Consider the following 72,089-nt stretch of genomic DNA (forward strand, 5'->3'; position numbering starts at 1 on the left):
ACTCCACATATGGAAATGCAGTGTCTTCTCCTGGTAGTGTGTACAGTGCACTAAGAACTTTTAAATTGAGTTCTCGCCTGGAGAACTCCCACCCACCCCTCCTAATTCATTATTATATTTTATATGACTATATTGTATTTGTACTGTGAAGCTCACACACAAAATCCAAACTCAATGACCGAAAAAAGGAATAGGCTGAAGCACATGCTTATTTTTGCCTATATCCTTTACAATTCTTAAAAACTAAATATACTTTAATATAAGAAAGAAACATTTAAAATATGCTGCAAGATATAATAAATTTTTTTCTTTAAGAGAAAATAAATGTTTGATGTTTTACTCAAAACTGTACTCCTGAATTATTTTATCCTTCAGGGCCTTTTTAAATCTCCCCTGAGAGGTGCACAACTTCAACCCGTCACTAAGACTATTCCACAATTTAACTCCCAAAATTGAAACACATCTAGCTTTTACATTAGTCTTACCTTTGTATATGTTTTAAGAATACACAACCCTCTTAAATGATACTTTCTTTCTCTTGGTTGAAAGAGACATTGAATACAAGCTGGTAGGTTCTTACTCTTAGCACAAAAAATGATCTCCAAGGTTTTTATGTAAACCATATCTACAAATTGTAATGTGCAGGACTTTATGAATAATGGATTTGTCGATTCAAGATAACTAGCTTTATTTATTATTATAATAGCTCTTTTCTGTATTAATAGGATCTATATTTGTTTTATAAATGTATAGTGCACTATATATTTGGAAACCAAATCTCAGAGTGCTACAGAGTAAAAACAGACTTTAAAAACATAGGCAATTAAAAAACAAGACATAAAAGCATAAAAAAAAAGATAAAACACGGCGGCTGGTCAATAGAGGGCGCTAGAGCGCCACCCCCCCTGGTTAAAAGAAGAAGAAGAAAGAATTATTTGGCCGCGTGAATAGTTTCCCGAAGGCAGTTGTCCTTCCGCGTTCGGTTTACGCAGCCTGATGCAACTGCCTTGGGGAAAGTATTCACGCCCCCCAGCCCCTAGCGGCCTAGCCCCCTCCACTCCCTTTTCATGGGCGCTCGATCTCAGCTCCACCGAAGGTGCGCAACTCACAGGGCAAAATGCAAATACATACGTACGTAAATAAATACGTACGTACAACATAACACAATCAAATACGATATCTCGAGGGCGCTTGCTCTTGTGCCCGAAGTAGTCACTCTATTGGCTGAGAGTGGCACGTGACATCACGTCCCTACTCACCTCGAGTCTAGTAGGGAAATACGTTCGGCTAGGAGTTGTCGGAAATTGATAATAATCACAAGATACTGTACATTCAGACAGTGTCGGATCTAACTAAATAGATTTATATGGACACTTTTATGGAAAGTTCAAGCCTGGACCACAAAGCTTGAAGGGTTAGGCTATACTCTGTCTTAGCTGGTTTGATAATAACAACAAGCTATATATTTTTTTGTGGACAGCTGAATGTCAACTCTTCTGATGGTAAGTCATTATGTTTAATTTACACAAGCCAGCCTTGGCTCTTTTAACAATATGCAAACTATGCTGTACTCATAGTCTCATACTGACGTTATTCATATACAGTAGTATACTAGGTCTGCTGTGTGAGAGAGAGAGAGAGAGAGAGAGAGAGAGAGAGAGAGAGAGAGAGAGATCGGGATTTGGAAACCTGGCTGCTGCATGGACTGTGATCATATTGATTGACGGCAATGGTGATAGTTGTACTGTAACTGTACCTACTTAAATATTCGTACGCTTGTGGTTTCACAGACGCTCTGACGCACACAGTAGGCTACTCAGTGTGTGGTTTTGCGATGCGTGCGCACGCGCGTGTTTGTGTGCTGTGTGACATTGTGATACCTTGTTACATGTACATTTTTGGTATCGACCCCCCTGGAGAAAAATTCACCAGCCGCCACAAGACATGTCAAGAGTTTTAAGTCAAGTCAAGAGTTTTAATTGTCACGGCATAGAAGTATACAATGAAATGCGGGTGGTCTTGCCCGCAACGATGTGCACAAGACCACCCGCATTTCATTGTATACTTGTATGCCGTGACAATTAAAACTCTTGACTTGACTTGACTTAAAACTCTTGACATGTCTTGTGGCGGCTGGTGAATTTTTTTAAGATGACATGTATAAAACAAAAGACAAAAAACAAAAGACATGTATAAAAAGGTTAAAACTAAGGGAAGGCTTTCGTGAAGAGGTATGTTTTAAGTCCTCTTTTAAAGGAAGCAGTGGTCTGTGGTGCTCTGAGGAGTCATATATTTACTGTTAGGATCTCTGTTTAACAGTACTGTATAGTTGCATATATTGTATGTCACAAATGTAACAGTATAGCCTACTACATATCTGTATGTCATGTATGTCATAAATGTCATGATTAGTTTAGATTAGATGATTAGATTAGATTCTTTATATGTGTATATTGTGTATTTAACTGTCTTGATGAATTGAAAATGAGGGACCCTGATGTAAACAAGACAAACGTCTTTCTCTGGTCTGCATCCCCTTTTGTGTGTATTGAGCTGTACTGTATTGTACCCATTCTGCAATCTGTTAATAAAATGTTCAATCAATTAATCTCCATAAACACTCGGGCCGAATACGGAGTATAATCAGAAGCGCGTGCGCAGCGTGTCAGTGTGCGCGTCACTTTCCGAGTATGGGAGCGCCTTCACACAGACCGCGCGCTGATTGGCGGAGAGGGGACGTCACTCCACATTGGGTCTAGCCCCTCCCCCTTGACCAGGCTCGGTTGAGACGTGCGGTTGGAGAGAGTGCGAGAGAAATTGATTGATTGATTGAAAAGTTTATTAACAGATTGCAGAATGGGTACAGTACAGTACAGTACAGCTCAATACATACAATTGTTAAGGGGATGCAGGCCAGAGAAATACTTTCGTCTTGTTTACATCAGGGTCCCCCATTTTCAATTCATCATAACATATATGACACAGACACACGACATACAGATAGACAGTACTGCTACATCTATACATTTATGACATACCAGATTTGCAAATACAGTACTGTTTGTGATACAAAAAGTGTCCAGAAAAGAGTGTATACATTTGACGTAGAAACTGTACATTGGAGGAGGTTGGGTAGGTGGGGTGGGGTTGGGTGGGTGGGACTGTACATTGGAGGTGGGAGGGGGGGTTGGGTAGGGGACACTATACATTGGAATACTGACAAAGCCATACTTGGTCATTTACTGTACAACTGGTTTAGGACATTTGTAGGGGCCAGTTTCGAATTGCAGTCTCCCGTAGGTGTTCTTTCAGAGTGTTTTTGAAAGTGGGTAGTGATTCACATTCCTTTACAGCTTTGGGTAGGGCGTTCCACATTGATGTGGCATAATTGCGAAACGTGTTTAGTCCCTTGTTTGAGCCGAATCTGGGTTTAACATGATTTGTGGAGCTCCCTCTGGTGTTGTGATCGTGGCGACGTGGTATTCACTGACCTTTGGGAAGTATTTTGACATGTATATGGGTACCTTGGTCGTGTAGTGTATCTTGTAGACCAGGCCCATTGCAAGTTGCTGTACTCTGTCGTCTACTCTAAGCCATCCTAGGTTGTCAAAGTGGTCAGGGGTGAGGTGGGTTCTAGGAGTCAGGTCAAGCAGTAGTCTGACTAGTTTGTTTTGAGATGTTTGTAATTTGGTTGGTAATTTGGAATGTGAATCACTACCCACTTTCAAAAACACTCTCAAAGAACACCTACGGGAGACTGCAATTCGAAACTGGCCCCCACAAATGTCCTAACCCAGTTGTACAGTAAATTACCAAGTATGGCTTTGTCAGTATTCCAATGTAGTGTCCCCCACCTCCAATGTACAGTCCCCCCCCCACCTACCCAACCTCCTCCAATGTACAGTTTCTACGTCAAATGTACACTCTTTTCTGGACACTTTTTGTATCACAAACAGTACTGTATTTGCAAATCTGGTATGTCATAAATGTATAGATGTAGCAGTACTGTCTATTTGTATGTCATGTGTGTCATATATGTTATGATGAATTGAAAATGGGGGACCCTGATGTAAACAAGACGAAAGTCTTTCTCTGGTCTGCATCCTCTTAACAATTGTATGTATTGAGCTGTACTGTACTGTACCCATTCTGCAATCTGTTAATAAAGTTTTCAATCAATCAATCAAGCAGTTGTTTTGTATTGAGCCGTACTGTATTGTAGCCATTCTGCAATCTGTATTAATACGTTTTCAATCAATCAATCAATTTGCTTTGACATTTTTTTTAACGTTATTGCCATAAAACAGAATGCAGTTAGTTTCTATGCACCCATCACCCCTGCTCCCCAATTCCACCACATCCTGAATATCCCCCAGGCTTACATGAATAACCTTAACATCCTCCTTGTTGCCAACGTTCTGTAGAGTATTTTCAGCTGGAAGGCTCGCATATAGGTGTCTATAGTTATTTCTTGTATATTATTGTATATCAAATGCCAAGGAAGTGGTACATCAACAAGTTCTTCCCATTTTTGTTGCATCTTATACGGCAGATTAAATATACCCTTTGGTCTTTAGATAAAAACGGTAGATCTCTTTATTTATTTTTGTCTTTTTGGACCATTTATTATTTTTAATATAGGGTCTGCAAACCATTATACCTTGACGCTTTTTTTCCTTTTTCTTGGCAGGGATGCGAGAAGTTGATTGTAGCTCATTGAAACAACCTGTCCAAACCTGAACATACTGTACAGAGTGTTGGCAACAAGGAGGATGATAAGGATCTGGGGCATTGAACGGACAGATGAGTGTATGTTGTGTGGAAGAGACAGAACATTTGCCACACCTTTTTTGGTCCTTATGTAGTCTGTTTTTGGAATGGTGTGCAAAACTGGTTATCGAATTGCAATGTCAGTTGTTATATTGATATACAGACTGTACTGTTGGGTGATTTAAAGGAATATAACTGTACTTTTGTAAATATGATTATTCTTTTGGGAAAAAGGTCAATTTTTAAAGCACAATTTATTCATGAATTGCAGTTGAAGATATTCAAAAGGCAGGTAAGGCATCACAGCATAATAGAGGGGCGGTTGGTGCAGGGTAATGCCAGTCTAGAGGTGTTTAGGGATAGATGGAGTACACTTAGGGAGGCTGAAGGGTGAATATATATACAAGATACATCTTAGTGGAGGATTAGGGGAGGCTGCCATGGGGTTGCGGGGGCTGCTGCTTGATGTGCCTTCGGGTTTTTTGCTGCGTTGTAGCTTGTTCTGCTGCCGCTGTGCGCACACCGGGAATACGTGCACGGCTGTCTGCTGCTCATGTGGGCGGTGGTTGGTGTTTGGGTGGTCTGCTGTTGAATGTCGGCTATTGCGTATTGGCTAGACATCATAACACAGACTACACATATAGAAAGAAGGAATAAAAAAACGCTGACAAACAGGATTCGTGTATCAAGGAAGCAACAAAAAAAGCCAGTAATTAATTTCTATACATCCCTAGATTTTCTTTTGATGCGATAGACATTTTGGGAAATGTTTGTTGACAGTTTAATAGTAGTTAGCCCCTCTGGCAATAAAGACCTTTCTGATTCTGATCTAATCTATCTAATCTACAGACACAGAAACAGGGCTTGGGAACAGGACTGAAACAGAGGGGTATAGAATATACAGCTAGAATGCATAATCTAAAGACATGTTTAGTGGACCTCAAATACTCAAATACTGAGAGAGGCGCGGAATCTGCAGGGGACAGGTGTGTACCTTAACGAGCATCTCACCAGGAGGAACGCGGACATTGCAAGGCCGGCTCGCATCCTCCGAAAATAGAAAAAGATCCAATCGACATGGACGAGGAATTGTAAAATCATGATCCGGCTAAACGGGAAGACACATGAAGAAGCCAGGGTTGTCACAATTCGAGAGGTGAAGGATCTGGAGCCATTCAGATGACTAACCCATCATGACAGAAGAACAAGGACATGACCGAGTGGGACTGCACACCGATAGAGGTGAGTACCAATCGCTCTCAAAAGCTGAATACACAGAACACAAATTACATGATTTTGAATATGATGTTGACCCAGAAAATCATCTATGTAATGCAATCAATCCAAACTGTGAATACTACACCGAGGAACAATTTAACAACAATGCAGCTGTGTTTGTCGACGGTGACTTGAAATGCAAAGCAGTTGAATATATATATATTCCATGAAATATGACAGAATCAACAGACGAATATTTATGTGACAATAAAATACAAGACGTTGAATGCGATATCGACCCAGAAAGACATGTGTTTAATTTAGAGGTGGGCATAGATTAATTTAATCTAGATTAATCTATCTGCAATCCTGGATTTAATCTAGATTAATCTAGATTAAAATGGCTAAAAAAAAAAAAAAAATCTGCCGAAGGCATTCAAAATATGTGTGTTCTACCCAAATAATGACCAGAAGTAAGTCCTTACTTTTTCTTTCCTCCTTATGTTTATCAGGCCAGGTGGCCCATTACACTATGAGCCCATCTCCCGTTTCCAAAATGCATTACAGACTGTTTGAAAAAGCTGTTTTGCTATGATAATTGGTAATGAAATATCAAAATAATGTTCAATAAGATGTACTTGTGTTTAATAAGTTGTTTTATTCAGAAGTTAACACAAATAAATAATATTACCAGTACAGTACAGTATCTAGCACACTCTCAGGAGCAAAACAGAAAGAAGCATTTCAAACTTGAATTATGTGACATGACTTGACTCAATCAGTCCAATCTCTATTTCTCCTTCTTCCACCAGTCACTCAGGCAGACCAGCTTGTTTTATGTAGCGGTGTCTACTTATAGTGCCTATAATATTTTTCCCGTTGGGTGCCAGACAGGGCCAAACCCTGCCAATGCAAATCAACTGCTCCAGTGGAGTTGCTCAGTGGCCAATGGTGTCAACTGTGGTTGTACTGGGCAGCTCCCAGGTGTGAATGGAACTGTGTGAATGTGAAGCAGGGCATTCCTGAAAAAGAGCATCTGTGCTCAGCGAAAAATTAAAGGGGTGTTGATTTCCACATTGACGGGTATGAACTATATCATATAAACAGAACAAGTAAGAAAGCAGGAGGTGTGGCACTTTTTGTGGATGGAGATTTTAAATGTAAACCAGTTGGATATAGGACAATGGCTATTGATGACATAATGGAATGTTTAACGGTGGAAATCGAAATGGAAAAAATAAGCAATATAATTGTTACTTGTATATACAGGAGACATGGGTCAAAGATTGAAACATTTACAGATACATTGGATGATTTGTTGAGTAGGGTAAACGGAAATAAGACATTTATTATTTGTGGAGAATACAATATTGACCTACTAAAGGTTTCTAAGCATAAGGCTTCAGCAGATTTTCTTGAATTATTGTATGGAAGAGGGTTATATCCACTGATCATCAAGCCAAGTAGAATAACAGAAACCTCTGCTACATTAATAGATAATATTTTGCCCAATGGTTCAACATAAACAAAAAAGTAATGACAATAGAAAACCATGAATAACAAAGGGGTTAGAGAATGCATGTAAAAAGAAAAACAAACTTTAGAGATTTTATCAAATGTAGAAAAAAGGCTGCTGAAACTAAATACAAAGTGTATAAGAATAAGTTAGTATTAATTATGAGACGGGCTAAGAAAGATTATTACAATAGATTGTTAGGCGAAAATAAAAATAATATAAAGGGCACATGGGACATTCTAAATAAGGTAATGGGAAATAAATCAGCGTCCATAAAAATGCTTAGCCATTTCATTGGTAATAGTAAGACTATAAAAAACATGAATGAGGTGGTTAATGAATTAAACTCTTTTTTTTGTAAATGTGGGGCCAAATCTGGCAGATGCCATTCAAAAACACTATGAACCATTACAGGAAGGATGGAGAGGAGATAGTAAAGTACTGCAGTCTATGTTTTTGGGAAATGTCAGTGAAGCAGAAATCATATCCATTGTATCAAAGTCAAAGAATAAGACATCCATTGAATGGGATAGATATGATTATAGTGAAGAAGACAATTGTATTGTATAATCAAACCTCTGTTATATTTGTAATCTTTCTTTTCAGACAGGTATTTTTCCAGACAGGATGAAGGTAGCAAAAGTGATCCCACTTTACAAAGTAGGAGATAAGCACAGCTTCACTAACTATATACCAGTGTCATTGCTCTCACAGTTCTCGAAAGTGCTTGAAAAACTGTTTTCGCATAAGTTAGATGGTTTTGTGGAAAAGAACAAACTGCACAGATCAACAGCGACTGCCTTAATGAATATTATTGAAGAAATAACAGCAACAGATAAAAGGAAATTAACAATAGGGGTGTTTATTGATTTAAAAAAGGCATTTGATACCTTCATAATATTCTAATTTGTAAATTACGTTCATATGGTGTGAGAGGAATGGTTCTAGAATGGTTGAGTAGTTATCTCCACAATAGGCAACAATATGTGCAGTTGGCAAATCTGAGCTCATGAAAATTGAATATGGGGTACCGCAAGGTTCGGTTTTGGGCCCCAAACTTTCTTTTATATATTAATGATATTTGTGATGTTTCAAAACTATTACAGTTTGTCTTGTTTGCTGATAAAAATTTTTTTGCTCTCGAAATAATTTAAAGGAACTAGCTGAATATATTGTGTATGAAATGATAAAGCTAAAGAAATGGTTTGATGTAAATAAGCTATCACTGAATCTGAAAAAAACAAAATTTATGATTTTTGGCAATCGAAAACTAGATGAAAATATAGTACTGACCATAGATGGAGTTGATATAGAGAGAGTTAATGAATTTCGATTTTCTTGGTGTGATTATGGATGATAAATTAACATGGTAATCGCACATAGCACACGTTAAAAAAAGATGTCCAAGAGTATTTTTGTTATGAATAAAGTAAAGGATGTGTTCGAGTATGAGGCAATGAGAACACTCTACTGTTCACTCATCTCACCTTATATCAGTTATTGTGTTGAAGTATGGGGGAATACTTATGGGACCAATATAAAACCATTATATATACTACAGAAGAGGGCTGTAAGAATCACACATAGTGAGTTATCGAGAACACACAAATAAATACATTATTTATTAAATCTAGAATAATTAAACTTGAAGACATGGTTAAGTTTCAAACAATGTTAATTATGTTTAGGGCAAGAAATAATACACTGCCAGAAAAAACTACAAAATCTTTTTCATTTAGAAAGTGAGTTTAGTAGGAGAAAATACAATTTTAAACATCAGTTTGCACGTACCACACTTAAACAGATGTGTCCTTCAGTTATTGGTGTAAAGTTGTGGAATTCTCTCCATAGCAAGCTTAAGGGATGTAATAGTGTTTATCAAATTTTATCAAAAAAAATAAAAAAAAATTGTTTTAACCAACATAAATGGCATAGTCATTCTCCCCTATTTAATAACAATTCACTCCTTATTGCACAACAACCTCAGATTTACCAAATGGGAAAAGAAGGGCATACATACATTGGGGGATGTCTTCAACAACCGGGGTTTTTGCAGCTATAAATATATATCTAACAAATTGAACCTCACCAACTCCACTTATTATTTCTATCTATTATTTCTATCTATTATTTCTATCTACAATTAAGAGCATTAAAGGTGCCACTTGAGCACCACAGATATCACAAATTATTTTATGAAAAGGAGACATCGAGAGGCTTCGTCTCTGACTTTTATCGTCACTTACTTACGTCCTCATATGATGTCCTTCCTCTAGACTTAGTCTGGAGGAAGGATATACCAAACTTGGAAGTAGATTTTGATTGGGATGAAGTTTGGGCAAACGTATGGCTGTCATCACGCAACCCGGATCATCAACAGATTAATCTTAATTTTATTCATAGGACTTACTTAACTCCTAGACGTTTGCACCCAATGGGGCTCAAACAAGACCCTCGATGCTCCTTATGTTTAAACGGTGATATTGGTACATTTATGCATATGTATTGGGAATGCCCTCCTGTTAAGATATTCTGGGAAGAAGTAACCACGCAATTATCAGAATTTTAATTTCTGACCATACCTGTACTGCCTTCTATATTGTTGTTGAATGATGTTTCTCAGTTAGCAGCCTCTATACAGGTAAAGAGACTAATTTTGTCCGGTCTTACGGGTGCTAAAAAGCTGATAGCATCACGCTGGATTCAACCGGATAAAATGTGCCAGAAGGTATGGGTTCTTACCTATCTCGATGTGATTTATCTAGAGATATCTACCGCACGAATTTTAGGTGGTAATGAAGCCAGCATAGCAACCTGGTTAGATGTGGTGGAGAGGATAAAGGATAGCATATGAATTTGTAATTCCTGGTGTTAAACGGAATAATGGATGGATTGTCCAAGAGGGGATCCTGAGGGGGGGAGAGCAAGCAAGAGCATAATGTATTGTATTGTATTTATTATGTGTATATCTTTTAATCTACATTTATTTTGATTTAAGTACTGGACTGTCATTATTGTTATTATTATGTCGGTCATAGTCCTGTGATTTATTGTGGATTTCTACTGTTAATGTATTGTCTAGTTTTATGTTAAAAAAGGGTAAATAAAAAACATTTGTTCAAAAAATAATAATAATAATAATTTAGTCAGTATGAAAATCAAATGTGATCTGAATAGTGAGATATTTTCTTTTTTTTCTCTTTCTTTTATTCTTTATTATTATTAAAAATTTTCTTGTTTAACTGTGGATTGTGTTTCTTGTATAATGGTATAAATTATTATTTGTGTAAATTAGGTTGTACGCCGACCATTAAGTAAATACTTGTTTAGTTTAGGAATAAGGGGCAGGTAACTATAAGATTTATTCTTCTTCCTGCTCCTTTTGTCCATGGAATGATATTTATGATTGTGTAATGAAGAAACTATGATTGTATGATTCCATGTGGCAAATAAAAACTCTGAACTGAACTGAACCTATTTAACTTGTTGAAAAGGACTACAATATGGGACCTTTAAAACTATACCTGTTTCAAACCGTATCATTCAAATGTAACAACCTCAGAATGCTTGGTCTCTTTTAAACAAGGAGAGATGATTGCGGTGCTTCTGCGTGATAATTCTAAGTATTCTATACAGAAAGAAATTCTGTGCATGGCTTATAACATACAACTTTCTCTTGGGCATTTCCTGGTTGTAGCACCTGGCTGGTGCTATAGATAACATTCAGCCACAAGGTGTCACACTAGAGCACCAGCAACCAACAAACACAGAACCGGGCGGACACTAAAGCAGATAAATAGGCTAACTTCCGGTCTGGGGGGTTCCAAAATAAAAGAGCAACGTCTATAGCAGCGGAAATACGTTTATTTTGTACATTATCTAATGTTAACACGAACCTAAACGTTACAACTAACCTAAAGTTAGTTTAGGTTCGTGTTAACGTTAGATAATGTACAAAATAAACGTATTCCGCTGCTATAGACGTTGCTCTTTTATTTTGGAACCCCCCGACCGGAAGTTAGCCTAGTTATCTGCTTTAGTGTCCGCCCGGTTCTGTGTTTGTTGGTTAGCTCCGTTAGCTAGCAGCCTATCAAGACCAGCCATTGGAATACTGTTTTCTAAATTGGGGAGGCTTTTAATCGTCAAGGTAAGAGGATTTTAAGTCATGGTATCCATAAACTTCAATCGGTTCGGATCCTTTGAATGAATGAGAATGTCAACAAACACGGCTTCACGTAGAAATCACTGACTGCGTCCAGAGAGGAGTGGTTAGGCAAAAAAAAAATCCGACTATATTTGCTTAGAAAACACAATTGTCTAATTCAATTATTTTTTATTTCTTCACGTGGTAAATACACAGGTCACAACATGTTTACAGGAACGTTTGAGTTGTATTTGGAGTGTATTTCGTGACTGTAGGGCACTGTAGGGAACGTCAGGCTACAACTCTGCCCCACTTCCAGTGAATGACGCTAAGCTACGCTAACGGAGCGGCTGTTCCCTAAGCCTAATGCATGCACAGAGACAAAAAAGGTATGTATCTTCTTGTCTAACTCCAGGGAAGATGTTAAATAAGCTAATTTCGCAAAATGTTGGAGTTTTCCTTTAAGCCACTGCAACGGCTTTGCCTGAAGAATTTACTACATGACCGGGACGTTCTAGCTTGTTTGCCCACAGGATTCGGGAAAAGTTTGGTCCGTTCGGAGGCAGCTTCCAGGGGAAGTACATACACAAAATATTGAAGGAAATTAATAAAGGGAAGATGATTAAACAGAAGATTTTGAAGATACAGTACTGAATTCTGCCATCCGGACCCATGCTATTTGAAATATTATTATAGAATATGAGGCCTATAAATTACCTTATTATAGCCAACTTGCACATCTATGGATCGGGCCAAATCTACTCTTTCCAATGGCAGAGTTCAATTTGGATTTAGTATCACCAGGTGTGCATGAAGAACCGAGAATGAAATCTACTGTAAATACAGTCAGCTTTTTATTTTTGCGACAGGTCCGCCATTTTGAATCCGTTCAGCGCGGATTGTTGCTAAATGTTCACAGAAGGTACACACTAACTGCGCTCCAATATATGCCAATAACGTTCAGTTTTGTGATATAGTATCCCAAGAAATAAAAAAATTCATACACAAGTCATTTCCTGGGTACTGTAGTTTTTCAAAATTTCAACGCTCATTGAGAGCTCTGGATGCCCTGTGCTCATAGGACTACAAAGCATCATCACTCTGCGATTCAAAATGGCTGACCTCCGTGAAAATATTATCACATTTCAAAAACTAAAATCTCACTAATAACACTGTAACCTATTGGTAAACAAACGTATTGCTGAATATATTCACTATGACTGCTGTTGTGACATGGTTAGGATGTTTACTCTTGGATACATTTGAAGAAAAAAAACTCGACATTATGTCATACAGTCTAGAGACAGATTGATTTATGACGTGATGTCATCTGCGGTCCGGTACCGTACCAGGTGGAACAGTCGCTGAAAAGAATACCTTGAGGTGATGGGAGCAAGTCTGGAAGTGGAGGGGCCTTCTCTTGAAGAGGCCAAACCTTCTGTTGAAGAGGCCAAGCCTTCTCTGGAGGATGATGTGCCTTTTCTGAACTCTGAGAAACGTTTTCTAGAAGAACTCCATCTGGTGCAGTGTAGGTCAGTTTCCTCTTCAGCCTATGTGTGTTCTCACTGTACTGCTCAGGTTCTGAGTCAGATTCAGAAGTCGCCATGCGTTTGCCACTTGAAGTTGGTGACCTGCGCTGAATGGACGTTTTGGATTCAGCAGATTGTCCGTTTGTCATACAATCGGACTCATCAGAAGTGTCCTTGCTTTCGGTTGTGGTTGGAAGTCTCCTCTCTTCGCACTTGCGTACATTCTTTGCAAAATCGCCATCATCACTCTCAGACAGGGGAGGAAACTAACTTTTTGGCTTACCAGTCAACTGGCGAGTAGATGGTTTTTTTTTACCAGCCAAAAATAAATCTCTAATTGTGATAATTACTTCTTTGTATGTCTTTGTCTAAATAGATTTTCAATCACAGTAATAATCACACTGTGTCTCTACTCTTTAAAATATTTATTAGCATAAAACATTAATAACAGTGTCTCTACTCTTCACAATATTAGCATAAAACATATTAACATGAAAGAGGGAACTATTCTGGACTGGATTGGGCTGAACTGGGCAGTGAAAGATGCTGGGCTGGAGAGGGAAAGTTGGGCTCGTCTAGATTGGACTGGGTTGGGCAGTGAAAGATGCTGGGCTGGACTGGGTTGGGCTGTGCTGGGTTGCACTGGACTGGGTTGGGCAGTGAAATATGCTGGGCTGGACTGGGTTAGGCTGGGTTGGGCTGTGCTGGGTTGCACTGGACTGGGTTGGGCTGGAATGGACTGGACTAAATACTGGATTGAGCGGGGCATGGTGAGTGTTAATTTTCCCCCTTCCTCTCCCAAACTGTTCCTACAATTGTTTTATGTTGCATGATGATCATGAATACATATCAACATTATCTGTCTATCCTCAGTAAATACTATCAATATAACACTCCTGACTTTATCTGGTATTTTCAAACACACACACATTGCCCCTCCCCCAGTCCCCACACAGAAAGGGAGTCTGACCCCCCTCCTCCTCCTTCCCCAGTCCCCTCTCCTGTTCTCTCAGGGTTAGCTGCTTAGCTTAGTTAGCGTAAGTAGCTAACGTAACGTTAATTTAGGTATTTAACGCGACATGGGCATAAAGGAATGGCGACGATGCAAAGCATGTTAGATGCATTTGACCCGTTGCGGGAAAAAAACTGCACAGACTCATATCGGGTCGCAAAATAGGCGCTCTGTAGCCCTGCTCTGCTGTACAGAGCTACACAGCGTTTCACACTACTGGGCGGATACGACTCGCCGGATTTTCAAAATAAGAGTATCGCAATATGAACCGATCCTTTTTCGTTTAGTTTTCTTTACTCGCCAGTGTGGCTAGTGGTCTTCATGAATCACTCGCCAAACATAAAAAATACTCGCATTTGGCGAGTAAAATGGCCTAATTTCCTCCCCTGCTCTCAGAGTCAGACTCGGGTAAAGGAGGACTCTGCGATAGGCTACGTCTGACGTGTCCTCGCCTTCTTCATCCTTACAATCTGACTTGGAGGGAGATCTTCGGAAGCTTTTTGGAAATTAATCAAGAAGTTGAGTAATCAGAACTGTGTTCAGTTTCAGAGGTACTTAGGTCCCCATCACATTCAGGGTCAGACTCAACTTCACATGAAGGTGTCATCTGTGGCCTCGGGTTCTGATCCCCGGTCTGAATGTCGCTGTCCTCCTCCTCTGGGGCAGAGAAAATGGCACAGTGGGCATAATTGATGTTCTTCGCCTTTAGGAATCCGTTGAAAGAGTCAAACACCTCTATGTCAGAGGAGGCAGACGCCGCTGCTAGTTTTGAGGTGGAGTCTAGATCGATGGATTGTTCACGTTGCAGATCTTCATGTTCCAACCCTTCCTCTTTAAGTGAAGCTTCAGTCTTCACCGCACTTTCACACTGTGAAGAGTTAAAGAGTGCATGTTTAGACGATTCAGTACGTTATAGGGTCATATCCCAGATTCATACATCCCATGCATACTGATGTGGACACACAGATACTGATGCCGGTACTGAGGGTGATACCAGGCTAAAACACTGCAGGTACTGAGTGTAGTACCAGGTTAAAATACTGCAGGTACTGATGGTGATACCAGGCTAAAATACTGCAGGTACTGAGTGTAGTACCAGGTTAAAATACTGCAGGTACCGAGGGTGATAGCAGGCTAAAATACTGCAGGTACTGAGGGTGATAGCAGGCTAAAATACTGCAGGTACTGAGGGTGATACCAGGCTAAAATACTGCAGGTACTGAGGGTGATACCAGGCTAAAATACTGCAGGTACTGAGTGTAGTACCAGGTTAAAATACTGCAGGTACTGAGGGTGATAGCAGGCTAAAATACTGCAGGTACTGAGGGTGATAGCAGGCTAAAATACTGCAGGTACTGAGGGTGATACCAGGCTAAAATACTGCAGGTACTGAGGGTGATAGCAGGCTAAAATACTGCAGGTACTGAGGGTGATACCAGGCTAAAATACTGCAGGTACGGAGGGTGATACCAGGCTAAAATACTGCAGGTACTGAGTGTAGTACCAGGTTAAAATACTGCAGGTACTGAGGGTGATAGCAGGCTAAAATACTGCAGGTACTGAGGGTGATAGCAGGCTAAAATACTGCAGGTACTGAGGGTGATAACAGGCTAAAATACTGCAGGTAGGGTATATTTGTAGTTGTGAAGATAATCTAACTCACTTGGAGTGTGTATGTGATATATCACAGGAAACTACTCAACCTCTATATATACTAGAGAATAGTCAGATTTAACTTCAGTTAGTAAATATAGAGAATAGTCAGATTAAACTTCAGTTAGTAAATATAGAGAATAGTCAGATTTAACTTCAGTTAGTAAATATAGAGACGAGTCAGATTTTACCTCAGTTAGTAAATATAAAGAATAGTCATGTTACCTGTTTGTACATATAGATGATAGAAAATGTAATTGCAGTTAGTAAATATAGAGAATAGCTACTGATGTTTATATGATATGGACCTGCCGTATGACTCCTACAATGTGATTGTAAGGAGGAAAGATTATTCACACATCCTTACATGAACATATTCTGTACACTATGTTCTCAGTCACTCTATAGCCATAAATGGACTCCTGTCTCTGCTCAGTATCTGCTTCTGACACTAATGTAAATGGCCTATGATATATAAACAGCAATGGGAGATGTACCTTATGGACTAATATGGACATAGACGAGACACAGTATACGCACCATGAGAACTTATATGTATCAAGTAATATGACTGTCTGTGAGAGATATAAAACATTACCGTGTTACGGTCTCTTCTATCCTCTGCTCTTTATCCTCTCCTCCCTTCTTCCCCACTCTATTACTAATGAAAGAGCATTTTTACTGCACAAACTGTATGGATCCATATTAAGGCTGCACAATTTTGGGGAAATATCTAATAGCGATTTTTCGGACAGATTGCGATTCAATTTGCACACACACAGACAGATAAAGGTAGAATGGCTTATAGTAGACTTAATGATTTTAGAATATTTCAGCTAATGAAGTAAAATGTTTATTATCATCAACTATCCAGTTCGTTTTTATAGTGTAAGGTTTTACTACTTAAATGATAATTGAACGTACAGTAGAGAGAGGGAGGGTGGGGGAGAGAGACAGGCTCAGCCCCGCCCACCCCCGGCCTCCTTTCCCTTCTAGGGATCAGGGCATGTGAGCGGCGTGGCGCGAGAGCGGCGCGGGCAGTTTTGACGTGAGCGACGGAGTGGGTTTTAAAATGGGTCGGCGCGACTTCCGGAGCGAGAGTTCTCCTCCGCTCCAATCCGCTCCGGGCCGCTCACAGTGGTTTAACACTGATGTAATATACATGTAGTACAATGCCAAAGCAACAGGTGGCGATGTACAAACATGAAGGCCATTTTCAACCAATGAGAAGGGTGAACCGTCACTCACATCCTGCTAGACCAAAGTATATTCCGCCATTGTTGTTGTTGTTAGCTTACATGCTAACGTGAATGGCAGCGACCAATGAGAAGGGTGAACCGTCACTCACATCCTGCTAGACCAAAGTATATTCCGCAATTGTTGTTGTTAGCTTACATGCTAACGTGAATGGCAGCGACCATAGCATTGTGGCTAGGCTAGCTACCATCGCTTAGTAGAGCTAGTTGAATGGATATCACGTTATTTAACATTGCAGAATGGGTACAATTACAATACGGCTCAATACAAATTGTTAAGGGGCCCAGGGGGTGTAGACTGTTGTAGTTTGGTCAAATCAAGCTAATTTACATCATGCTCCAAAAAGAAAAAAAATCTGCAGAGCGAGCTGTGGAGCGATGTAGAGCGGGGAGCGCTTGATTCGTAAATGAAGGTGAGCGGGGCGGAGCGCTGAGCGGCGGGATCAACATGAGCGATTAGCGGAGCAGAACAAGCCGTCTAGAGCGAAGAGCGGATTTCTCGTCCGCGCCGCTCCGCTCACATGCTCTGCTAGGGATGGGCATTTGTAAGAAAAATCCAGATATTGATTGCATGCTATACTCGAGTGATTGTGAATTACTGTACAAAATAAATGTATTTTCCGGTGTTTTAGACTTTGCAGATCGAAACTACCTGTTGTATTAAATTAATTGATGTTTAACTTGTCCCTGTGTCCAGTCCTTTCGGTCACTAGCCCCACCCGTTCATTGTAAACAATGATGCATGTAATTGTATTAACGTTATTGTGTGTTGTAGCTATGTTATACATTCTGAATGGCATTAACGTTAGTTGGTTAGCTAATGTTGATAGCATTGAATAGCATCAACGCTAGCTGGCTACAATGAATCCTCACAAGCTGGTTCAAGTTCTCATAGCTGCGAGTATTCGCATAGCCGCGAGTAATCGATTACTCACGCCCATCTCTATTCCCTACTATTGAAACTCCGCTGTTTTCTGTCTGTGAGCAGGGTTAGCAAGCTTAGCTTAATTAGCGCTGCGGCTAATGTTATTTTCCCCCGACGTGGGCATCAGGAATGACGAGAATGCAAAGCTTGTTAGACGCATTGGAGTTTTCACTGCACATAGAAAATACGACCAAATAGGCACACTCTGGAGCCCTGCTGTAACTAGGGATGCACGATAATTATCGGGCCGATATCAGCAATTATGACGTCATCCCGATAAACCCGATAACGTTATTAATAGCTCCGATAATATATAATACATTTTTTGGTTAAAAGAAATCCGTTCCGATTTGGATGAAGGGCGCTTGTTTTTATTATAGCCTCCTCCCGTTTTGCCAGTACTGTGGTATGACTGACAGCGTGTGGTTTAGGAACAGGGAGTTTTTACACAAATCCAGCGCTCCCTTTCTTGGCTGTGACGTAGTCACGTTACATTCGGAGACAGACAGTCGATCTGCCAATTACGTCCCTCCGCTTGCACCCACCTCTTCTTCTTACCACCAATCAGAAGCTCTCGTTCGTTTATTTACCTCCGGATTGTCTGCCATTATTCTACTCTGAGCTATAACGTTAGCTGCTCCCCGCCAGCCACATTGACAAGTACCAGCGCTTATACATTACTGGCAAATGTCTTGTTGCACTTGTGGCAACAAGCGTTGTCAGAATCGACTTTAGTAAAATAGACCCAGACTTTTTTTGAGGAATTTAAACGTTGCAAACTAATCTTGTTGGCCGTTTTCTATCTCTCCTCCCTCGGTCTCTCTCTGCCTGCGCAAGCCGGCTGTGCTCTTACACACACTCACTCACACACACACGGGTGCTGTCGAGAGCAGAGCTGTCCGAGTGAGTGAGTGAGTGTGTGTAAGAGCACAGCCCGCTCGCGCAGGCAGAGAGAGACCGAGGGAGGAGAGATAGAAAACGGCCAACAAGATTAGTTTGCGACGTTTAAATTCCTCAAAAAAAAAACTCCATAATTTCTCGAGTACCGATAACAGTACCGATGACGTTGGAGCTTATAAATACTAAAAAGAAAAAAAAAAAAATGTTGATAAAAAATATATATATATATATATACACATTTAAAAAAAAATTATAATACAATAAATATCGGTTATCGATATCGGTTAGAGGAGCATAAAGTTATCGATATCGGTGTAAAAAAAAATCAATATCGTGCATCCCTAGCTGTAACGTCTTCACACACGTTTCACGGGCTGTTGTTGTTGGGCGTATACGTAGCTACCTTGGGCTACTTCTGATTGGTGAGCAATGGGAGCACAGCACTTCTGATTGGTAAGCATGACTGACAAGCAAGAAAAAACCTTGAATCAGACTCGCTGTATAACGTATCCCAAATAGCAGGCTTTGCGATTTGCTAATCGCGTAATTTCAAATCGCGATTTCGATTTAAAATGTATTAATCGTTCAGCCCTAATCCATATTATAATTAATCGTTCAGCCCTAATCCATAGTATAATAAACAAACTTATTGAACTTCAGGAATTGTCTCCTAATCATTCGGATATTAATTTCAATATTAGTATTCCGATTTCTATTCTTAATACCTCAGACCACGGATCTTGATTTACATAGAAACACATCATTACAGTGATATAACTACCTGCATAAACAGTGGTTCAGGAGGGAGAGCAGTCGTCTGGTAATCAGAAGGTTCCCGGTTAGATTCCAGCTCGTCATGGGCAGTGTGTCGAAGTGTCTTTGAGCTAGACACATAACCCCTAACTGCTCTTGATAAGTAGGTTGGCATCTTGCATGGTGTCCTCTGCCGTCTGTAGTGTTTTTTAAGTTCTCGCATCATCTTGAAGCTCTTCCCACACTGGTCACAGAAGTAAGGTTTCGCTCCTGTGTGTACCATGTGGTGACTTTTAAGATATGCCTTTGTCTTGAAGTTCATATCACACTGGTCACAGCAGTAAGGTTTCTCTCCTGTGTGTACCATGTGGTGTCTTTTAATTTGTGACTTTCTCTTGAAGCTCATATCACACTGGTCACAGCAGTAAGGTTTCTCTCCTGTGTGTACCATGTGATGCCTTTTAAGTTCTCTCATCGTCTTGAAGCTCTTCCCACACTGGTCACAGCAGTAAGGTTTCTCTCTTGTGTGTACCATGTGATGACTTTTAAGTTCTGCCTTCGTCTTGAAGCTACTCCCACACTGGTCACAGCAGTAAGGTTTCTCTCCTGTGTGTACCATGTGATGACTTTTAAGTTCTGCCTTTGTCTTGAAGCTGTTCCAACACTGGTCACAGCAGTAAGGTTTCTCTCCTGTGTGTACCATGTGGTGTCTTTTAAGTTCTGCCTTTGTCTTGAAGCTCTTCTCACACTGGTCACAGCAGTAAGGTTTCTCTCCTGTGTGTACCATGTGATGACTTTTAAGTTCTCCCTTCCTCTTGAAGCTCTTCTCACACTGGTCACAGCAGTAAGGTTTCTCTCCTGTGTGTCCCACATGGTGTTGTTTAAGATCTGCCTTTGTCTTGAAGTTCATATCACACTGGTCACAGCAGTAAGGTTTCTCTCCTGTGTGTACCATGTGATGACTTTTAAGTTCTCGCATCCTCTTGAAGCTCTTCTCACACTGGTCACAGCAGTAAGGTTTCTCTCCTGTGTGTACCATGTGGTGTCTTTTAAGTTCTCCCATCGTCTTGAAGCTCTTCCCACACTGGTCACAGCAGTAAGGTTTCTCTCCTGTGTGTACCATGTGATGACTTTTAAGTTCTGCCTTTGTCTTGAAGCTCTTCCCACACTGGTCACAGCAGTAAGGTTTCTCTCCTGTGTGTACCATGTGATGACTTTTAAGTTCTCCCTTTGTCTTGAAGCTCTTCCCACACTGGTCACATGAATGACGTCTCAATTCCTCCATGTCTCTATTGGTTGCCGGGCAGCAGGACAGGGGGTGGATCTGGGGAACAGAGAGACAGAAACATTCAAATGAAGAGATAGCCAGTTTACAAACTGGCAGTCTAAGGCAATGTATAGATGTATACTTTAAGACCTTCTGATTAACCCTGCCTTACAGTGAAATTACAGAGGTGACCGTTCTCCATTCTCCACTGGACACATAGTATGAGGTGACTCTCCACTGGACACATAGCATGAGGTGACTGTTCATTCTCCATTGGACACATAGCATGAGGTGACTGATTCAGATTCAGCTTTATTGTTGCATCTTTGTCATATTTCTTATACAAAAAAGAGCAAGATTCTTGGGCCTTGCCCCCTCGACCTACAGCATGGCAATAAAATACACAATAGAACAATACAATACACAAAAACACGGTGAAAACCAGCATAATAACAATAATAATGATGTATGAAAAAGTGACAGTGCTGAGAGTGGTTAATATAAAAAGTGCAACAGTAGAATAAAATCAACATAAAGTACTTAAAATATAAATACATACAATAAAATCTGAATGATTAGATAGTGTTCATGAGTCTGATGGCTTGATGGTAGTATGAGTCCTTGAGCCTGCTGGACCTGGCTCTGAGGCTGTGGTAACGCCTCTGAGAAGGCAGCAGTTGGATCAAGCCGTTGTTGGGATGGCTGGGGTCTTTAATGATCTTCCGGTTGTTATAGATGTCCTGTATGCAGGGGAGCCCACAGTCGCAGATTTTCTGAGCTGTCTTAACAACTCTCTGTATCGCTCTGCGGCTGTGAGCAGTGCAGTTCCCGTACCAAGCTGTGATGCAGCCGGTAAGGACACTCTCTGTGGTGCCCCTGTAGAATGCACGCAGGATACTATGCCCCATGTCAAACTTTTTAAGTCTTCTCAGGTGGAAGAGGCGTTGTTGGGCCTTCTTCACCACCTGATCCGCATGGGTGTCCCATTTCAGGTCCTCTGTGATGTTGACTCCGAAGGAACCTGAACTGGCCCACTCTCTCCACAGCAGCACCTCCAATTGTGATGGGGGCCAACTCTGGTCTTCCTCCCCCTCCTGAAGTCCACCACCCGCTCTTTGGTTTTGGCGATGTTGAGTGAGAGGTTGTTATCCTCGCTCCACTGTGCCAGGTTGTCGACCTCCCTCCTGTAAGCCGACTCATCCCCATGGGTGATCAAGCCCACCACGGTTGTATCGTCGGCAAACTTGACCACCAGGTTTGAGTGGTGTGAAGATACGCAGTCGTAAGTGTACAGGGAGTACAGGAGGGGGCTCAGGACACAGCCCTGAGGAGCTCCAGTGCTCCGGGTCAGAGGAGCAGAGGTAATGGAGTCTGTCCTCACTACCTGTTGCCGCTCAGACAGGAAGTCCATGATGAGGGTGCACAGCTCAGGGGTGAAGCCTAGGTTGGCGGGTTTGATGACCAGTTTGGAGGGGATTATTGTGTTAAATGCCAAACTGTAGTCGACAAACAGAAATCTGGCATACGTATTCTTGTTTTCCAGGTGAGTGAGGGTGCTATGGAGTACTGTGGATATGGCATAATCTGTGGATCTGTTTTCACGAAAAGTAAACTGGTGCTGGTCTAGTGTGGCATAGATTTAGTTTTTTTTATGTGCCTCTCGAAGCACTTGCACTATGGGGTGAACAGTTTCCCCCCCCAAGCCATCAGACTAATCAACAGAGCCCATTGTCAGTACTCTCTGCTCCTCCTATGTTGACTTATATGTTTTTATTTGATTATTGATTGAGAGTCCTTAGGGATGTCCGATATTATCGGCCTACCGATATTATCGGCCGATATCGGCATTAAAATGTGATATCGGAAAATATCGGTATCGGTTTAAAAAAAAAAAAAAATTACATTTCTATAACCTTTATTTACCCAGGCAAGCAAGTAAGAACAAATTCTGATTTTATTTATTGTCAAAAGTATGCATAATGTTGTGTTAATTCCACAACAAGAGATATGTAATGTTAATTACCTGAAATTATTCCGTTTTTTGGGGGGGAAACCCTGCATATATCGGTATCGGTTGGTATCGGTTGATATCGGTTGATATCGGTATCATAAATTAAGAGTTGGACAATATCGGTATAGGTAAAAATGCCAATATCGAGCATCCCTGAGAATCCTATATGTTTGCATTTGATTATTGATATATGTTTTTTTTTTTAATCCACTTTTTCTCCTTATTTTTCTATTTTTCTCTCATCCCAATTTCGCCTCGCCAACGTTGCTAGACCATGCCTCCCACTGGTCGGCTGCAGTGAGGACCAAGCCTTGCATCACGTGTCCCCTCCGGTACACGAGGAGGCAGCTGTCGCATCTTTTCACCTGAACAGCGCGATCTCTCAGTGGCGAGGAGTAACGCGTGAGAGGCTCATGCTGCCCCCGATACTTCCTGATTCTGCTGTACAGGCGCACCAACCGACCTGTAGGAGTCGCTGTCCACAATGTCCAATCCCCACCCACCGGCTTTCCCACCCCTAACACTGCGCCACTTAGCCGGCCCCAACTGCCCAAGTGTCCTATATGTTGACTTAGAGTATGTTTTTATTTGATCATTGATTGATGTTTTTCATATCGCTTCTTAATTGTTTTTAGCTATTTTAGATTTATTATTTTATATGCAGATACATTTTAGTTTCTATTTTATCCTTTCTTGTTGCACTGCTCTAGGCTGAGAGGAATGACAATAAACTGAATCTTGATTTGTAATTATAATGCTAAAGCCAGACATTACAGGAAAAAAAATCGCAATTTGTCTAAAACACTAATCATGATACTGTAGTTCTATTCTGGCCTCTAACAGCTGGTTCCATACAGTAGATGAATTGTGCATTTTTCAATCAGTACATATTAGTTTTTATTAAAAATGAGGAAGTAGCCCAGTATATACGCTTAGGCCACAATGTCTGACCACCTCCCTGCCAGAAGCACCATGACCTGCTTATTGTGTCAAGACACAGCCCAACAGTGTCAAACAGACTCTCTAAAGCTCCCTACCTGATCAACCAAGACCACAGTGTCAAACAGACTCTCTAACTCTCTCCACCTGATCAACTAAGACCACAGTGTCAGACAGAGTAAGGCTCTCCACCTGGTCAACCAAGACCAGTGTCAAACAGACTCTCTAACTCTCTCCTAGAGCCATATGAAATCCGTTTTATTATTTTCCAAATTCCATAACATTTTTTCCCAAATTCCGTTTTTTCCGTTTTAATATTTCAGAATTCTGTATTTAGCTTTTTATGCTCATTTTACCATCAGGAATAGTGTCTAATAAGTGGGGATGAATAAATGTCCACAATTGAATAAGATATAACGGTCCATTTAATGTTTTTAAGTGCTGCAAATCAGAAATACAGTTCAATTTTACACAATATCTTTTAAATAATATTGTGACAAAATAAAAATGCACACAAAATAAAAATACATATTTCAAGTGTAAACAATAGATACAGCTAGCTACTACTGACATTATCACAATGACAATGTCAGTAGCCTAGCTATATCTATTATATTGTGATGAAATATAGTAATGAATCATTTGGGCACCTTTAGTTTAGTTTATTTAGTTTATAAAGGACAGTGTGTACTGACAATCACTTGCATTAAACAAATGGATGGGTGCACCAGATTTAGCTATTTAATCACAATAGTGTCGCATGTGTTTTTGCGGGTCTAGTCCAAAGGAACATTGACAGAATTAGCAAAACACCTTATCGCCGGAGGCATAAAAGTCATTAGGATACTGCTCTGATCTGAATTTAGGGCTTATTGCGGAATTTCTTAGCTTCTTGACGACGTTAACACCAAAGCAGCCAGACGGCAGACGCTTGGACACTGTTGTGTTGTGTGTAACACGCAGCGGTCCCCGGTCATGTTTGCTTTGCACCAAACGTTCCACCTAAAAACGGAATTTCAGTCCAGATTAGGCCAAATTCTGCAATATTCCACGTTTTGCAGTTGATTCCATTTTTATTGGTCAATTCCGCGATTCCGTGAACGCGGATTTCATATGGCTCTACTCTCTCCACCTGATCAACTAAGACCACAGTGTCAAACAGACTAAGGCTCTCCACCTGATAAACCAAGACCAGTGTGAAACAGACTAAGGCTCTCCACCTGATCAACCAAGACCACAGTGTCAAACAGACTAAGGCTCTCCACCTGATAAACCAAGACCAGTGTCAAACAGACTAAGGCTCTCCACCTGATCAACCAAGACCACAGTGTCAAACAGACTAAGGCTCTCCACATCAAGACCAAGATGGCGGTGCGAGCAGGCACAGCGGCTACCCTCTGTCCCGATAATGCAGCGTTTACATGTTTTAATTGTTATTACTCGTCGTGTGTGAGTGTTGGTCGCGCTTATCCACCTCAAGGCAAACATACAGCCATGAGAGCCTGATCGACATCGGCAGTACGGTATTTAGTGAATTAAATCCGGTGCACGTTGAGGAGCTACGGGCCATTGGACTATCCGGCAGCCCACCACTCCACCACCACTGAGTCGTGCCCGCTGAGGACGCACCGCAGGCGGTGCAAGAGGAAGCAGAAGCAGGGGCAAGCGTGGAGGTATACGAGCTAGGCTAGCGGCTAACCCAAACAAGCCAGCTATACCATCTATCCTACTCGCTAACGTACGCTCCCTGGACAATAAACAGGACCACATACAACGACACAGCAGGCGGCGAGAGAGTGTTGTTTTTCACCTTTAGGAAACTGTTGAAAGAGTCAAACATGAGCTAACATGCTACCGGGCAGACATGGTCCTCCCGGAAGAAGGCAAGACCTGCGGCGGCGGGGTCTGTGTTTACATCAGAGATGCTTGGTGTCAAGACACTGGTGGTACGTAAACACTGCTCAGCCCTGGTTGAGTTAATGTTCCTAAAGTGTCGGCCATTCTACCTACCGAGGGAGTTTACATTCCCCCCTGCTCTAACAACAACGACAGAGACAGGGCACTATAGGAACTGAACAACGCCATCTGTGAGCAACAGACAGCCCATCCAGATGGACTTCTCATCGTGGCTGGCGATTTCAACCAAACCTTAAGTCTGTATGCTCACAACTTCAACAACATGTTAATTTTCCTACACAGGTAAAAAACACACTGGACCTTGTGTACAACCCTGAGAGGAGCATACAAGGCTACACCCCTCCCCGACCTGGGTGCTTCTGATCACACTACTGTCATGCTAATGCCAGCATACAGGCCAAGGGCTAAAGTCACCAGACCAGTTCAGAAGCAAGTGCAGGTGTGGCCAGAGGATGCCTCCTCAACACTTCAAGACTGCTTTGACACCACAGCCTGGGATAATGTTTAAGCAGGCAGCCACCTATAACCATCACACCAACATCCGTGAATATACAGAGACAGTCACTGCCTACATCAGTAAATGCATCAATCAGAAACCATGGCTGACAGGGGAAGTCCATGGTTTACTGAGGGCCCGGAACGCCGCCTGCCCTGGCCTGAGAACAGCCAGGGCCGACTTGGACATTGGCATCAAAAATGCAAAAAGGCAGTACACAAATAGGCGCGTTCACAACGGGATTAATTGGTTCGGGAAATTGTTGTTTTTTCCTTGCGAACCGTGACATCATCAGTGGGCGTGTCATATTCTAGGCTGTCGGGACAAGCAAAAACTTTTTTTCGAGGTTCAGCATTGCACTCAATCGATCCATTCAACAGGAAGCGATTTGTGACTGATCTCAAAATGAGATTAGATTCCAATGTATTGTTATTATACAGCACAAGTACAATACACCATCCAACCAGAGTGGATAAAGAAATGCTCCAGAAATAAATATGCGTGAAGAAAGGTAGTGAGCCAAAGTGCGCAAGCACACACATACACACACACACGTACTGTATATGTTCGAAATGAATCGGTCCAGCAAAGTAGGCTTCTATTATTCTAATGACTTGTTTTATTGCGTATCATAGTAGTAAGTCCTACTGTAGAACATGACATATTAGCATGACATCTGATTTATTAATGCCAATACTAACCGACTGCGCAATCGGCTCTTGACAAGTGTAAACTATGGATTAGTCAGTTGCAGTCAACGTCGGACCCTTTAGCTCAACTGGTTAGTGTGGCTGCCTGTGGATCCTATGGTCCCAGGTTCAAATCTCTTGGTTTCACAACTTCTTTTTTATTTCATTCATTTATTTTTTTCTGGAGCATTTCTTTATCCACTTTGGTTGGATGGTGTATTGTACTTGTGCTGTATAATGACAATACATTTAAATCGGATCTCATCTTGAGATTGCTACCTGTTGAGTACATGGTGCAGATGCAATGCCGAACCTTTGAAGCTGTTTTGATGACGGAGGATGGTGGAGCGTTGGGTTCTGCTTAAATAGGTGTACACACGGGCTGGTTCACCAGAAAGCACCAAGGTTCAGAGGCTCCAGAACAGAGCCGGAGTCTTGCCGGTGTGAAAGCGCCCAAAGAGGACAGAGCACCGTTTCAGTGACAGCAGAGACACCAGGAGCCTGTGGCGGGGGATTCAGACCATCACAGACTACAAACCCTGACCACAGACCTGTGACAGTGACACCACTCTGCTGAACAACCTGAAGCGCCTCTACTTCCTCCGCAAACTGAGAAGAGCTGGAGCCTCAGTTCCCATCTTGTGCTCCTTCTACTGGGGCACCATCGAGAGCCTCCTGACCAGCTGCATAACCGCGTGGTACGAGGGTTGCACGGCATGCTGCCACAAGACCCTGCAACGGTCAGAACAGCTGAGAGGATCGTTGGTGCCCCCCTCCCCTCCCTCCAGGACATCTACAACACACGCCTGGCCTGCAAAGCACTCATCACCCACCCTGCCCTCCGGGAGAATGAGGAGCCTCTGAGCTAGGACGAGCAGACTGAAAGGCAGCTTCATCCATCAGGCTGTCGGGAAGCTGAACTCTCTCCCAGCTCTCCCCCTCTCTTACTCTGCCCCCACAGACTCTGGACTAGGAACCCACAACCCACTGACACACACACCATCCCACAGACACACACTGCCACTTTACTAACTCACTGCCACTTTATTTTATTTGACTATGTACTACCGCTGGTAGGAAGATTTGCACTAAGTTCTCTTTTACCTCTTTTATTTAAGTCACTCATTCATTTATTTTTAGCTACTGTTTATATTGTACATAGTCCTGTATATTGTGTGTTGTATATTGTGTCCTATATTACTTTGTTTATATTGTAGAGATATTTTTATATACACTGTGGGAAGGGGGGAACGTAATTACATTTTCTGTATGTCTTGCACATTATGGGAAATGACAATAAAGTTGACTTTGACTTTGATGATCAACCAAGACCACAGTGTCAAACAGACTGGGGGCGGGATCCACAAAGAATGGATTGCACGGTGCTAATTGCACCCTTACTTACAATTCATTATGAATTGAAAATGGGGGACTCTAATGTAAACAAGACGAAAGTCTCTCTGGTCTGCATCCCCTTAACAATTGTGTGTAATGAGCCATACTGTATTGTACCCATTCTGCAATCTGTTAATAACATTTTCAATCAAACCTATCGATATTTTTTATTAGTATATTTTTTAAATATATACTTTTATTATTATTTAAACAACACATTTATGTTAATCTTGCAGCAATTCTTTGTCATTGCCGCCATCTTTAGTGTTACAGATTTCCCCATTCAAAACTACCACAGTGATCATTCTCATTTTATAGTCGGTGGTCTCTGTATGTGATGGAGGAGTGCACTGCATATTGAATGCACAGTGCAGAGTTGCAATTCAACTGAATTTACATGAAATGGGGATGTTTTAACTAAAACATGCCACAAGACCTAGTATAGTATAAAGCAGGGGTGGCCAACCCGCGGCTCGCGAGCCGCATGCAGCTCTTTGCCCGTCAATGTGCGGCTCTTCCATCCATACATTTTTTTTTTTTTTTTTTACTTTTTTTTTTTTTTTTATGTCACTCATTCCATAAGGACGTAGAATAAACATTTACAATTTTTTTTTTATGGTCCATTTGCATGTTCTTGGCATCTGAATCTAGGGACATATATGGATCAGTGTCAGAAATAGTGTGTCTGTTACTAGGCTTGAGTAAATTGTAATGAACCAAAGGAGAATATCAATTCTATTTAAAAATCTTTGACTGTAAATAACACCATGCTAAAATTGACCAGACCTGAAAAATCTAAGCAAATGAATAAAGGGAAGATGATTAAACAGAAGGTTTTGTAGATACAGTACTGAATTCTGCCATCTTTTTTATAATGTAAATTTCTCCACCATTTTTCATCATATTGCAACACCGTTTTTTGCAAGACGTTCACAGAAAGGTAGAGAAACTAACTGCGTTCTGTTTTATGGCAATAACGTTCAGGTTTGTGGGAGATAATCCCAAAAAATAAGAGAAATTAAAAAGTAAATCCAGAAGTCAGATGATTGACAGGGGCTGGTGTGAGCTGGGTAGGGTAGTTTTTCGAAATTTGAAAGCCCTGAGTCTCTTCCTTCAAAAGACTACTCACTTTTGGCTGTGCCACTTCCTCCTGTCAATATGCGCCGGTTTCCGACTCAATGCCCTGAGATTTCTATAATCTTATATTTCACTAATAACAGTTAAAATAATTGGTAAACAAACGTAATGCTGAAAATATACACTTTTACTGTATATCTCGGGCTTAAGAGGTTAACCCTGTGAGGCCCAAATTAAAAAGAAATTAGCAACTTCAGAGGCCAGAGGGTGGGACGTATAAACACATTTACTATCAAATAGCATTGTGAGGCTGAACAACAGGACCAATTGACTATACATGTGCTTAAAGGGGAACTATCTTATAAATGGCTTTTTTCAGTGTTTACCATTGTTTCTTAGCTATGTGGACTTATATTAATAGGATATATGTCTCTAATTCTCATATTGGCGAATTCTTCCAATTCTCCTCTCACAATATTCACCCTCACTGAACTGAGTCATCTGAAAATGTGCATATCTGTGATGTCAGAGATTTCTCAGCTGCATAATAATGTGGCAGTTGATGTGGCAGTTGGCACCAGGCCACACAGTGGTTGGAGCCCAGCCTCAAAACGGCTTAAGATCTTGAGGTAGAAAAATGCGGTTTTTAGTACTTGATTAGAAATACAAAACAATGCATTTTTTTTGAAAAAAACCTAGGTGTTCCATAGACTCACAGGAATTGTGTAAAAGTGCCCAAATAGTGAAAGAAATAGTAAAATAGTTCCTGTTGTGAAGGATCAGATTAAACCGAATATGTATATTTATTTATATATATATTTAATTGTATTTGTATATCGTTTGATATCCCCTGTATATTCCTTGTACAATATGCATTGAATATCCCCGTTTCTACTAAACAGCCCATAATAGTTTCATTCTACCATTGGACTAGAACCTGGCGCCAGGTTGCCATACCCCTAGGTTCAAGTTCAATCGTGCCGCCTAACATGTCGAGGCAGCCCCCGGTTCCGCGCAGTAATATGCCGGGCGAAATACGTGTGGTACTATTTGTTCATAGCGCATATATATATGACGCTCGTAAAGTAGAACTTTCTTTTAGTCCAGTTCTTTACCCTCCAACAGAGTGACAGACGCAAAAGCCTCCCCACGAAGCACGTGCGGTGTAGTAGGGCCTACTTGGCCCAGAATAGGCATTGAGATATCGTGTAGATTAATAGTTGAATGGTCATAGTTTGGCACCATACCGTCGAGTTGGACGTATTCTATTAAGCTAATAATAGTCTATTTATGTATGGTGCATCGTTCGGTTCGAGTTCTACAGTTATCAGTACCCCCATCGTTCCTGACGTTATCTGGACGCTTATCCAGGCTGGTCAGACCCCTAGTGGTGATTGCATCCGAGGAGCTCCGGGTCAAGAGCGACTGGACCTGTATATTGGATTACTCTACCCGACGACGGCGAGCCTTCCACGGCTCTTGGATTATGCTTTATGTGCTTTGATTATTCCATGGATAAAGGCCAACACTGTCGAGTGTTGGAATTACCCCCCGGAGAGGACTACAGGTGAGGCGGCGCTCTACACGTGAGGTCGCACCACGTCTCTCCGTTGTGGACCGGCAGATACCGTTCCACAGAGGGTCCAGCTGTGTTCGTCTACGGCCCGAGGTTCTGTGGGCACTGGGTCTAAGACTTTGGATTCTCCCAAGACACCGTCGGCCAGATGGGATACCGCCAGCGACTTCTCTAACCCCCCCCTCCTACTGTCTTACAACCAGCGGGACCCCCCCCCCCCCCCCCTTAGTGTATCCAGCTATAATCATTTAAGTACTATCGCTATCGTTTCCTAAATATTCCAGGTTGTATACTTACTCCCTGCGCAACCAGAGATTGGACATTCAATGTTGATTTACCTACGAATACTCATTTGCCATAAAAGTGCATACTTAACATTTCAAATCATAAATGTAATTAAGTGAATATTGTGTACACCCTTTGCTGTATTAAATATTCGATTTGGTCCATTTGTGTTGGTTCGTTTCATCAGGTGGGAAAGTGTTCATCATACTTATATCTTGTACTGGGTGGCCAGAAGTTAAAGTACATGAGGTAGTGGTATTAAATATCATATCTAACAATACAGTCAGGGAATTGTACCCCTCAGCTACAGTTCCCCTTTAACATTTTTTAAATGGCTAAAAGTGATTTAGTAATTTTGCAACTGTGGGTCTCACATGGTACTTTTAACCCTGTGAGGCCCAAATAAAAAAGACATTAGCAACTTCAGAGGCCAGAGGGTGAGACCTATAAACACATGAAGGGTGCCGTGACTGAAAAAAAAGGTTGAGAAACGCTGGTATATGGTGTGGCTCTTTGTGGTACCACAGTAATTTTTGTGGCTCTTAGTCTCTGACTGGTTGGCCACCCCTGGTATAAAGTATATCTTTTTTTTTACACATGCAAAGAAAATCGATAAGTGATGCCACTTATCGATTTCACCCAGTTATCGATAAATCAATAAGTGGTCTCAGCCTTATGTCAAACAGACTGAAATTCTCCACCTGGTCAACCAAGACCACAAAGTTTCTCTCAAAACTCACCTGCACACTGATAAATCAGCCCAAAGACATTGTCTGGACTAATGAAATGCATGAAACATCCACACGCTCCACACGCTCCACACTCATTGTCGGAAGATCACCGTTTCAGGCCGCAGTCAAGGCCGTTGTGGGAAAGTGGTGTTGCACTCTGTCCTCTGGACCTGGTGGTGTTGTTGTCCAGCAGGGAGCACTCCGTTCTCTGGACCTGGTGGTGTTGTTGTTTAGCAGGGAGCACTCTGTCCTCTGGACCTGGTGGTGTTGTTGTCCAGCACTCTGTCCTCTGGACCTGGTGGTGTTGTTGTCCAGCATGGAGCACTCTGTCCTCTGGACCTGGTGGTGTTGTTATCCAGCACTCTGTCCTCTGGACCTGGTGGTGTTGTTGTCCAGCATGGAGCACTCTGTCCTCTGGACGTGGTGGTGTTGTTGTTGTCCAGCAGGGAGCACTCTGTCCTCTGGAGGTGTTGTTGTTGTTGTCCAGCATGGAGCACTCGGTCCTCTGGACCTGGTGGTGTTGTTGTCCAGCAGGGAGCACTCTGTCCTCTGGACCTGGTGGTGTTGTTGTCCAGCAGGGAGCACTCTGTCCTCTGGACCTGGTGGTGTTGTTGTCCAGCAGGGAGCACTCTGTCCTCTGGACCTGGTGGTGTTGTTATCCAGCAGGGAGCACTCTGTCCTCTGGACCTGGTGGTGGTGTTATCCAGCAGAGAGCACTCTGTATGTATCTTAGCTAACTGACTAATCGTTCCAAGAATCAGGAATAATCCAACATCAATCTCTGAGCAGGGTTTCACTCACACTAGTCTGAGCAGGATTTTGGTCTGAGATTTGTTAGAAAAGGTACACAACAGGGGTACATTGTACATCCCACTATCAAAGTATCTACTTTAAGTGTGGTTGGTTAGAGTATCTCTCTCCACGCCTCTCTCTCGCTAAGAGACAACAGGCTACAGTAGACACCAAGTCAAGCCCAACCCAGCCAAGAACAAGACTAGGCAAGCCTAGTTAAGCAAGACCCAGCCAAGAACGAGACTAGGCAAGCCTAGTTAAGCAAGACCCAGCCAAGAATGAGACTAGGCAAGCCTAGTTAAGCAAGACCCAGCAAAGAACGACACTAGGCAAGCCTAGTTAAGCAAGACCCAGCCAATAATGAGACTAGGCAAGCCTAGTTAAGCAAGACCCAGCCAAGAACGAGACTAGGCAAGCCTAGTTCTGTATCGTTAGTGGCTTAGCTTGGCATCACACTGCACTATCTCGCGTACGTGCACGCGTACTGAATAAACCACAAATGTACCTCTAATACCAGTATTAGTCTGACCACACCCCTCATCAGCTTACCTTCATAAGCAGGTGTGTGGTCACCTGCTCTCCTCCTTCTCGCTTTCACCACAAGGAAGAAGTGCCTCGGTAGATCCCCACACTTGACACCATGATGGAAGAAATTGGATTAGGAACAGCTTGGGAAACAAGGATACGTTGACATCATATCTTTATTTTCTCTCTCACTATTTTCGAGAAAATACGGCGATATTGTCTTCGTACTGGAGTGTCTAGAAGATGATGATCATTCTAAAAACCCTCCACCGGTTTTCGTATTGGGAGCACGCCGCTGCATGCTTCTCAACTGCAGTTCCTTGCTGTGTTTGTTGGGGTGAAACCTGTCAGGCCACAGCTGAACTGTCGGACATGCCGCTGTTGTGAGAAGCGGTGCGTTCCAGGTTGGGTGAGTAGTGTTTGCTGGCGGGCTCCACTTGTCTGTTAGTGCTATGGGGGCTACTTGACAAAGTTTATGGAAACCGGCCCCAGGCTAGGGTCCTTTGTTTAGCCGCCTAGGCGACAGAAGGCCTTGGTCTGGAGACCATTATAGTTTTAACTAGTGGGCCGCGACCATTGACACTGGTGATCCCTGTGTGTTCTGGACGAGTGGATTCTCTCTGTCACCGTGTTAAGACCCCATCTTTCATATCCAAATGAGAGTATTCCTTCACGAGGGGATATGTGCATGTAATGTGCGATAGCGGCAGATTCATGTTCAAAGTCAGCTATACAGGCCAGTTGGTACTGTGCTGATTCCGCCGGATGTGGTAATGTCACCGTTGTGAAGCGGTGTTGACGTCTTGTTTTCTCTTTTCTCTTAAAAAGTGAGGAGAGGTTCAGAACGGCGGCCTGTCTGGGTGAGTGTTATGTCATTGTTACATGTTCATAGCTTACGGTTAGCCAGTCAGCTGTTAACTGCTGCGTTAGCCTGCTGGATCGCTGCATGGCCTGCTTAAGGCCTACTATTAGCCAGTCAGCTGTTAGCTGCGGGGCTAGCATGTCGTGGTCGCTAGGTAACGTTAGCTTGCTGCTATGGCCATGGCTGGCGCGGGGTAGCTTAGCTTCTCGCGCGCCGCCGGGAGCTCGCTTCTGATCGCCGTTAGCTTGATGCTATTCTGTTGAACGTGCTTTGATTTTAACATGTTTTACACTCTTGACCGCGACGTCATCCTTGACAGGGGATGTTTCGTCGACCCTGCCCTGAGCCTGGACGGGGATTGCGTCAACTAAGAGGACTGTAGCGACTGGTTGGAGCGGCGACGCTGCCCGGATCGAACAACACAGGACGGCTGTGTTCTACGGTGTCTTGTGACTGCACTTCGCTGATCTGCGTTCCGGGTAGGAACGGGGTTGACCAGACCTCATAACACGTCTTCTGGTTTTACTTTGCTAAATGTATTGTGAATAACGGTGTTTTTTCCCAAAACGTGTGTTGTTGCAATGCATTTAGGATACGTTACTTGCGGGTTATGTGTGAGCTGTTTTTGTCACTGGCAGTTAGCTTCTCCGTGCAGATCGTGATGTATTGATCTGGTTGTTGTGTGAGAAACATCATGGTGTTTATGTGTACCGTGTACTCACTACTAAGGCAACTAACCTATGAAGCTGTGCTTGGTGACAAGTGAGTAAAAGAATGTTCTTTCTCAGACTGTAATGACAATGAACAGTGTGTTCACACATTAACAGGTTTTCCTGTTTTAACTGGCCGTATTGAGGGTAAAATAGGAGGATTGTGTTTTCCCCCCCGGTTCCCTGGGGACTTTATCACCTCCTATCAGACATGTTGTGCATTAATTGTGTCTTTTGTGTGGTAGGGATACGATGTAACTCTTAGCTTGATTGCTGAGGTTGTGCTAAATCTGCTGGAGAAACTTATTTCCTAAAGGGAAATTGGTTTGGTTGCTGTCATGTGTGCTTAGCAAGGCCTGTGGTCGATACTAATCAAGAATGATGTATTCTCTCATTGTGAAAAAAACGGCGTTCCTCTGTTGAGTGTTTTTGCCATTTTTTGTAGGTGATGATGGGTTGTGTGTGTCATGTGACCTACAACTGGGTTGTACTGGCCACAGAAGCACATGTGTATGTTGGACCGGGGTTCTTAGAGCCCTCTCTATTCTGTGTTTTTCCTTAGTAAAAATCAGATAGCAGGTTAGCTCATGCGCTGTGTGGAGCTGTGAAACGCTTCATAGAGCTGACTATGACTGTGTCATTCTCTTTTTGTCGTTACGTCGTATCATGGGTGTGGGGTCGTAAAGGGGTGAACTGGTAACCTTTCCTCTCCCCATTGTTCTGTCGGTCAGGGGTACACCCCCTGTCCTTCAAGGTTCCCGTCACGTGGCGGTTCGGCACGTTACGGGGGGGGGGGGGAGGGAGTTCCTGGTCCCACGGCCTGGTATATTGGGCGTGTGCACCGCAGGAATTCCCCCGCCATAGAGTACGTCACCGTGCGCGTCTCTGTTGGTAGGACTTCCGTGTGCTGTTCAGGTCCATGTGATGGATCTGTTTTCAGGGGGGGTGGTCAGGGCTCCTCCTCACCAAGCGCCTATTCGGGCCTTCTGTGAGTTCGGACTCCTTCTTCCATGTGAGGAAGCCTCCATCAGAGTACAGAGCCTTCCTCCTCAGATTGTCAAAGTGAGTGGACCCTCTAGAAGGGTCCTTTTCTATTGTATGTATATTCGATTCAATTCGTTTATTGAGTGTGTATGGGTTCAGTGCGTTCGGTTCCCTGGGGACTTTATCACCTCCTATCAGACATGTTGTGCATTAATTGTGTCTTTTGTGTGGTAGGGATACGATGTAACTCTTAGCTTGATTGCTGAGGTTGTGCTAAATCTGCTGGAGAAACTTATTTCCTAAAGGGAAATTGGTTTGGTTGCTGTCATGTGTGCTTAGCAAGGCCTGTGGTCGATACTAATCAAGAATGATGTATTCTCTCATTGTGAAAAAAACGGCGTTCCTCTGTTGAGTGTTTTTGCCATTTTTTGTAGGTGATGATGGGTTGTGTGTGTCATGTGACCTACAACTGGGTTGTACTGGCCACAGAAGCACATGTGTATGTTGGACCGGGGTTCTTAGAGCCCTCTCTATTCTGTGTTTTTCCTTAGTAAAAATCAGATAGCAGGTTAGCTCATGCGCTGTGTGGAGCTGTGAAACGCTTCATAGAGCTGACTATGACTGTGTCATTCTCTTTTTGTCGTTACGTCGTATCATGGGTGTGGGGTCGTAAAGGGGTGAACTGGTAACCTTTCCTCTCCCCATTGTTCTGTCGGTCAGGGGTACACCCCCTGTCCTTCAAGGTTCCCGTCACGTGGCGGTTCGGCACGTTACGGGGGGGGGGGGGAGGGAGTTCCTGGTCCCACGGCCTGGTATATTGGGCGTGTGCACCGCAGGAATTCCCCCGCCATAGAGTACGTCACCGTGCGCGTCTCTGTTGGTAGGACTTCCGTGTGCTGTTCAGGTCCATGTGATGGATCTGTTTTCAGGGGGGGTGGTCAGGGCTCCTCCTCACCAAGCGCCTATTCGGGCCTTCTGTGAGTTCGGACTCCTTCTTCCATGTGAGGAAGCCTCCATCAGAGTACAGAGCCTTCCTCCTCAGATTGTCAAAGTGAGTGGACCCTCTAGAAGGGTCCTTTTCTATTGTATGTATATTCGATTCAATTCGTTTATTGAGTGTGTATGGGTTCAGTGCCTCTTCCCCGGAGGCCCTAAAACCAGTTTTTTACATGGCTCAAGGTGCAATATATTCTTTTCAATCTGTACAGCTCGCGTGGGAAGTCTCTCTGGGGATCCCCGTCTCTTTCCTATGGGAGGGTGGTGGGATGTAAAAATGTGAACATTTTTTACCCCGGCTGTGTAGACTGGGATACATACTGTTGATGCTTCCTTCTTTCTATTCCAGAAGTGTTGGAGTTAGGGAGTGTCACACCCCTCTTGTCGTTCCCCTGGGCGCCTTGGGGATTCAATGACAGGTCTAAATAGCCTGTTCATTGATGGGGGTGTGTCCCGACGCACGTATAGTGCTAGCTCGCTGTAAACAGGCGATTGACTGGCACGCCTTGGTTGCTTGTGGTTGAAACAGCGTTTTTATAAAGCAACTGAGATGGGGGTTTTTCCTCTTCCGACGACCACATCCCATGACCTGGGTGGGTTGTCGACGGATTCTCGTTCATGTCTGGGGGATGATGACGGGATGGATCTGAACATATGTAGTGGGGTCTCACGCCCTTGGGGTGGGTCACCAGGCGCGGTTCGTCCGAACGTCTGGGTGGCGCCTTCTTTTCATGTTAAGATCAACACGCATATCTGCCCTTCTCCTGGAGTAGGCATGTCGGCGTGGTTAGGGCACGGGACTGGTTCTGGTCACGCTGGTCCAGATCAGTTGAACCCGTTGTCCGCCGGGGATGCAGATCTGCTGTTCTGGTACCCTGAGGGACTTGGGCTTTTTTCAGGGGGAAAAATGCCAGGTCGGTCTGGGTGTCACAGGGTTAAGCGCTATGGAGACCCTGGTTGGGTATGTTTTTACTCAGCACTGTCGTCATGGCTTACAGCCATGCCATTCTGTACTCGCTCGATCACGTCGGATCTCGGCCGCTACACAGGTTGGTCCTGGTTAGTACTTGGTTGGGAGACCGCCGGGGAATACCAGGTACGGTGTGCTTAGGGGCTGGTTCTCCATTATTTTTCGCTCCTCTCTCACGCATGGCGAAGAGGGGCCTGTGGGGGTGGTTTTTTGACCTCCTCTGGTGACCCTGTGCTTCCCGTACCGCCAGGCCCGGTCCGAAGTGATGTTTGCGACCCGTAGGCCTGGGTTAACCCTTTTTGGAAACTGAAACGCTTGTACTGCGGTATAGCCGGTGTATACCCGCAGGTGTGTTTTGGAGTTTTTTCTTGAGGGGTTATAGGAACAACCACCGCATTGGGTAACACCGAGGTGGTTGATTCCCTGGTGTGTTGGAGCAGTGTCAACTCCCGGGTTCACCGTTTGAGGGTGCCCCTGCACGTTCATGACGTCTGCCAATCGTGTCAGCCTTCTCTGCCTCGACCCCTCTGGGTGGGGGTTGTTAAATGGAGGCTTGGTCATGCAACACCGCCAGCTTACGCTCCTTCCGCCGGGGCGGCTGTGTTCAGCTGTCCCCTCTGGCGCCTGTCTCGTCCGCAGTCTCCAGGCTAGGGTTAACAGCCTGTTGCCTGGTTTTTCCCCGGTGCGCTGCCTGCTTCCGTTGGTTAACCTTTTTTGTGTGCTTACGGCCATGCTGACTGCCTGTTCTGCAGGGTCAGTGTGCCAGGCGGTGTACTATTGGGGGGACGGGGCCCGCTCGGTTTACGGCCATGCCGACCTGAACACGCCCGATCTCGTCCGATCTCGGAAGCTAAGCAGGTTCTGGCCTGGTTAGTACTTGGGATTCCGCCTGGGATTACCAGGTGCAGTAACTGGGGGGCCTTTGTCCGAATACGCTGGCGATGTGGGGGGCGGGGCACTACGTGCCCACCTGGTGGGGTCTTGATGCTGGCATCATGGACTTCTCCGGGCCCCCATTCCAGGGAGTCCAGTCCTTTTGGTGGGTCTGGGTCTTCCTTCGCGCTCCGCTGCTACGGCCTTGCCACGGGGTTGGGTTTGCCCTTGACCCCCCGTGATTCTGGGGGCAGTAACGAGGTTGTTCCTCCGTTCGTTCCCGGGTGGCATGCGGGTTGTGCGTGTGTGTAGTCGTGGGGTCAAGCCACGGTCTGCTCACCCTGTGCGTTAAGTTGCTTGAGTGCCTCTTCGCACGGTCGGGTCCGTCGCCTTCCCGTGAAGCCTCTAATAGGGGGGATACCCTCCATTAGGGGGGGTCGGGGGGGCTCGGCCCTCCCTGTTCTGATGGTTTTGGGGGGCTGTCAGCGGGGTGTATTTGTCAGCCAAGTGGCTCCGCTTGGCCTCGCTTGTGCAGTGTGATGCCAAGCTAAGCCACTAACGATACAGAACGTTAGGTTATGACTATAACCAAGTTCTGTTAGTTAGGGGCGATGCTTGGCATCAGACGGCCGCTGCAGCCCTTGTCCTCACCTTGTGGTGAAAGCTTGGGAAGGAGGAGAGCAGGTGACCACACACCTGCTTATGAAGGTAAGCTGATGAGGGGTGTGGTCAGACTAATACTGGTATTAGAGGTACATTTGTGGTTTATTCAGTACGCGTGCACGTACGCGAGATAGTGCAGTGTGATGCCAAGCATCGCCCCTAACTAACAGAACTTGGTTATAGTCATAACCTAACGTTAAGCAAGACCCAGCCAAGAATGAGACTAGGCAAGCTTAGTTAAGCAAGACCCAGCAAAGAACGACACTAGGCAAGCCTAGTTAAGCAAGACCCAGCCAAGAATGAGACTAGGCAAGCCTAGTTAAGCAAGACCCAGCCAAGAACGAGACTAGGCAAGCCTAGTTAAGCAATTATTTCTTTTTTTAATACACTACATCTATATTTTTTATCATGTAAAAGGTTCTTATATAAAATGTGCAAATGCATTATGCAAAAGAAACTCACTGTAATATTTTCCTCCCCATCTTACCGTTGACAATCTCTTGAGCCGGATTTCCAAGAGTCTTGTCTGTAGTTTAGCTCCATTTTTCTCTCCAAGCTCCTCGTAACCTTGGATTACAAACCAGTCTGTGTCCTTTTCTGAAACTGAGAGAACCGTCATAGCCACACTTTTGAAACTAAATATTGAAGAAATTCAAATTCGAAATAATGTATTCCCATCCCACGTCATTCTCACCGTCCTCTTTTTCACTTTCTGCCTCATCTTCCTCTTCTTTACCAATTTCATCTTCTGAGTTTTCACCCCCTCCCTTCTCTTCCTCTGCTGCAAGTCCACTATGTGAGCTCCAGTCTTCATCGCTCTCATCGTCTTCTTCCTCATCCTCCTCCGACGACTCTGGACAGTAAAAAGATATACAGCCAACATCTGCATCAAGCAAGAACACTGCAACAAGCCAGCAAAGTACTATATCTATGTTGGGGAAAATACTAGGGCTATCACTAAGGATTATTTTGTTATCGATTAATCAGTTGATTATTTTATCAATTCGTCGATTCATCTAAACCGGCCATAAATACTATATCTATGTTGGGGAAAATACTGATGTCTCTGTTCTCTCAGTTAGTTTACTATGTGTACAGATGTAGTGAAGATCTCTTTGTTCTCTGTTAGTTTACTATGTGTACAGATGTAGTGAAGATGCCTCTGTTCTCTGTTAGTTTACTATGTGTACAGATGTAGTGAAGATGCCTCTGTTCTCTCAGTTAGTTTACTATGTGTACAGATGTAGTGAAGATGCCTCTGTTCTCTGTTAGTTTACTATGTGTACAGATGTAGTGAAGATGTCTCTGTTCTCTCAGTTAGTTTACTGTGGGGCAAATTCACAAAGGGATTGCGTGGCTTTTTCTGATGCTATGCTTTGTGCAAATAGCTCCGAAACACAGTTTGTTATTCACAAAGCAAGCGCAAAGGGTGAAATGCGGTGCTAACTGCGTTGCCATCAGCATTGCGTCGGTGCCATCTGTGGGTATTTAAATGAGCTAATATGGGCGGAACATGTGCCCCTTTCTATGCAAATTAGCCTCATCGCAAAAACACAAATTCACAAAGATCTGTGCTAATTGCCACGCAACGCTATTTACGCCTTCAGAGATTTGGTGGTAACTAAGCACATTTATAAAGGGGTGTCATTGCCAGCGTCTCGGGTGATCATGGCAGCAGTAATTGTTGCCAGGAAAAGGCAATATTGAATGCACAGTGCAGAGTTGCAATTCAACTGAATTTACATGAAATGGGGATGTTTTAACTAAAACATGCCACAAGACCTAGTATAGTATAAAGTATATATATATTTTTTTTTTACACATGCAAAGAAAATCGATAAGTGATGCCACTTATCGATTTCACGCAGTTATCGATAAATCAATAAGTGGTCTCAGCCTTATGTCAAACAGACAAATTCTCCACCTGGTCAACCAAGACCACAAAGTTTCTCTCAAAACTCACCTGCACACTGATAAATCAGCCCAAAGACATTGTCTGGACTAATGAAATGCATGAAACATCCACACGCTCCACACTCGGAAGATCACCATTTCAGGCCCCGGTCAAGGCCGTTGTCGCTTTGGATAAAAGCGTCAGCTAAATGACTAAATGTAAATGTAAATGTTGTGGGAAAGTGGTGTTGCACTCGGCCCTCTGGACCTGGTGGTGTTGTTGTTTAGCAGAGAGCACTCTGTCCTCTGGACCTGGTGGTGTTGTTGTCCAGCAGGGAGCACTCTGTCCTCTGGACCTGGTGGTGTTGTTGTCCAGCAGGGAGCACTCTGTTCTCTGGACCTGGTGGTGTTGTTGTCCAGCACTCTGTCCTCTGGACCTGGTGGTGTTGTTGTCCAGCAGGGAGCACTCGGTCCTCTGGACCTGGTGGTGTTGTTGTCCAGCAGGGAGCACTCTGTCCTCTGGACCTGGTGGTGTTGTTGTCCAGCAGGGAGCACTCTGTCCTCTGGACCTGGTGGTGTTGTTGTCCAGCAGGGAGCACTCTGTCCTCTGGACCTGGTGGTGTTGTTGTTGTCCAGCAGGGGGCACTCAGTCCTCTAGATAGTAACAATGCCCCTGTTATGGTGATAGGGACACCGTACAGCTTAGAGTGTCATTCTTCGGATAAGACGTTAAACCGAGGTCCAGACTGAATTTGGTCATAAAGACGGTTCCCCCCGACGTTCCTGGCCAAATTCCCAATAAGGTCTCTGACATCAAGACCACCTTATCATCCCTTCCCCTTAACTGGCTGGTATCAATCCCCGATTCCAGGGTCTTTCAGCCACTGTGTAGTGTGATCTGTACCCCTCTGATTTTCTAATTCTCTCCGACACACACACCACTCCAGAACCCTGACTTGTATTGTCAAGTAGAAGTGTTTACACTCACTAGAACAGATAGTATGGCTAGATGATGCCTCAACCAGAATCTAACTTTTTTATTGATTTGTTTGACTTATTTGGATGTAACCTAGCTAACTGACTAATCGTCCAAGAATCAGGAATAATCCAACACCAAGCTCTCCAAGCAGGGTTTCACTCAAACTAGTCTGAGCAGGGTTTTGGTTTGAGATTTGTTAGAAAGGGTACACAACAGGGGTACATTGTACATCCCACTATCAAAGTATCTACTTTAATCTGCTGTACAAACTAAACTGAGTGTGTTTGGTAAGGGTCTCTCTCTATAACAGCAGTCTATAGGAATGATGCAAGACAAGGATGACACAAATGTTTGTGCTGTAATATTCATTGCAAATGCAGGGCTTGACATTAAGGCTTGTCCTATTGTCCGGGACAAGTAAAAAAAAATGGTCGGACAAGCATAATACAATTTAACTTGTCCGACTGGACAAGTACAAAAATATATATATATATTCCCCAACCGAATAGTAACGTTATTCCATCTGATCAGAAAGTGCCTGTCTCACAGTGTCACACTGGAAACTCTCAATCTCTGTACGTCAATATTACTTATACTCATATACAGTATACTAGTTATTGGCAATTAATGTGTTAAAAGAAATTATTTCAAATAAAAATACAATTATTTATTTGAATGGTGTTATTTATGGCAATAACAACTAGACCGTAATAACAACTATAGGCATAGACCAGGGTTTAACCCCTAGTCGTCAAGTCCCACACTTTGCTTAGAAATGATCGTACGCACGGGTTACGCACATATCTGTGCGTACGCAACGTTGATAAATGAGGGCCCTGGATCGTAGCGGTGGAGCAATGCTATATCGTCGCCCCAAAGCACACCACTCCTTTGGGTGCTGGGTTAGGTAATAATCACAATAAAGAGAATAGAACCCGCAGACTCGTATGCTCCAGAATAAACTTCATTTATAATGTTTCGTCAGGTCCATGAGGAAAATATTTTAACTGGCACAGTGCCTAACTTCGGTCTAAAGATTCAGCACCATGGACAGGTCTGCTCAAAATAATTTATTTGGTGATGACATGACAAAAACAAATGCAATGACGAAAGATAGTGACAAAAACAAAGGATGCAATGTGTCATGAAAATACAAATGACGAAATAAACAAAATACAATACGAAATACAAATGGTGAAAAATACTGTTATGTCTAAGAGCTTCCCTCTCCCTCATTTCGGGTTTCTTTTTTAAACTGCTCAGCGAGCCAACTGCGCTGACATATATCAGGAGCAAATTGCACACCTATGGGCGTGTTTGCGCTAGTATATCATCCACGCAATATCTTTAGTGAATAGCTCGCAAATAGCGGTCACTAATCACACACAGTTAAGGGTGCTATTAGCGTGCGCAATCCATTCTTTGTGAATTCGCCCCTATGTGACTTCCTTCCCAAGCCATCTTAAGAAATCTTATGTATAAATGTATTTGCCGGGTAAATTACTCTGTAAATGAGATCTTCTTGGTTTTGTCCTTCAATCCCAGCAGTGGAAACACTGAGACATGTTGTCTTTATGCAAGACATTAATCTGTATTTTCTTTTCTTTTCTTATCTTTTAAACTATGTTTTTATGGTGCTTTTATATGTAATTTATTCAATGTATTGTCCTTTCTTTTATATGGGCCGTGAGTCCATAATGAAATGTAGATTGATTGACATCCATGAGGTGTTTAGGAATGATAGAAATTAAGAACAAAATTACTTAAATTAAGTGGTAAAATAATCACCTCTGGCAAGCTTGTCTATGTCCAGCAGACCATCCTTGTTGCCACGGGTGATGGGAAGCGTGTGGACGTCTGGACAATCCATTCGTGTTTTCTCTAGACGTTTGATTGATTGATTGAAAAGTTTATTAACAGATTGCAGAATGGGTACAGTACAGTACAGCTCAATACATACAATTGTTAAGGGGATGCAGACCAGAGAAAGACTTTCGACTTGTTTACATCAGGGTCCCCCATTTTCAATTCATCATAACGTTGACACAAAGATGCCCAAAACAAATTCATCATGGTGGACGCAGTGGATTATTTGTCAAAAAACTAAAGGCTAAATTACAGCAGGTTAAGAGAAAAAAATACCTTCATGTCATGGTTCATAATGTACCGAAAATAGCCTAAATCTGCCAGACTACGCTAGAGCGTATTTACTTTAGTCTGTTTTACAGTGGGGGGAGGGGATTCCAAATGTGCAGTGGGGGACTCTAAAATCCAGGCATCTTGTGTATACTCAACCCTAGACCCCATCGTGAAGCTGTGTTAAACCCATATTGTACGCTGGGTATCTTTAAAATTCAGATCCGATATGTTTTTGACACACTCCGAGCCCCGCGATCACGCTTGGTTGTTGTTTTGCTGGGTGATCGCGATGAGAAAATAAGTGACTGCGGTCACAAAAGCCCCAGGCTTGCAAACCGAAAGTCACGAAAGGGGCTAGATAGTTATATGTACTGACCACAGACATGTAACTACAGGGTAGTTATGTACCAATCACAGATATAGGATAGTTAACTTTTTATACATACTTATGTTAATTTATGTATCGTAAATGTCTATCGTCGCTTACTTTAGCAACAATCAACAAGCAACAACAATCGTTGCGCCATTTAAACTCTTACTGGTCCACTGGCCTATTTAGGAAATCCCTGAACATGAACTTGCATCGGGTTGTGATAGATTATTAGTTACTGAGTATTTCAATTCAAAGTACCTCATGTACATGTCAAAATACTTCCCAAAGGTCAGTGAATACCACGATCACAACACCAGAGGGAGCTCCACAAATCATGTTAAACCCAGATTCGGCTCAAATAAGGGACTAAACACGTTTCGCAATTATGCCACATCAATGTGGAACGCCCTACCCAAAGCTGTAAAGGAATGTGGATCACTACCCACTTTCAAAACCTCTCTCAAGGGACACCTACGGGAGACTGCAATTCAACACTGGCCCCTGTAAATATCCTAACCCAACCCCCTCCAATGTACAGTCATTTACATAGTATGGTTTTGTCAATAGTCCAATGTACAATTTTGTTTGTTTGTACAGTGTCTCCCCCCCCCCCCCCTCAATGTACAGTTTTGCTTGTTTATACAGTGTGCCCCCCCCCCCCCCCAACCACCTCCAATGTAAATTACCCAGTATGGTTGTCAATATCCCAATGTGCCCAACCCCCCCCCACCCAACCTCCTCCAATGTACAGTTTCTACGTCAAATGTATATACTCCCTTTTCTTGACTCCTTCTGTATCACAAACAGTACTGTATTTGCAAATCTGGTATAGATGTAGCAGTACTGACTATCTGTATGTCATGTATGTCATATATGTCCTGATGAATTGAAAATGGGGGACCCTGATGTAAACAAGACGAAAGTCTTTCTCTGGTCTGCATCCCCTTAACAATTGTGTGTATTGAGCTGTACTGTATTGTACCCATTCTGCAATCTGTTAATAAAGTTTTCAATCAATCAATCAATCAATATTTGGTACCATTTTGAAGCTAACAACTATCACCCAAAGGCCAAAGCCTAAACACCACCAACACGTAGTCCATAGTAAACTATAGCTCAATACAGCAGAAACACCAGTATAGCATCACTTGAAAAAAGTGTAAGACATTTTAAAACATTGCCTACCTGGCATTATCCAGTTTGATAAAAGATAAGTGATGGTAAAGGAGTCTAGGACCGCATCAGGCCGCGGTCCTAGAGGAGGAATGATGACGCAGCTCCTTATGTGGTTACAATGCGCATGCGTGCCGAACGACGTCGGACAGACCACCGCGACAGTTCCGGTATTCTGAACGTCGGAGGCATAGATATATATAGAACACTAGATAGCTTGCCCGTGCTGCCGGCCAATGGAGAGCGACGTCACTGAACCGCCGCCATCTTGCTCCAGTTAGCCTTGAGTGAGAGTGAGTGAGCTGCACAGACAAAAATACTCATAACTCGCTGAAATATTGACGGATTTACAAACGGTTTGGTTTATTACAAGCATTATTAACGTGGCTATGATTCAAGCAGTTTGTAAAAAAAAAAAAAAAACATCTTTAATTTTTTTTTTTTATAAGTATGCAGTATCATAACTACATATTTGATGTTTATATTGTTTGATGTTTGATGTTTGATGTTCTCTCGCACTCTCTCCAACCGCACGTCTCAACCGAGCCTGGTCAAGGGGGAGGGGCTAGACCCAATGTGGAGTGACGTCCCCTCTCCGCCAATCAGCGCGCGGTCTGTGTGAAGGCGCTCCCATACTCGGAAAGTGACGCGCACACTGACACGCTGCGCACACGCTTCTGATTATACTCCGTATTCGGCCCGAGTGTTTATGGAGATTAATTGATTGAACATTTTATTAACAGATTGCAGAATGGGTACAATACAGTACAGCTCAATACACACAAAAGGGGATGCAGACCAGAGAAAGACGTTTGTCTTGTTTACATCAGGGTCCCTCATTTTCAATTCTTCACAAAAGTGTGTTGCCTGGAAATTAAACACATTTTCAGATATGGATTAACCAGAGGCACACACTGATGACATCATCAAGGCATTCCTGTGTACAAGTTTCTATAAATAGCCACTGTGCCCCTTGATCCACTGTGCCCCGGTCTCCCCTGTCTATCTGTATGTCGTGTGTCTGTGTCATATATGTTATGATGAATTGAAAATGGGGGACCCTGATGTAAACAAGACGAAAGTCTTTCTCTGGTCTGCATCCTCTTAACAATTGTATGTATTGAGCTGTACTGTACTGTACCCATTCTGCAATCTGTTAATAAAGTTTTCAATCAATCAATCAAGCAGTTGTTTTGTATTGAGCCGTACTGTATTGTAGCCATTCTGCAATCTGTATTAATACGTTTTCAATCAATCAATCAATTTGCTTTGACATTTTTTTTAACGTTATTGCCATAAAACAGAACGCAGTTAGTTTCTATGCACCCATCACCCCTGCTCCCCAATTCCACCACATCCTGAATATCCCCCAGGCTTACATGAATAACCTTAACATCCTCCTTGTTGCCAACGTTCTGTAGAGTATTTTCAGCTGGAAGGCTCGCATATAGGTGTCTATAGTTATTTCATGTATATTATTGTATATCAAATGCCAAGGAAGTGGTACATCAACAAGTTCTTCCCATTTTTGTTGCATCTTATACGGCAGATGAAATATACCCTTTGGTCTTTAGATAAAAACGGTAGATCTCCTTATTTATTTTTGTCTTTTTGGACCATTTATTATTTTTAATATAGGGTCTGCAAACCATTATACCTTGACGCTTTTTTTCCTTTTTCTTGGCAGGGATGCGAGAAGTTGATTGTAGCTCATTGAAACAACCTGTCCAAACCTGAACATACTGTACAGAGTGTTGGCAACAAGGAGGATGATAAGGATCTGGGGCATTGAACGGACAGATGAGTGTATGTTGTGTGGAAGAGACAGAACATTTGCCACACCTTTTTTGGTCCTTATGTAGTCTGTTTTTGGAATGGTGTGCAAAACTGGTTATCGAATTGCAATGTCAGTTGTTATATTGATATACAGACTGTACTGTTGGGTGATTTAAAGGAATATAACTGTACTTTTGTAAATATGATTATTCTTTTGGGAAAAAGGTCAATTTTTAAAGCACAATTTATTCATGAATTGCAGTTGAAGATATTCAAAAGGCAGGTAAGGCATCACAGCATAATAGAGGGGCGGTTGGTGCAGGGTAATGACAGTCTAGAGGTGTTTAGGGATAGATGGAGTACACTTAGGGAGGCTGAAGGGTGAATATATATACAAGATACATCTTAGTGGAGGATTAGGGGAGGCTGCCATGGGGTTGCGGGGGCTGCTGCTTGATGTGCCTTCGGGTTTTTTGCTGCGTTGTAGCTTGTTCTGCTGCCGCTGTGCGCACACCGGGAATACGTGCACGGCTGTCTGCTGCTCATGTGGGCGGTGGTTGGTGTTTGGGTGGTCTGCTGTTGAATGTCGGCTATTGCGTATTGGCTAGACATCATAACACAGACTACACATATAGAAAGAAGGAATAAAAAAACGCTGACAAACAGGATTCGTGTATCAAGGAAGCAACAAAAAAAAGCCAGTAATTAATTTCTATACATCCCTAGATTTTCTTTTGATGCGATAGACATTTTGGGAAATGTTTGTTGACAGTTTAATAGTAGTTAGCCCCTCTGGCAATAAAGACCTTTCTGATTCTGATCTAATCTATCTAATCTACAGACACAGAAACAGGGCTTGGGAACAGGACTGAAACAGAGGGGTATAGAATATACAGCTAGAATGCATAATCTAAAGACATGTTTAGTGGACCTCAAATACTCAAATACTGAGAGAGGCGCGGAATCTGCAGGGGACAGGTGTGTACCTTAACGAGCATCTCACCAGGAGGAACGCGGACATTGCAAGGCCGGCTCGCATCCTCCGAAAATAGAAAAAGATCCAATCGACATGGACGAGGAATTGTAAAATCATGATCCGGCTAAACGGGAAGACACATGAAGAAGCCAGGGTTGTCACAATTTGAGAGGTGAAGGATCTGGAGCCATTCAGATGACTAACCCATCATGACAGAAGAACAAGGACATGACCGAGTGGGACTGCACACCGATAGAGATGAGTACCAATCGCTCTCAAAAGCTGAATACACAGAACACAAATTACATGATTTTGAATATGATGTTGACCCAGAAAATCATCTATGTAATGCAATCAATCCAAACTGTGAATACTACACAGAGGAACAATTTAACAACAATGCAGCTGTGTTTGTCGACGGTGACTTGAAATGCAAAGCAGTTGAATATATATATATTCCATGAAATATGACAGAATCAACAGACGAATATTTATGTGACAATAAAATACAAGACGTTGAATGCGATATCGACCCAGAAAGACATGTGTTTAATTTAGAGGTGGGCATAGATTAATTTAATCTAGATTAATCTATCTGCAATCCTGGATTTAATCTAGATTAATCTAGATTAAAATGGCTAAAAAAAAAAAAAAAATCTGCCGAAGGCATTCAAAATATGTGTGTTCTACCCAAATAATGACCAGAAGTAAGTCCTTACTTTTTCTTTCCTCCTTATGTTTCTCAGGCCAGGTGGCCCATTACACCATGAGCCCATCTCCCGTTTCCAAAATGCATTACAGACTGTTTGAAAAAGCTGTTTTGCTATGATAATTGGTAATGAAATATCAAAATAATGTTCAATAAGATGTACTTGTGTTTAATAAGTTGTTTTATTCAGAAGTTAACACAAATAAATAATATTACCAGTACAGTACAGTATATAGCACACTCTCAGGAGCAAAACAGAAATAAGCATTTCAAACTTGAACTATGTGACATGGCTTGACTCAATCAGTCCAATCTCTATTTCTCCTTCTTCCACCAGTCACTCAGGCAGACCAGCTTGTTTTATGTAGCGGTGTCTACTTATAGTGCCTATAATATTTTTCCCGTTGGGTGCCAGACAGGGCCAAACCCTGCCAATGCAAATCAACTGCTCCAGTGGAGTTGCTCAGTGGCCAATGGTGTCAACTGTGGTTGTACTGGGCAGCTCCCAGGTGTGAATGTGAAGCAGGGCGTTCCTGAAAAAGAGCATCTGTGCTCAGCGAACCTACCCTGGGTAAATAAAGGTAAAAAAAAAAAATGAAAGGGGTGTTGATTTCCACATTGACGGGTATGAACTATATCATATAAACAGAACAAGTAAGAAAGCAAGAGGTGTGGCACTTTTTGTGGATGGAGATTTTAAATGTAAACCAGTTGGATATATGACAATGGCTATTGATAACATAATGGAATGTTTAACGGTGGAAATCGAAATGGAAAAAATAAGCAATATAATTGTTACTTGTATATATATACAGGAGACATGGGTCAAAGATTGAAACATTTACAGATACATTGGATGATTTGTTGAGTAGGGTAAACGGAAATAAGACATTTATTATTTGTGGAGATTATAATATTGACCTACTAAAGGTTTCTAAGCATAAGGCTTCAGCAGATTTTCTTGAATTATTGTATGGAAGAGGGTTATATCCACTGATCATCAAGCCAAGTAGAATAACAGAAACCTCTGCTACATTAATAGATAATATTTGTCCCAATGGTTCAACATAAACAAAAAAGTAATGACAATAGAAAACCATGGATAACAAAGGGGTTAGAGAATGCATGTAAAAAGAAAAACAAACTTTATAGAGATTTTATCAAATGTAGAAAAAAGGCTGCTGAAACTAAATACAAAGTGTATAAGAATAAGTTAGTATTAATTATGAGACGGGCTAAGAAAGATTATTACAATAGATTGTTAGGCGAAAATAAAAATAATATAAAGGGCACATGGGACATTCTAAATAAGGTAATGGGAAATAAAATGCATAAAAATGCCTAGCCATTTCATTAGTAATAGTAAGACTATAAAAAACATGAATGAGGTGGTTAATGAATTCAACTATTTTTTTGTAAATGTGGGGCCAAATCTGGCAGATGCCATTCAAAAACACTATGAACCATTACAGGAAGGATGGAGAGGAGATAGTAAAGTACTGCAGTCTATGTTTTTGGGAAATGTCAGTGAAGCAGAAATCATATCCATTGTATCAAAGTCAAAGAATAAGACATCCATTGAATGGGATAGATATGATTATAGTGAAGAAGACAATTGTATTGTATAATCAAACCTCTGTTATATTTGTAATCTTTCTTTTCAGACAGGTATTTTTCCAGACAGGATGAAGGTAGCAAAAGTGATCCCACTTTACAAAGTAGGAGATAAGCACAGCTTCACTAACTATAGACCAGTGTCATTGCTCTCACAGTTCTCGAAAGTGCTTGAAAAACTGTTTTCGCATAAGTTAGATGGTTTTGTGGAAAAGAACAAACTGCACAGATCAACAGCGACTGCCTTAATGAATATTATTGAAGAAATAACAACAGCAACAGATAAAAGGAAATTAACAATAGGGGTGTTTATTGATTTAAAAAAGGCATTTGATACCTTAGATCATAATATTCTAATTTCTAAATTACGTTCATATGGTGTGAGAGGAATGGTTCTAGAATGGTTGAGTAGTTATCTCCACAATAGGCAACAATATGTGCAGTTGGCTAATCTGAGCTCATGAAAATTGAATATGGGGTACCGCAAGGTTCGGTTTTGGGGCCCAAACTTTCTTTTATATATTAATGATATTTGTGATGTTTCAAAACTATTACAGTTTGTCTTGTTTGCTGATACAATTTTTTTTGCTCTCGAAATAATTTAAAGGAACTAGCTGAATATATTGTGTATGAAATGATAAAGCTAAAGAAATGGTTTGATGTAAATAAGCTATCACTGAATCTGAAAAAAAACAAAATTTATGATTTTTGGCAATCGAAAACTAGATGAAAATATAGTACTGACCATAGATGGAGTTGATATAGAGAGAGTTAATGAATTTCGATTTTCTTGGTGCGATTATGGATGATAAATTAACATGGTAATCGCACATAGCACACGTTAAAAAAAGATGTCCAAGAGTATTTTTGTTATGAATAAAGTAAAGGATGTGTTCGAGTATGAGGCAATGAGAACACTCTACTTGTAACGGCCAAAATGGAGTTAATGTGCAGTGGATTTATGTGACCAGGGGGTGGCGCTTCTTTTATTTAAGCATCAGGTAAACCTGTAGGAGTTTTGACCCGGAAAAGGGCAATGGTTTTTGACCGCACACACGACGCAGGTCTCAGGTCGAAATGTTTGTAGGCAATTAGTTATTGTGTTCATTATTATTTATCAGTTTATGAAGACATCCTGTTTGACGGTGAGGGAAAATAAACACCATTTTCCCAGTAAGCTGCCTGCATTGTGTCATTGGGACAAGGACTGTTTTTGGTACGAGACCAGGAATATAACGGCGCGTCAGCCAGTCTTAACTAAGGGATCAAGATTTCTCAGTAGCTCCGTATAGGACGGGAGCTCCTTTAATACTACTGTTCACTCATCTCACCTTATATCAGTTATTGTGTTGAAGTATGGGGGAATACTTATGGGACCAATATAAAACCATTATATATACTACAGAAGAGGGCTGTAAGAATCACACATAAAGTGAGTTATCGAGAACACACAAATAAATACATTATTTATTAAATCTAGAATAATTAAACTTGAAGACATGGTTAAGTTTCAAACAATGTTAATTATGTTTAGGGCAAGAAATAATACACTGCCAGAAAAACTACAACATCTTTTTCATTTAGAAAGTGAGTTTAGTAGGAGAAAATACAATTTTAAACATTAGTTTGCACGTACCACACTTAAACAGATGTGTCCTTCAGTTATTGGTGTAAAGTTGTGGAATTCTCTCCATAGCGAGCTTAAGGGATGTAATAGTGTTTATCAATTCAAAAAAAATAATAAAAAATGAGCTTTAACCAACATAAATGGCATAGTCATTCTCCCCTATTTAATAACAATTCACTCCTTATTGCACAACCTATCAGATTTACCAAATGGGAAAAGAAGGGCATACATACATTGGGGGATGTCTTCAACAACCGGGGTTTTTGCAGCTATAAAGATATATCTAACAAATTGAACCTCACCAACTCCACTTATTATTTCTATCTACAATTAAGAGCAGCTTTAAGGGCTCATGTAGTCCCATTAAAGGTGCCACTTGAGCACCACAGATATCACAAATTATTTTATGAAAAGGAGACATCGAGAGGCTTCGTCTCTGACTTTTATCGTCACTTACTTACGTCCTCATATGATGTCCTTCCTCTAGACTTAGTCTGGAGGAAGGATATACCAAACTTGGAAGTAGATTTTGATTGGGATGAAGTTTGGGCAAACGTATGGCTGTCATCACGCAACCCGGATCATCAACAGATTAATCTTAATTTTATTCATAGGACTTACTTAACTCCTAGACGTTTGCACCCAATGGGGCTCAAACAAGACCCTCGATGCTCCTTATGTTTAAACGGTGATATTGGTACTGTAACTGAGGGGTACAATTCCCTGACTGTATGGTTAGATATGATACTTACTACCACTACCTCTTGTACTTTAGACTCTGGCCACCCAGTACTAGGTATGAATATGTTGAACACTCCCACCTGATAAACGGATCCAACACAAATGTACCAAATCGAAAGTTTGAGTTTTAATACATAGCAAAAGGTATGTACAACGATCACTTAATTACATTTATGATTTGAAATAGTATGCACTTTTATGGCAAATGAGTATTCGTAGGTAGATCAATATCGAATGTCCAATCTCTGATTGCGCAGGAAGCAAATATACAACCTGGAATATTTAGGGAACAATAGCGATGATACTTGAATGATTATATAGCTGGATACACTAGGGGAAGGTTCCGACTGCTTGTAGGACAGCTGGAGGGGGGGGGGGGGGGGTTAGAGAGTCACTGGCTGGATCCCGTCTGGCCGAGGGTATCTTGGGAGAGTCCACAGTTGTGCGACACGGTGCCCAACGATCCTCGATCCACAGATGAATGCAGTTGGACCCTCTGTGGCCGGCGTCCTCCGGTCCACGACGGAGAGACGTGAGGCGACCTCACTGTGCAGAGCGCCATCTCACCTGTCGTCCTCTCCGGGGGGGGTATTTCCAACACACCGCAGTGTTGGCCTTTATCCATAGAATAATCAAAGTACTCAAAGCATAATCCAAGCCGGGGAAGGCTAGCCGTCGTCGGTAGAATAATCCAATATACAGGTCCACTCGCTCTTTGGCCTGGAGCTCCTCGGGTGCAGCTTCACGTGGGGTCAACCACCCTGGATAAGCGTCCAGCTGATGCCCGAAACGATGGGGGTGCTGATTACTATAGAACTCTTACCGCACGAGGCACTATATATGAATAGACTATTATTAGCTTAATAGAATACGTCCAACTCGACGATATAGTGCCAAATATGACTATTCAAATATTAATATACACGATGTCTCAATGCCGATACTGGGCCGAATTGGCCTTACTGCCCACACGTGGTTCGCGGGGAGGCTTTTGCGTCTGTCACTCTGTTGGAGGGTAAGGAACTGGACTAAAAGAAAATTCTACTTTAATAGCGCAGTATATATACGCACTATGAACAAATAGTACCATTAGTGGTGCGGTAGACATATTCCTACGCGGAACTAGGACTTGTCCATACATGTTGAGCGGTACGATTGAACTTGGTCTGAGGGGTATGGCGACCTGGCACCAAGGTCTCGTCCAATGGTAGAATGGAGACTATTATGGGATGTTCAGTAGACTAGAAGGGATATTCAATGCATAATGTACAAGGAATATACAAGGGATATCAGGGGATATCAAATACAATTAAATATATATATATAAATAAATATATATATTCGGTTTAATCTGATCCTTCAGAACAGCCGCCCCCTAATTGGTCCCAACCTAATTAGTTAAGCAGAGACAGATTAACCGCACTGTCTACCACTCAAGGGTTCGCTGTAAGGGTCAGTCAACTCACAAAGTCATAGGGTCATGGTCATCATCGATTGTGTCTGGGAGTCGGGGCAGTTCTATGAGCCTCGCCACAGGACGGGTGTAAGTGCGCCCTTGGACGAGTACTTCAGCTGCTCGGACCTTGCCATCGGCACCGGTGATCACTTTGCTTACGCGGCCAGCCGGCCACATAGCTCTGGGTAGTGACTGGTCAATAATCATGACGACTGTTCCTTCCGTCAAATTGTCTCTCTCTTTTACCCACTTCTGGCGGGTCTGTAGAGACGGTAGGTAGTGCAGTAGGAAACTGCTCCAAAACTTGTCGGCTAATACTTGGCTGTACCTCCACATTCGTCGGCCGTTCGCTTCTTCAGGCCGGTACATTGTCTGGGGTAACGCGGGATCTAGCCGCCCCATCAGGAGGGTGTTGGGGGTGACTGGGTCGACATCTGCTACATCACTGGAGACGTAACCGAGGGGCTTTGAGTTCAATACTCCCTCAATCTCCGTGAGGACTGTCATTAGGACTTCTTCCGCCACAGTCTGGGCCCCAAGTACTGCGTACAGGGCTGTCTTTATAGAACGTACTTCTCGTTCCCAAGTTCCACCGAAGTGGGGTGCGTTTGGGGGGTTGAATTGGAAGTCAATCTGGGCTGGAGCGAGGTGGGTCTTAAGTTCTGGGCCCATAGCTTGGAAGCTCTCCCTCAGCTCTCTTTCTCCGCCTTTGAAGTTTGTCCCGTGATCGGACAATAATGTAGACGGTTTTCCTTTCCGTGATGTGAATCTTCGGAAGGCCATAAGGAATGAGTCTGTGCTCATGGTCGGAAGGAGCTCGATATGTATCGCTCTGGTGGTCATGCATTTGAATACAATACCCCACCGCTTCTCGGTGCCTCTTCCTTTCTTTATGTGCAGCGGGCCAAAACAGTCCATGCCTGTTGAGTGGAATGGCTTGTCGCCGAGTCGGAGGCGACATGGAGGTAGGTCAGCCATCCGTGGTATGCTGGGCTGCGCGCGCCACTTTCGGCAGTCTAGACAGGTTCGCTGGAAGCGTCGCACCGCCTCTCTTCCTTGAAGTATCCAGTAACGACGTCTGATCTCCGCGAAGACTCTCTCTGCTCCTGCGTGGTGTACATCCTCGTCGTATTTCTTTATAATCAGCTCTGTGACCTTGTGTCGGCTGTTCAATACGATCGGGTACTTAATGTCATCCGGTAAATTGGGGGCTCTCCGCAGGCGACCACCCACTCTGATGAGGGTATGTGTGTCACTCTCGGGGGCCAGATGAATCAATCTGCTGTCTGATGGGACGGGCTTTCCTCCCTGTAGACAGTCTAGTTCATCGGGGAACGAGTCTCTCTGGGCTCGTTGCAGTAGAAGCAGTTCTGCTTCCTCGTAGTCAGCTGCTGACATATCAGCGGGGGACTGAATCGCTGGGTGGTGCCGCAGGAATGTCCGTTGCTGCGCACTCTCTATGGTAATGCAATCGTCTATGTTGGGGTCTGCGGAGACAACAGTGCTCAATCCACAGAACATAGGTTTCTTATTCTCAGCCTCCTCGTCACTTGCTTCCCTCGGGGTGGGCGTGGGCCAATCTCCTTCCGGGAGCTTGAGGAATGCTGGTCCGTCACTGTAGATGTTACGACGGGTTAAGTCATCTAGGGACATTCCCCGGGTGATGACGTCAGCTGGGTTGTGTTTTGTATCAACATAGCGCCAGTTTGCTTCTCCGGTTAACTCTCCGGTTAACTCTTGAATCTCAGTGACTCTGACTCCCACGAAGACTTTGTATTTGCATGAATCCGATTTGATCCAGGCGAGTACTGTCGTGGAATCTGACCACAGGATTGTTCTATGCACCGGAATGGTGAGCTCACGTTGGATGAGCGTGGCTAGATGCGCTCCTGCGAGGGCTGCGCAGAGCTCTAGATGTGGGATAGACTGTTGCTTGCGTGGGGCTATTCTCGAGCGGGCGAGGATGAATGCTGTGTAGATCTCTCCCCCCTCTTCTTGGGCCCGCAAGTAGGCTACTGATCCGTAGGCGACCTCGGAGGCGTCACTGAAGACGTGTATATCCATTTTACATGTCTCTGGCCTCACCGTGGGTGGGAAGTAGCTTCGGCGTATATTAACGCCTGGGAGTGAGTGGAGTTCCATCTCCCACTCTCTCCAGGTGGATGTAAGGTGTGCGGGAATGGGGTCGTCCCAGCCCTGGTCCTTGTCCCACAATGCTCGTACAATCATCTTTGCCCTGGTGGTGTACGGTAGTATACATCCTAACGGGTCATATTGTCGGGCGAGTGTTCTGTACACACTCCGTCTGGTGGTCGGTATTGCCGTCGACCTTCCCTGCTCCGTGGTCAGGGGTTTGTGTCTATAGTGGAGCGAATCTGTTTTGAAGCGCCACACTAGTCCTAGTGTCATCTCTTGGGCTTCTTCTGGGATTGTGGCCATCCAGGTCTCGCTGCTCGCTGCCTTGTCCTCGGAGGAGAGGCTGCGCAGAACGTGCGGATCGCTGCTGGCCCACTGCCTGAGATCAAAGCCGCCTTTGATCAGAGAGGCGTGGAGTTTAAGTAGGAGAGCCTCGGCTTCTTCCTGGGTCGAAACGCTTTGTAGACAGTTATCTACGTAGAAGCTGTTCTTCACACTGTGTCGGACCTCTTCGTCCGCTGCTGGGTCCTCTGCGACATGTCTCTGTAGTGCAAATGTAGCACAGCATGGGCTGCATGTAGTTCCGAAAGGGAGGACTTCCCATTGGTAGATGGCTGGGTGCTCATCTCCTGGCCTCTCTCTCCATAGGAACCGCAACAGGGGCTTGTCCTCCTCTACTAATCTCACCTGCAGGAACATCCCTTTGATATCCCCGCTGATAGCCACCTTGTCCTGGCGGAAGCGGAGTAGTACGCCTAGTAGGGAGGGGCCGAGTGTAGGACCGGGCAATAGCTCTTTATTCAGATTTTGGGATCCGATCTGGTAGCTGCAGTTAAACACGATGCGGTCTTTGCCGTTGTGATGAACCTTGTGGTGGGGCACGTACCACGATTCAGTCGTCTGGTCGGCCTCTTTAATGTCAATCTTTGTGACGTGTCCCGCTGTGATGAGCTTCTCAATCTCAGCGCGGTATACACTTTCTTGGGCGGGGTCCTTGGCTAAGCGCCGCTCTGTGTTTAGTAGGTACCGCTCTGTGGCGTCTTTCTTTGCGTGAAAGGTAGGCATCCCTTCCCGCCGCAGGAGTGGCGTGGCGTATCTCAACACGCCGCTGACTGGGACTCTCTTTGTTCCCGTCTCGAGGAGGTTAATGGCGTAGATGTCGTCTTTAGAGCGAATGTCTTTCTTTTCGTTCTTAAAGGGCATTTGTTCTAAGGTCCATAGCCTCTCTACATGCTGCAGGAGTGCGGTGTCTCCCTCTGTGACTCGGGAGTGGAGACAGCTAGTGGCTGTGGTTCGGTTGAGAGATTTGGCGAGTGGGCCATGGAGAGTCCATCCTAGGCGGGTCTCGACTGCTGCAGGACAGCCTCTGGGTCCGGTATGAACCCGGTCTATCGGGACAATGAGGTCTGCATGGTCGGAGCCTATCAACAGTGTCGGGGTAGCACCGTCTATGAGTGGGATCGGTAGCTTGCGTAGATGTACATATTTCTCCATCAGCTTGGCTACGGGGTATGTGTACCGCGACAGTCCTATTTCTTGGCTGGTGAAAGCGTCTGTAATCCTGTACCGTCGCTCGGGCTGGCCGCTTGCTGCGATAGAGAATGAGACATTCTCGCCCTTTATCGTTTTCAAATCTCTTCTTATTGTCCGAATTGTCATTTGGTTTTCGCTCCCCCGCATCCCTAGCTGGGCCGCAGCGGACGCGAGCAGAAGGGTCTTCTCTGACCCGTCATCAAGGACGGCGTAAGTGTCCATGACTTTATTCTGGTAGCTCAATGTCACACGGACTACCTTTAAGAGCACTCTGGCTCCGCTGCTGCTGGCGGGGTCGATGTACATGACGCTTGCTTTGCTGCTTGATGGTGCGGGTGGAGGCCGCCGTCTGTTACTGTCGTGGAGTATGTCCAGATGGGCTCCATCGCACCGACTGCACTTTTTCTTTAAGCGGCATTCGGCTGCCATGTGTGATCGCGCACAGCGAAAACAGCGTCTGTTGGACTTTATCCATTGACTCGCTTCCTCCGCATTCATCTTGGGGAATGACAGCCAGTGTTCTTTCTCACAGTAGGGGCACACTATCTTCCACTTCTCCTTTCTTGAGGGGGTACTGTGGCTCCTACTGCTTGGCACTGACTCCGATTGGTGCATGACAGTCACCGATCTTCTTCCATCATTTAGTCTCCTGGTTCCTTCTCTGGAGCCAGGGGTGCTCCGTCCGAATGTATCTAGCCGTAAGCTGCTGACTTCTCTCGCCAGGAAGTCGGCTAGATCGAGGAGGTTCGGTTCGGGGCCATTAGGGTCTCGGTGGTCTCTCTGCCGCCTAAAGCGCTCCTGTCGGGCGGGCGGTAGCTTCTCCAAGATCCTCTCTACATTTGAGTTGGCGTATAGTTCATGCCTACCCTTTTCCCTCTGCGCTCCCAGCATCCCTACCAGGGACTGCACTCTGATGGACAGGTCGTCCAGTGCTCGATTGTCTGTTGCTGGGGGTAGGCGGTCGATGTGCCTGATCTCCTGGATCACGTAATCCCATATACGTCCATATCTCTGGTCCAACGCTACCAGCGCTGCGGTGTATGGGGTCGTGGAAGTGGCGTAGGCGAGCGCTATGTTGTGCGCGCGGGGTACCTTTAAATGCTTCAGTAGTATCGCGTATTTATGGCGTTCATCAATGACATCCACCAACATTGTCTCCAGACACATGCGGAGCTCCGTATACTGGGCCCGGTTCTCCTGGGTGAAGTCTGGTACCATAGGTGTGCCAATGTATGACGCGGATTGTTGATACATCGGCGAGCGTTGGGGGAGAGGCCTCCTAGGCGAGTCTCCTCCTGCTCCTTGGCGTGGGCTGGTACCGGCTGTGTACCATGGCCCGCTGGTCCAGGTGCTGTTCCTCGGTGCGGGTCGTGCGTCGTGCTCACCCGTGAATAGCGTCTGGGGTCTGTAGCGCAGCTCCGCGGGGGTATAGCCTGGGCTGTACTGGACCTCCTGGTCCGGTAGAGTACTGTGCTGTCGTCGGGCGTGGTTCTCCTCCTCTTCCTCTTCGTCTTCCGTTAGGTCATCCAGGGCTTGTAGTCTCTGATTTAGCCTCTCCGCAGTGTATGCTGCTCCTTCCCGGTGGTTGGGTCTCGCTTGGACCGGTTGGGGAAGGGGGTCTGCGGGGGGTATAGACCTCGTCTGTTGGTCAAGTTCAGGGTCGCTTACTCGGCTAGGGGATGCCGCCCTGGAGTGATGTCTAGACGAGTTCCTGGAGCCTCTGGTGGAGGGAGGGGGTGTTGTCCTTCTGATCAGCTGTTCTATTAGTTGCGCTTGTGCTCTGTCGCGCTCGGCTTCGCGCTTGGTGAGATCCGATTCTCTCTGGGCACCGGTGGCGGCGCGCTGGGCGTCGGCCCGGTCTCTTGCCATATTCTCTTCCATCTGAATGCGTCTTATTTCCAGGCGTATGTGCTCTTCTTCGCTCCGTTGCTGTATCTGCAATCGATCGCGTTCGCCCTGGAGTCTATCGCGTTCAGTAGAGGCTTTCAGGCTGACGAGGAATGCCTGCTGTAGTGTCCTCTCTGCCTCGCTGGGAGAAGACGGTTGTATAGGGGAGCCGTCCCTTGGGGTACTCCGTGCGGAGTCTTGGAGCTCTATCTCCACGGTGCTCTCCTCATCTTCTTCTGTGCCGAGTTCTCTCTCGGTAGTGTTGTCTTCCTCCCGGGACTCGTCGGGGACTACTTCTTCGGTATTGGCGGGGTGTAAAGTCATGTCTGGTTCCCCCTGGTCCCCACCGTGAGCTTGGTCAGTTACATTAGAACCCATAGGGGCCTCTATGGTCGGGGTAGCCTGGTCGTTAGGGTTAGACATAATTTTACTTTCTAGTTTTACCGCGTTTACTGTTGGTAGAAGACTAGGTTGTTGACTGACAGCGTAAGCCTCTAGGTACTGAGGGAGCTGTCGTTTGCGCCGCGGGTGTTGTTGGTTAGGAGGATCGTTTCGTGGAGTGTTCATCATAGGCCATTTTAATATTAATAACACTATATTAATATTACACTGATTACCATCCGGCTCGAAGGACCAATTGTAACTGAGGGGTACAATTCCCTGACTGTATGGTTAGATATGATACTTACTACCACTACCTCTTGTACTTTAGACTCTGGCCACCCAGTACTAGGTATGAATATGTTGAACACTCCCACCTGATAAACGGATCCAACACAAATGTACCAAATCGAAAGTTTGAGTTTTAATACATAGCAAAAGGTATGTACAACGATCACTTAATTACATTTATGATTTGAAATAGTATGCACTTTTATGGCAAATGAGTATTCGTAGGTAGATCAATATCGAATGTCCAATCTCTGATTGCGCAGGAAGCAAATATACAACCTGGAATATTTAGGGAACAATAGCGATGATACTTGAATGATTATATAGCTGGATACACTAGGGGAAGGTTCCGACTGCTTGTAGGACAGCTGGAGGGGGGGGGGGGGGGGGTTAGAGAGTCACTGGCTGGATCCCGTCTGGCCGAGGGTATCTTGGGAGAGTCCACAGTTGTGCGACACGGTGCCCAACGATCCTCGATCCACAGATGAATGCAGTTGGACCCTCTGTGGCCGGCGTCCTCCGGTCCACGACGGAGAGACGTGAGGCGACCTCACTGTGCAGAGCGCCGTCTCACCTGTCGTCCTCTCCGGGGGGGGTATTTCCAACACACCGCAGTGTTGGCCTTTATCCATAGAATAATCAAAGTACTCAAAGCATAATCCAAGCCGGGGAAGGCTAGCCGTCGTCGGTAGAATAATCCAATATACAGGTCCACTCGCTCTTTGGCCTGGAGCTCCTCGGGTGCAGCTTCACGTGGGGTCAACCACCCTGGATAAGCGTCCAGCTGATGCCCGAAACGATGGGGGTGCTGATTACTATAGAACTCTTACCGCACGAGGCACTATATATGAATAGACTATTATTAGCTTAATAGAATACGTCCAACTCGACGATATAGTGCCAAATATGACTATTCAAATATTAATATACACGATGTCTCAATGCCGATACTGGGCCGAATTGGCCTTACTGCCCACACGTGGTTCGCGGGGAGGCTTTTGCGTCTGTCACTCTGTTGGAGGGTAAGGAACTGGACTAAAAGAAAATTCTACTTTAATAGCGCAGTATATATACGCACTATGAACAAATAGTACCATTAGTGGTGCGGTAGACATATTCCTACGCGGAACTAGGACTTGTCCATACATGTTGAGCGGTACGATTGAACTTGGTCTGAGGGGTATGGCGACCTGGCACCAAGGTCTCGTCCAATGGTAGAATGGAGACTATTATGGGATGTTCAGTAGACTAGAAGGGATATTCAATGCATATTGTACAAGGAATATACAAGGGATATCAGGGGATATCAAATACAATTAAATATATATATATAAATAAATATATATATTCGGTTTAATCTGATCCTTCAGAACAGGTACATTTATGCATATGTATTGGGAATGCCCTCCTGTTAAGATATTCTGGGAAGAAGTAACCATGCAATTATCAGAATTTTAATTTCTGACTATACCTGTACTGCCTTCTGTATTGTTGTTGAATGATGTTTCTCAGTTAGCAGCCTCTATACAGGTAAAGAGACAAATTTTGTCCGGTCTTACGGCTGCTAAAAAGCTGATAGCATCACGCTGGATTCAACCGGATAAAATGTGCCGGAAGGTATGGGTTCTTACCTATCTCGATGTGATTTATCTAGAGATATCTACCGCACGAATTTTAGGTGGTAATGAAGCCAGCATAGCAACCTGGTTAGATGTGGTGGAGAGGATAAAGGATAGCATATGAATTTGTAATTCCTGGTGTTAAACGGAATAATGGATGGATGTCCAAGAGGGGATCCTGAGGGGGGGAGAGCAAGCAAGAGCATATGTATTGTATTGTATTTATTATGTGTATATCTTTTAATCTACATTTATTTTTATTTAAGTACTGGACTGTCATTATTGTTATTATTATGTCGGTCATAGTCCTGTGATTTATTGTGGATTTCTACTGTTAATGTATTGTGTGTCTAGTTTTATGTTAAAAAAGGGTAAATAAAAAACATTTGTTCAAAAAAAAGAAATATATAATTTAGTCAGTATGAAAATCAAATGTGATCTGAATAGTGAGATATTTTCTTTTTTTTCTCTTTCTTTTATTCTTTATTATTATTAAAAATGTTCTTGTTTAACTGTGGATTGTGTTTCTTGTATAATGGTATAAATTATTATTTGTGTAAATTAGGTTGTACACCGACCATTAAGTAAATACTTGTTTAGTTTAGGAATAAGGGGCAGGTAACTATAAGATTTATTCTTCTTCCTGCTCCGTTTGTCCATGGAATGATATTTATGATTGTGTAATGAAGAAACTATGATTGTATGATTCCATGTGGCAAATAAAAACTCTGAACTGAACTGAACCTATTGTTGAAAAGGACTACAATATGGGACCTTTAAAACTATAGCTGTTTCAAACCGTATCATTCAAATGTAACAACCTCAGAATGCTTGGTCTCTTTTAAACAAGGAGAGATGATAGCGGTGCTTCTGCGTGATAATTCTAAGTATTCTATACAGAAAGAAATTCTGTGCATGGCTTATAACATACAACTTTCTCTTGGGCCTTTCCTGGTTGTAGCACATGGCTGGTGCTATAGATAACATTCAGCCACAAGGTGTCACACTAGAGCACCAGCAACCAACAAAAACAGAACCGGGCGGACACTAAAGCAGATAAATAGGCTAACTTCCGGTCGGGGGGGTTCCAAAATAAAAGAGCAACGTCTATAGCAGCGGAAATACGTTTATTTTGTACATTATCTAATGTTAACACAAACCTAAACTAACGTTACAACTAACCTAAAGTTAGTTTAGGTTCGTGTTAACGTTAGATAATGTACAAAATAAACGTATTCCGCTGCTATAGACGTTGCTCTTTTATTTTGGAACCCCCCGACCGGAAGTTAGCCTAGTTATCTGCTTTAGTGTCCGCCCGGTTCTGTGTTTGTTGGTTAGCTCCGTTAGCTAGCAGCCTATCAAGACCAGCCATTGGAATACTGTTTTCTAAATTGGGGAGGCTTTTAATCGTCAAGGTAAGAGGATTTTAAGTCATGGTATCCATAAACTTCAATCGGTTCGGATCCTTTGAATGAATGAGAATGTCAACAAACACGGCTTCACGTAGAAATCACTGACTGCGCCCAGAGAGGAGTTGTTGGGCAAAAAAAAATTCCGACTATATTTGCTTAGAAAACATAATTGTCTAATTCAATTATTTTTTATTTCTTCACGTGGTAAATACACAGGTCACAACATGTTTACAGGAACGTTTGAGTTGTATTTGGAGTGTATTTTGTGACTGTAGGGCACTGTAGGGAACGTCAGGCTACAACTCTGCCCCACTTCCAGTGAATGACGCTAAGCTACGCTAACAGAGCGGCTGTTCCCTAAGCCTAATGCATGCACAGAGACAAAAAAGGTATGTATCTTCTTGTCTAACTCCAGGGAAGATGTTAAATAAGCTAATTTCGCAAAATGTTGGAGTTTTCCTTTAAGCCACTGCAACGGCTTTGCCTGAAGAATTTACTACATGACCGGGACGTTCTAGCTTGTTTGCCCACAGGATTCGGGAAAAGTTTGGTCCGTTCGGAGGCAGCTTCCAGGGGAAGTACATACACAAAATATTGAAGGAAATTAATAAAGGGAAGATGATTAAACAGAAGGTTTTGAAGATACAGTACTGAATTCTGCCATCCGGACCCATGCTATTTGAAATATTATTATAGAATATAGAATATGAGGCCTATAAATTACCTTATTATAGCCAACTTGCACATCTATGGATCGGGCCAAATCTACTCTTTCCAATGGCAGAGTTCAATTTGGATTTAGTATCACCAGGCGTGCATGAAAAACCGGGAATGAAATCTACTGTAAATACAGTCAGCTTTTTATTTTTGCGACAGGTCCGCCATTTTGAATCCGTTCAGCGCGGATTGTTGCTAAATGTTCACAGAAGGTACACACTAACTGCGCTCCAATATATGCCAATAACGTTCAGTTTTGTGATATAGTAACCCAAGAAATAAAAAAAATTCATACACAAGTCATTTCCTGGGTACTGTAGTTTTTCGAAATTTCAACGCTCATTGAGAGCTCTAGATGCCCTGTGCTCATAGGACTACAAAGCATCATCACTCTGCGATTCAAAATGGCTGACCTCACTAATAACACTGTAACCTATTGGTAAACAAACGTATTGCTGAAAATATTCACTATGACTACTGTTGTGACATGGTTAGGATGTTTACTCTTGGATACATTTGAAGAAAAAAAAACTCGACATTATGTCATACAGTCTAGAGACAGATTGATTTATGACGTGATGTCATCTGCGGTCCGGTACCGTACCGGGTGGAACAGTCGCTGAAAAGAATACCTTGAGGTGATGGGAGCAAGTCTGGAAGTGGAGGGGCCTTCTCTTGAAGAGGCCAAACCTTCTGTTGAAGAGGCCAAACCTTCTGTTGAAGAGGCCAAACCTTCTCTTGAAGAGGCCAAACCTTCTCTGGAGGATGATGTGCCTTTTCTGAACTCTGAGAAATGTTTTCTAGAAGAACTCCATCTGGTGCAGTGTAGGTCAGTTTCCTCTTCAGCCTATGTGTTCTCACTGTACTGCTCAGGTTCTGAGTCAGATTCAGAAGTCGCCATGCATTTGCCACTTGAAGTTGGTGACCTGCGCTGAATGGACGTTTTGGATTCAGCAGATTGTCCGTTTGTTATCATACAATCGGACTCATCAGAAGTGTCCTTGCTTTCGGTTGTGGTTGGAAGTCTCCTCTCTTCGCACTTGCGTACATTCTTTGCAAAATCGCCATCATCACTCTCAGACAGGGGAGGAAACTAACTTTTTGGCTTACCAGTCAACTGGCGAGTAGATGGTTTTTTTTACCAGCCAAAAATAAATCTCTAATTGTGATAATTACTTCTTTGTATGTCTTTGTCTAAATAGATTTTCAATCACAGTAATAATCACACTGTGTCTCTACTCTTTAAAATATTTATTAGCATAAAACATTAATAACAGTGTCTCTACTCTTCACAATATTAGCATAAAACATATTAACATGAAAGAGGGAACTATTCTGGACTGGGTTGGGCTGAACTGGGCAGTGAAAGATGCTGGGCTGGAGAGGGAAAGTTGGGCTCGTCTAGATTGGACTGGGTTGGGCAGTGAAAGATGCTGGGCTGGACTGGGTTGGGCTGTGCTGGGTTGCACTGGACTGGGTTGGGCAGTGAAATATGCTGGGCTGGACTGGGTTAGGCTGGGTTGGGCTGTGCTGGGTTGCACTGGACTGGGTTGGGCTGGACAAGAGATGCTGGAATGGACTGGACTAAATACTGGATTGAGCGGGGCATGGTGAGTGTTAATTTTCCCCCTTCCTCTCCCAAACTGTTCCTACAATTGTTTTATGTTGCATGATGATCATGAATACATATCAACATTATCTGTCTATCCTCAGTAAATACTATCAATATAACACTCCTGACTTTATCTGGTATTTTCAAACACACACACACACATTGCCCCTCCCCCAGTCCCCACACAGAAAGAGTCTGCTCCCCCTCCTCCTCCTTCCCCTCTCCTGTTCTCTCAGGGTTAGCTGCTTAGCTTAGTTAGCGTAAGCAGCTAACGTAACGTTAATTTAGGTATTTAACGCGACATGGGCATAAAGGAATGGCGACGATGCAAAGCATGTTAAGATGCATTTGACCCGTTGCGGGAAAAAAACTGCACAGACTCATATCGGGTCGCAAAATAGGCGCTCTGTAGCCCTGCTCTGCTGTACAGAGCTACACAGCGTTTCACACTACTGGGCGGATACGACTCGCCGGATTTTCAAAATAAGAGTATCGCAATATGAACCGATCCTTTTTCGTTTAGTTTTCTTTACTCGCCAGTGTGGCTAGTGGTCTTCATGAATCACTCGCCAAACATAAAAAATACTCGCATTTGGCGAGTAAAATGGCCTAATTTCCTCCCCTGCTCTCAGAGTCAGACTCGGGTAAAGGAGGACTCTGCGATAGGCTATGTCTGACGTGTCCTCGCCTTCTTCATCCTTACAATCTGACTTGGAGGGAGATCTTCGGAAGCTTTTTGGAAATTAATCAAGATGTTGAGTAATCAGAACTGTGTTCAGTTTCAGATGTACTTAGGTCCCATCACATTCAGGGTCAGACTCAACTTCACATGAAGGTGTCATTTGTGGCCTCGGGTTCTGATCCCTGGTCTGAATGTCGCTGTCCTCCTCTGGGGCAGAAAAAATGGCACAGTGTGCATAATTTATGTCTTTCGCCTTTAGGAAACTGTTGAAAGAGTCAAACACCTCTATGTCAGAGGAGGCAGACGCCGCTGGTAGTTTTGAGGTGGAGTCTAGATCCATGGATTGTTCACGTTGCAGATCTTCATGTTCCAACCCTTCCTCTTTAAGTGAAGCTTCAGTCTTCACCGCACTTTCACACTGTGAAGAGTTAAAGAGTGCATGTTTAGACGATTCAGTACGTTATAGGGTCATATCCCAGATTCATACATCCCATGCATACTGATGTGGATACACAGATACTGATGCCGGTACTGAAGGTGATACCAGGCTAAAATACTGCAGGTACTGAGGGTGATACCAGGCTAAAATACTGCAGGTACTGAGGGTGATACCAGGCTAAAATACTGCAGGTACTGAGTGTAGTACCAGGTTAAAATACTGCAGGTACTGAGGGTGATAGCAGGCTAAAATACTGCAGGTACTGAGGGTGATACCAGGCTAAAATACTGCAGGTACTGAGGGTGATACCAGGCTAAAATACTGCAGGTACTGAGGGTGATACCAGGCTAAAATACTGCAGGTACTGAGGGTGATAACAGGCTAAAATACTGCAGGTAGGGTATATTTGCGGTTGTGAAGATAATCTAACTCACTTGGAGTGTGTATGTGATATATCACAGGAAACTACTCAACCTCTATATATACTAGAGAAGTCAGATTTAACTTCAGTTAGTAAATATAGAGAATAGTCAGATTTAACTTCAGTTAGTAAATATAGAGAATAGTCAGATTTAACTTCAGTTAGTAAATATAGAGACTAGTCAGATTTTACCTCAGTTAGTAAATATAAAGAATAGTCATGTTACCGGTTTGTAAATATAGATGATAGAAAATGTAATTGCAGTTAGTAAATATAGAGAATAGCTACTGATGTTTATATGATATGGACCTGCCGTATGACTCCTACAATGTGATTGTAAGGAGGAAAGATTATTCACACATCCTTACATGAACATATTCTGTACACTATGTTCTCAGTCACTCTATAGCCATAAATGGACTCCTGTCTCTGCTCAGTATCTGCTTCTGACACTAATGTAAACGGCCTATGATATATAAACAGCAATGGGAGATGTACCTTATGGACTAATATGGACATAGACGAGACACAGTATATGCATCATGAGAACTTACATGTCAGAATTTACATGTTAAATATGTATCAAGTAATATGACTGTCTGTGAGAGATATAAAACATTACCGTGTTACGGTCTCTTCTATCCTCTGCTCTTTATCCTCTCCTCCCTTCTTCCCCACTATTACTAATGAAAGAGCATTTTTACTGCACAAACTGTATGGATCCATATTAAGGCTGCACAATTTTGGGGAACTATCTAATAGCGATTTTTCGGACAGATTGCAATTCAATTTGCACACACACACACACACAGACAGATAAAGGAAGAATGGCTTATAGTAGACTTAATGATTTTAGAATATTTCAGCTAATGAAGTAAAATGTTTATTATCATCAACTATCCAGTTCGTTTTTATAGTGTAAGGTTTTACTACTTAAATGATAATTGAACGTACAGTAGAGAGAGGGAGGGTGGGGGAGAGAGACAGGCTCAGCCCCGCCCACCCCCGGCCTCCTTTCCCTTCTAGGGATCAGGGCATGTGAGCGGCGTGGCGCGAGAGCGGCGCGGGCAGTTTTGACGTGAGCGACGGAGTGGGTTTTAAAATGGGTCGGCGCGACTTCCGGAGCGAGAGTTCTCCTCCGCTCCAATCCGCTCCGGGCCGCTCACAGTGGTTTAACACTGATGTAATATACATGTAGTACAATGCCAAAGCAACAGGTGGCGATGTACAAACATGAAGGCCATTTTCAACCAATGAGAAGGGTGAACCGTCACTCACATCCTGCTAGACCAAAGTATATTCCGCCATTGTTGTTGTTGTTAGCTTACATGCTAACGTGAATGGGCTGCCAATGAGAAGGGTGAACCGTCACTCACATCCTGCTAGACCAAAGTATATTCCGCAATTGTTGTTGTTAGCTTACATGCTAACGTGAATGGCAGCGACCATAGCATTGTGGCTAGGCTAGCTACCATCGCTTAGTAGAGCTAGTTGAATGGATATCACGTTATTTAACATTGCAGAATGGGTACAATTACAATACGGCTCAATACAAACAATTGTTAAGGGGCCCAGGGGGTGTAGACTGTTGTAGTTTGGTCAAATCAAGCTAATTTACATCATGCTCCAAAAAGAAAAAAAATCTGCAGAGCGAGCTGTGGAGCGATGTAGAGCGGGGAGCGCTTGATTCGTAAATGAAGGTGAGCGGGGCGGAGCGCTGAGCGGCGGGATCAACATGAGCGATTAGCGGAGCAGAACAAGCCGTCTAGAGCGAAGAGCGGATTTCTCGTCCGCGCCGCTCCGCTCACATGCTCTGCTAGGGATGGGCATTTGTAAGAAAAATCCAGATATTGATTGCATGCTATACTCGAGTGATTGTGAATTACTGTACAAAATAAATGTATTTTCCGGTGTTTTAGACTTTGCAGATCGAAACTACCTGTTGTATTAAATTAATTGATGTTTAACTTGTCCCTGTGTCCAGTCCTTTCGGTCACTAGCCCCACCCGTTCATTGTAAACAATGATGCATGTAATTGTATTAACGTTATTGTGTGTTGTAGCTATGTTATACATTCTGAATGGCATTAACGTTAGTTGGTTAGCTAATGTTGATAGCATTGAATAGCATCAACGCTAGCTGGCTACAATGAATCCTCACAAGCTGGTTCAAGTTCTCATAGCTGCGAGTATTCGCATAGCCGCGAGTAATCGATTACTCACGCCCATCTCTATTCCCTACTATTGAAACTCCGCTGTTTTCTGTCTGTGAGCAGGGTTAGCAAGCTTAGCTTAATTAGCGCTGCGGCTAATGTTATTTTCCCCCGACGTGGGCATCAGGAATGACGAGAATGCAAAGCTTGTTAGACGCATTGGAGTTTTCACTGCACATAGAAAATACGACCAAATAGGCACACTCTGGAGCCCTGCTGTAACTAGGGATGCACGATAATTATCGGGCCGATATCAGCAATTATGACGTCATCCCGATAAACCCGATAACGTTATTAATAGCTCCGATAATATATAATACATTTTTTGGTTAAAAGAAATCCGTTCCGATTTGGATGAAGGGCGCTTGTTTTTATTATAGCCTCCTCCCGTTTTGCCAGTACTGTGGTATGACTGACAGCGTGTGGTTTAGGAACAGGGAGTTTTACACAAATCCAGCGCTCCCTTTCTTGGCTGTGACGTAGTCACGTTACATTCGGAGACAGACAGTCGATCTGCCAATTACGTCCCTCCGCTTGCACCCACCTCTTCTTCTTACCACCAATCAGAAGCTCTCGTTCGTTTATTTACCTCCGGATTGTCTGCCATTATTCTACTCTGAGCTATAACGTTAGCTGCTCCCCGCCAGCCACATTGACAAGTACCAGCGCTTATACATTACTGGCAAATGTCTTGTTGCACTTGTGGCAACGAGCGTTGTCAGCATCGACCTTAGTAAAATAGACCCAGACTTTTTTTGAGGAATTTAAACGTTGCAAACTAATCTTGTTGGCCGTTTTCTATCTCTCCTCCCTCGGTCTCTCTCTGCCTGCGCGAGCCGGCTGTGCTCTTACACACACTCACTCACACACACACGGGTGCTGTCGAGAGCAGAGCTGTCCGAGTGAGTGAGTGAGTGTGTGTAAGAGCACAGCCCGCTCGCGCAGGCAGAGAGAGACCGAGGGAGGAGAGATAGAAAACGGCCAACAAGATTAGTTTGCGACGTTTAAATTCCTCAAAAAAAAAACTCCATAATTTCTCGAGTACCGATAGCAGTACCGATGACGTTGGAGCTTATAAATACTAAAAAAAAAAAAAAAAAAATGTTGATAAAAAAAATATATATATATATATACACATTTAAAAAAAAATTATAATACAATAAATATCGGTTATCGATATCGGTTAGAGGAGCATAAAGTTATCGATATCGGTGTCAAAAAAAATCAATATCATGCATCCCTAGCTGTAACGTCTTCACACACGTTTCACGGGCTGTTGTTGTTGGGCGTATACGTAGCTACCTTGGGCTACTTCTGATTGGTAAGCATGACTGACAAGCAAGAAAAAACCTTGAATCAGACTCGCTGTATAACGTATCCCAAATAGCAGGCTTTGCGATTTGCTAATCGCGTAATTTCAAATCGCGATTTCAATTTAAAATGTATTAATCGTTCAGCCCTAATCCATATTATAATTAATCGTTCAGCCCTAAGTATAATAAACAAACTTATTGAACTTCAGGAATTGTCTCCTAATCATTCGGATATTAATTTCAATATTAGTATTCCGATTTCTATTCTTAATACCTCAGACCACGGATCTTGATTTACATAGAAACACATCATTACAGTGATATAACTACCTGCATAAACAGTGGTTCAGGAGGGAGAGCAGTCGTCTGGTAATCAGAAGGTTCCCGGTTAGATTCCAGCTCGTCATGGGCAGTGTGTCGAAGTGTCTTTGAGCTAGACACATAACCCCTAACTGCTCTTGATAAGTAGGTTGGCATCTTGCATGGTGTCCTCTGCCGTCTGTAGTGTTTTTTAAGTTCTCGCATCCTCTTGAAGCTCTTCCCA

General features: G+C 43.3%; 1 long non-coding RNA gene across 1 annotated transcript; it reads right to left on the reverse strand.

Annotated features, from left to right (window-relative positions):
- Positions 1-20,870: 20,870 nt before the first annotated feature.
- LOC311241507 lies at positions 20,871-40,261 on the reverse strand. Its single transcript, XR_014620552.1, has 3 exons — positions 40,129-40,261; positions 39,922-40,037; positions 20,871-21,000 (listed from the first exon to the last, which is right to left on the reverse strand). It is a non-coding gene; the product is annotated as an uncharacterized lncRNA (long non-coding RNA).
- Between the last annotated feature and the right edge of the window lie 31,828 nt (positions 40,262-72,089).

This window comes from Notolepis coatsorum (assembly GCF_963971535.1).
Source record: "Notolepis coatsorum genome assembly, chromosome: 15".
Lineage (NCBI taxonomy): Eukaryota > Metazoa > Chordata > Actinopteri > Aulopiformes > Paralepididae > Notolepis > Notolepis coatsorum.